Here is a 72089-nt window from a genome sequence, read left to right on the forward strand (position 1 = left end):
GATAGGGTTTTGGCGGACCATCTGTTATGTTTGGTATCCATCCCCAACAAAGAGAGAGTGGTCTCATGATAAACAAGTAGAGAGATTAAGGACTTTATGTTCTTAAACCTTTGAAAAAAACAGCTTTTTCCTTTCTTTCCATTCCAAATGTGTTGGCTGGATAACATCATCACTTTTAACATTTCAGTAATCGTGACAATTATGTCAGAAGTTCTGAGTAAAAAAAATGTGTGATGATCAAAACCCCACAACCTCATGATATTAGATACTCACAGTTCAAGTCTTTGTGATTTAATGACTTTTCTGGGTAAACTGAAGTGAAGCAGGAAAGTTTTTACAGTAAACAACTCTTCTGCAATCAGCTTTAAGGTTTTAGAAATGTTACCAGTTACATGCAGGAGCAGGTGTACTGTTCAATTACTGTCTGAAAAAATACTTTGTTACTAACACAAGTAATACTCCTGGGAGTTTTGCATTTCAGTCCTTCATTAAAGAAAGCTTTTAACACTGTAAACAAATACTGTTAAGTCTTTACTTAGTGTTAAAAAAGTTTTCATTTGTCAAAAAAAGAAAATTCATGTACTTTGAAGTTGCTGTGGCAGGCTTTTGGGTTTATTTTGAAAGGTTGAGTTTGCATCATTAACCTCATCTCTCTCCTCAGAATCATTACATTACATACAGGGCAGTTGATCCCATGTCTGATAGGATGATTGCTCAGGTAAGGAAATATTACATGGCATTTCCACAGGACTCGTAGCCAAGCCAGAAAGGCAGCTTTAATCCACATGTTCCCGTACTTGCACTGGGAATCAGGCATAGGGCAGCTTGTGCAGCTTTATCTCAGCATGGAGGTAGAAGATAGGTTGGAAATTTCAAGTCATTCTTGTATTACTCATCCTGAGTTTGTTTGTGCTTAACAACTTCATTTTACAGTCTGTAGATAAACATGACATTCTCTGTAAGTCACTACCAGAGCCCAAGGGTGACAAATGAGTAAATCCCCACAGGTTTTCACTCTCAATCTTCCAGCTCCCAGCTCTGATTACTTTGCTGCTTCTGAATGCATTTCAAGGGAAGGGAAGTGGATGCCTGGAACTGGTGAAAATTACTGAATGGGTTGCATGTTATATAAAACATATGTTTGATATTATGGCATAAACCACAGATTTGGCAGCCAGCCACAGATTAGTAAAGCTTAAAAACTTTCAGTTGTTAATTAAATATAAAGATCCCATGATATTTGCAGTACCCTTTGCAAAAAGATGGGTCATTAGGAATGTCACCATAATTTAGATATTGGAAGAGAAAGCTTTCAAGTGTGACCTGCTGAGGATGTTATCCACTTTCACCTTACATTTGTGTTTGTGACAATGCAGAATCTACTTCTCTCCTTGTAAAAAGAGCACTATTCCTGAGGTCTGCTCTACTTGTCAGATTCTTAGTGCACACTGTCTTCTGTTTACTTACCATGACTATTTCTCAAAGGTTTTTGGAACATGGTCATCATTGAGGCATATATGTGGTTTCATACTTGGAATTCTCTGATTTTCACACATACTCCATCTCATTTCTTCAATAGAACTGCAGCCCTGCCATCCATTCCCTTTAGTAATAACAGCAGTTGTAGATGAGTTATTCTGTTGGTTTGAATAAGTCTCTAAACAACATATGAGCCCTTCTTTTGCAAATCTAAGTTCTCTTAGCTTTTTTATAAGCCCTTGGTACTTGGTTACTTTATAGCTTTTGGTAGGATCCTCCATTTCTGTCACTTTGCATCTCCATACTGCAAAGCAATTCTTACACTGATCTATTCATCCTCCCAAACCACAATGACTCATTTCAACACCTCCTGATGAACTGCAAATGTAGGACAGACACTTTATAAGGTTGAAGCTTCTCTTGGCCTCTCTAAAAATCTTCATGGAGCCTTTTATTGGCTCTGCTGAGTGCTGTTGTAGCTTACTACATTGGTCTGGGACATGTCTTGTCCCAGTGTAGGCTGAGTTTGTCACTGAAGCAACATATCGTTTACTGTTACTTGGCATTGCTAAATAGCATAATAGCTAAAGTCTAAATAATTTAACCACAACAGAGCTGGTGCCATAAGACTCACTGCATTTTTTTCAAGTCCATTTCTAGAATTGATGTGTCACCTTAAAAACACGGTGGGATTTTTTTCCTTTAAAACAATGTTATATCTAAGCTGTAGCCTTAGCTTGCCTATCTAATATGCTTCTCTTGTTTCTTCAGGGAATAGGTCAAACCAACACCTTCAGGAAAGTCTCTTCAGATTTGTCAGAAAGAATTCAGCAATCAGTTTCACTTTCCAGTTGATTTCTTGTATTGATTGTATTATTTCAGTATAACACCACGAATCTACCACTTTGTGCTCCTTTTCAGGGGACTCTTTTATTCGTAGACGCTCCTTTTATTTTTTTTCCAAGTCTAGTGAACTACAGTATTTTTAAAAGTTTTGAACACTTGCAAAATTATGCCCAGAGTTATACCGAGAAGGCAGAAGAATTTTTCTTTTGTAATTCGACATTAAGTCAAAGGCCATCGAAGGAAAGGCTCCGATAGTATCACAACTTACATGCAACTTAGAAATTGGCTTTTGATTTTCATGTGTGTGCCTCAGTGTGGGAAAAGGCACTTTTCCCCCCCCTTTTAGATCAGACAGACTCTTATTTTGTAGCATCTGTGATCATGGTGAGTTTTTACAGGAATTTATCTATAATGGAAACCTAGAGAATTCTTTTCTTCCTTAGTCAAAGTTAATTGGGTTATGGCTAAAGTTGTTTGCTATTATATGAAATGTGCCTATCATAATCTCTAGGCACATGTACATAAGTTAATACATAAAAATGACCTCGTTGCAAATAAAGAGAACTTGCCAACTTTTCCTTTGCTTCTGCAGCCCTCCCTCAGGCAAAAGCCTGAATAAATAGATAAATCCTGCAGCATGCCCTGAAGGCTTGTAAATGTGGACTCTGCCAGACTGATGGGATGAGGGAATTTGAGAGAACCTTGCCACTGGGCTCTGTATTTAGGGCTCTTGGTGAGAGTAGATCAGCTCACCTCGACTTTAGGATTAGGACAGAGAATGAGTTAATGATTCGGGGATTCACAGCTCTAGGCAGCACCTTGAAAGCTGATGTTTTACACCATTAAAATGTGCTGCTTCTGTAGGATTTGTAAATTTTACTTATTTTTTTGCTGCTAATGGCATGGCTGTCAGAGTACCCAGTCTTTTTCAAACTATTTTTCCACCTGAAATAGCAACTTGGCACTTTGGGGAAAAAAGTAATCAGGCCCAAATATAGAGAAGTGATGACTACTTTGTAAAATCAACATAATTTTAAACTTCAAGCCTGTATGTGGCATTTATGATTGAGTATTAGCATAAAAAGGAAACCAAACAAAACCCTTATGGTTATTTCCCCTGGTAGGATACAGTGCTAAAGTAGCAAAAGGAAATGGAGCTCTTGGTAGTTGCAACATGAATAAACAGGCAAGTTTTTTTTTATTTTGGCTTGATATCTTATTGAAGAAAAAATAAAAAAATAGAGCTCAAATCTTGCAATTAATCACAGTACCAAAAAATAAAAAAATCACTATTCTACACTTACCATAAACTTCCTATGGTCCACATTTTCTGTTTTAATTAGATTGTTTTGATGTTGTTGGCTTGGTATCTAGCAGAAGGCGAGGAAGGAATGTGATATGGGAGGCCCTTGTTGCACTGCTTAAAAACTCCAAATTTTTATTTGAATAAAATATCATATGGCAATATTATGGTGCTTATGCTGAGTGAGGAAATGAAAATTGAGTAATCACTCATTAGTGTAAATAATTCCTTAATGAACCGAGGGGGCAGCAACTAAAGTAAGGCGGAAGGAAAGCAAGAGAACCAGTGGAAAGCAGTCCTTGATTATTTGAAACATGACCTGCTGGATATGTCTGCAGTGTGGTAAACAGTCTTACGTGCTTTTGAGTCTAGTGCCATGTCCTGTGACAATTGGCAGCAAAAGCTTATTGACTGAACACAATTGCATTAATTTATGCCAGTTATTCTAAAAGTGAATACAACTTTGTATCTTTCAAATACATATACAAATATTTATTACAATGCAGTCTGCTGATGGGGAAAAAATAGAAATAAGAAGAATAATAATGAGAGCTTAATAAAGAAAATTTAAATCAGAGAGTGCTTTGCATTGAAAGTGATAGGAGATTTACTGATTTCACTTATCTAGGGACAAGCTCTTTGTGGATGGTTTCTGTGCCTTTTGAGCTATTTTTGTGCATAGTATCTTAAAGGAAATTGGATTTCATTTGCTTATTCAGGACCATATATTTAATACAAAAGCATAGAAAATGGAGACCTTCAATGATTTCTTGAAATGCTCACCTAGGTGGACTGTACAGTATTTGGAGCATATGCTTAAAACAAAATAATTTCGTTCTAGTTTATTACTATTCGAAAACACTCAATTCTTTAATAAACAGTTTCCCTTGTGCACACTGCAGAAAGAACAGAACTTTTGGAGCATCAGAACATGACCACAGTAGGACAAGTACTCCTGGGTTTTGAAAAGCAGAGCTCCTAAGAGGCATTCACGAAAGGCCATTTCTTCCAAAGGCTTAGGATGAAAACAAGAGGTGAATATCGAGATGTAGAAACCATAACTCAGAGCTCAGCCTCATTTTTAAGAAGAGGGAAAGAGTAAATCATTGGTGCTAGAAAGAGATAAGCCTTTAGTGCTTCCAAAGTGCACTATGCACTTTTCTCAATTGGTGTAAAATGCAATGTGAAATGACATGTAGTATTTATTTGGCACAAAGAAACGCCAAAGTACTGTCTTGGTATTTCCGAGCAAGCTGAAAGCTGGAAAGTGGTTTATCCCCAGTTAAGCAGTACAGACTTAGTCATGAAGTGCAAATTATTTTAAGGGCTGGCCATGTGACTTTATTGTGGAAGTTGTATCTGGATACACCAAAAGAGAGAAATATGCTAGAAGCACCAGACACGTCCTGTGACAGGTTTTTGTGCCATCTACTTGTCTTCCTTGTGATCCACAATTCAATACTGAGAGCTTTCTTTCCTGGATTTTGAGCTTTTTATAAATCTTGTTGGGTTTTGTTGGGGCAAATCAAACCTATCTGAGGTGAATTAATTTTGTTGCTGCCTTTAAAGTGTCTCTTGGTTTCTCTGCTGAAAGTGTCTATAGTGTTTCATTGAAGCATGAGTTGTACATGCAAATATGACATAGTTGTGTTTGCGGTATATTTTTATTCATAAATCAACAGAGTAGACTTACAATGCTCTTTATAGTACCAAGAGAATTTTTCATTTATGTAAAACACTTCTATTTCAAAACATGGATTGTTTTAAATGACCTTAGAAGCTTGAAATGGATTCCATGCTACATTTCTTACCTTGCAAGTGAAAAAGCTTTTTATTGTTCTCAAAAATGGATGGCAAGATTTGGTATCATGCTATGAAAAATGATAGTGGTACACTGATTCATTTATTAATGCCTTTCATACCTTCCTGTCAAATAGGAGAAGAATAATGCATGAATACAAGTCTTCAGGTTCAGTTTCAGAATATAACCGTTTTCAGAACAAATTCTGATTTGCTTCCATAAATAGCATTGAATATGGTGAGTATATGCAGCTTTTCCAGCACAATAATATTTTGAAATGCATTCAATATTTATTCTAATATTCTGAACTCAATATTCAGTATTCAGTAATCCAAACTATACAATGCTGGCACGGTTTTGCCCTGCTTTCTGTTTCAGAAGCTTACGTTGATTCTATTTTCTTATTTTTCTTTAGAGGATTGTTTTAAATTTTTTCCCTGAAAGTCTTTCTGTTTTCATAGGCTAAAACCTCCCTCTTCATACTATGCCTGAAATATACAGGGTTCAAGGTACTTTAGTTACAATAGTTCAGCAGAATGTTGACGTGCCCAAAGGTATTTGTAATGAATGTGAGGAAGTAATAGGTGCAATTTGCTTTGTGCTTGCTGTTACTGAACTACTGCACCAATTTAATCTCACAAGGCTACAGGGTAATGAATCAGACGGACTTCTCCAGGTTTTGTAGAATATTTTTTTCATACAGCATTCAGAAGTGGCTCTGACAGCCCAGGAGAGAATTCACTGAAGCCATTTTACATATAATCCTTCCTCTCACTGCTGCTCTATCTTTCCTCCCCACCCCCTGCAAAAAAAAAAAAAAAAAATCCCCAAAGAAACACAACAACAAACCAAAAGCAAACCCCTCAAACAAATCAAACAAAAAACAAAGCCCTAACCCAAACCCAGAAACCATCACAGCCCAAGAATCCTCACCCCAGTTATGTGGGAAGGCAATATTAAGGTTTTGGTGTCTGCAAATTGAAAAAGCATTTAAACAGCCTGGAAGGAAAGAGAACAAACAAACTGTTCATCTGCACAGAGAGAATGCCTCCATGAGTAAGTAATTTAGTTTATAGTGTGGAAGAAAAAAGTGACTGAACAGTAATTAGTTTACTGTATTGTTTGTAATAATGTTATATGATTAACAGAGCATAAATGGAAGAAGATGAGTGAGGGATTTTGCATTAGTGCTGTGGATTGCCTCAGCTTTGATATAAACATGAGAGGATTATCTCTTTATTAACATGTCTGTTGGCAAAAGATGAAATATTTCTGCTGTTGCTCTGTATAACTTCCAAGATTGCAAATAAAGCAATGAAATACTCTTTTTCCAAGGGTCAAAGTTACCAAAGGAAGAACAGAAATCTACTTTCCTGGGCAATGACACCTAGGTTTATGGCAAGAGAGGAATACTGCTGATGGGTTTTTTTTAGGTTGTAGCCAGGCTACTGCACAGCCTATGAGAAACAGGGTATTTTCCTATTTCAGGAAGAGTAGAGTGCTGTGGCAAAATGCACTAGGTAAGTAGATTAAAAAAAAACTTAGTGAGAACTACAACTACAATGCCCCTTCCCTTCCTGAAACTTTAAAACATGTATGTGTTTTAAGTTCTTTGAAGAGGTTTAAAATTTAAATTTAAAACTGAAAACTCAGACTTTGACGGTTTTAATATTTGATCGTACGTCTTATTTCTCTTTAACTTCTTGTTTATTGCTAACATTTCTACAGAAATTTGCCTATTTTCAGAAAGCTAAATAAAAAAAGGAATATCCAACTGGAAGGATACCATATTTTGCATCTCATAGTACTCAATAATAGTGAATAGCAAGGAAACTGGTGACCTGAGACATTAAAGTGGCTTTGTAAGCTTCTAGCTGAAGAGCCAACAGAGAGGAGAGTCACAAAGTCAGTCAGGCTGGAAGGGACCTAGCCAACATCCTACTCAAAGTAGGTCACAGTAGGTCACCTACGAGGATCATCCGAGCTTTGTCCAGTAGGGTTTTGAAAACTGCCCAGGATGGAGGTTGCACAACCTCTTTGGGCCTCTGCTTCTCTGCTTAATTATTTTTGTACTGACTCTTTTTCCCTTGTACTGTGAGAATATTTTTTTTTCAATTAGTGCCAGCTGTCTCTCATTTTCCTGTTGTGCATCATGACAGACTTCATCACCTTGTCAGCCCCTCAGTACTGCATAGTACTGAAGAGCTGCTGTTAGGTCCCTCACAAAGCTTTCTACTTTATTTTCTCCAAATCCAGCAAGCCAAGTTGCCACAGTATCTTTTCAAAGGGCTTGTGTTGCTGTGCACTATTTTTACTTAATTATTGTCATTAATTTGCTGCTTCTGGAGGGTACAGTAATGGCTGCAGTAGGCACAGACAGTCTGACTAGAGCAAAGAACAACTACTTGCCTTGAACAACTGTCTGTGCTTCTGTTGACACTGCCCAGGTTTGCTGCACTTCTCTGCATCAAATACTTCTCAGCTTCTCTCTGGCAGTGGGTTTTATGGTAGAGTGGCTGGTGGCAGTGCTGTCTCCCTTGTGACTTTCCATCTGCAGAAGATGGTGGCTGCTGAAGAACAGGTGTTCTTTGCTTTTGAGTGAGATCCACTCCTTCCCTGAAGGGGAGTAGCTCTGGAGTCAGTCTGAGTATTTGTGTGAGATTTCCATGCTTCCCCACACCTTTTCCCTTTTCAACAAGGAAATAAGGAAATGGAGTCTGTTAACAGCAACTTTCTTATTGGTCACACAGATAACAAATCTCCCAGAGTTAGGAAGCATGCTGAATAGCCAACTCTGAATTCTGAGGGGAAATTTCTCTTTATGGTATGGCTACACCACATTCTGAGGACAGAAGAGAGTAATGGACTTTGAGTGTATAAAATAGTAGTCTTGTATAAGGAAAGATAACATGCTAGTTATTTATAGTTCTAACAATAATTCAGTGGTTGTGCCTCTTCCATGCATTTAAACTGTGTGATAATTAAGAGTTCTTTTGCACCAGATGGTACATGATACATCACGTGAGAGGGGAAAGTCAATCCATGTGCTTGCTCTTAACCTCTGATACAGTAGGTGTTGTCCTTTGGAATGTACCAGAAAACACCTCTTTAACACCGTGGTAAGGGTGAGTCAGCTTACTCTGCAGGTTTTATTTGTCCTCATCCTCTTTTGTGACCTCTGAACTGGAAGTTACTTTTGTGAGGTCATTTCAGAGTCTTGACAGCAACTTTGTGGATGACTGCTGCCAGAAGTACTGCAGAGCTCAGTAGGTTTGGTTACATTCATGAAATTCCCTCAGTTATTGTATGGGTAGAAAATGTTTCCAGAATTCTTTTAGATACTACTTGTACAGGGTTTAAAGGGTCAGGGGTAGTTTCAACTGAGTGAAAGTATTATGACATTACACAGAAAAGTGCTTAGTCATTTAAAAGTTCATATCATGGCTAAATGCCTTTAATGTCCAAGATGTAAATATTCATTCAGACGTAAATATTCATTCAGACCCTGATCTCTTGACTCTGCAAGATTGTCACTAAAACTTGTTTTTTTCCACTAACCATTTTTTCCTTTAAAACTGAAGAAGAATCTTTACTGAGCTGCCAAAGCTGCTCATTTTTTTTTGTTGTGTGTCAAGTGACATTGTGTTTCTGTCTTCTTTGTATGGAAAGAAGTCATGTGCAGTGATATGTAAAAGACAGCAAAACTTTGGGCTCAGGTGTGTTTAATACAGTTCATATTCTTGAAATAACTGAAGATGGGGATGAGAAACACCCATATCCATAGTTCAGAGAATATCTTACCTGTGATTAACAGCTGACCTAGTGATTGCTCAACTTGCTCAGTCTAAATGTGCCTCTTGGCTTAAAATACACTTTGTCCTTGCAGTCCTTTATGAACTCATTACATGTCTTTGTCATCTTCTTCACTCACCTGACTGTGAATTGTGAACCAAGAAATCTCCCAGATGTTTCAGAGGAAGCTGAAGCATATGCTTCTTGTGAAGTTGGTGTAGATTCAGTAGGGAATGAGAACCCCAGCTCCAGTGACATAATCATTTAGAGTGTAAGGAAAAGCCTCACATCTCTTTAACACTTCAGATGCAGGTAATTTTAAATAGATTTTACAGAGCTAGAAGAGCCAGCTCACTTCTAGAGTAAAACACATTCAGTAGGATAACCAGGATCTGTTGGATGAGGTGGAGATATGTTAATGTGTTGTGTATGTCCTAATAAGGATGAGGATTTTATTTTTCTTTTTCCTTTGGCTACTCAGATGTTTATACTCCATGTAATTGCACGTTGTCTTCTTAAAGACTTCATAAATGCCAGATAATCTTGAGGAAGGAGGAGAAGCTGTAGAAAAGTCAAAGTGGGCAGATCCTTCCTGGAGAGGGAAGGTGGTCTCTAGTGAGGAATACCTGGGTCTTAGGCTGAAGCAGGTGCATCCTTAGGTAAGAAAGTTGTAAGTTCTGGCACTTCCTTGGCATGCATAACTCCACTGTTCAGTGTGAATATCCAATGCTGATGATGCAGCTCTGCCCATAGCTCAGGGCATCGTGTCCCCTGGATTTTGCTGCCCACCTGCAGCACTTGAGGGTGCCCAGGGGAAATGCTCAGGCATTTCCAGACTCCTTTCCCTTGTTCACCTGTGTGCTCTGAGCCTTCTCAGTCCCCTGTGGTGTCTCTAGTCAGACCTGTTGATTCTGCTTACCTACATACAAGGCCATGACCAAACTTCAGGCTTTTTCATTATGTATCTTTAAAGTAATTGTTTATTTGTGCAGCTCTTGTTTAGAGACAGCAAAGCTATTAAAATCCCAAGGAAGTAATGAGGGAGCTTGTGCTTAAAGGTAAAGCTGGGTGGCTATGCACAATTAGCTCAGTGCAATACTTGTCTTGTAAAACTCTGAGTAATGATGAGTCCAATTTGAAGGACTCATTTGCTACCAAATGCCTTCAGAGGCAGAACTATGAGAAAATGTACATCCCTCTGTGCCTGTTTAATGATTATTGAACCCAAATTTACTACCTCTGTTTTGAGAAAAAAAGATCCTGCTTTTAACTGCAAGGTTTCTGCCTTGTCAAATCCAAGCTGATGGAATATTGAATTGTAACAGGAACGCTATTATAAGTTCCTGAGCAGAAATATTTTCATGTCTATTTTATGTTTGAATGAACCATTCTATTTTTCCTAGCTGAACCAACATTATGAAGTTCTAACTGGTTTATTTCCTGAATGTGGCTACAGACAAGGTTTGTGGAAGTCATCTCTTTTTCAATAGGACTCTGTGAAGGGCCACCATTTGCATGTGTCAAATTTAGATTTGTTGTATTATATATACATATATATATATACATACATATATATATTATATGTGACTCTTCTTGGTAAAATCACCTTGAGATTTGATGTCAATATTTTTGGTTTTCTTTAACTTTGTGGCACTGTATAACTGGGAGCAGAAACAAAAATAAAAGCTTTATATAAGTTCTTGGTTATATGTCTGTGAAGAGTCTATGCAAATAAACTTTTATGACAAGCTAAAACAAATTGTAATGTTTTTTCTAATGAAATAGTGTTGAAAAAATTCTACAAAATCAAATATAAACAGCTTACCAGTCCTGTGTCTACTTCAAGTTCTTCCTTGCTTTTCAAACAGTACACTCCTTATAGTTACAAATAAATCCTAGTGCAAACAGTTATAGGTAAAGGCTCATTGTCATTGCTAGTAATTTATGGTGTCAAACCCTTAATGTTTTTTTATAACTACAATATGGCTCATTTACTGTTCCCATGATCCCTTGTGATGGATCTTTACAGATGTTTAAAATAACTTATGCTTTCGATTATAAGAATGTTACCAGTTCAGATTTTTCCTTTGCTATACATCATAAGCTTTGAAATTGCCAGTTTAGTTACAGATCTAGAGAAGGGTATTTGGGAATTAGCTTGTGGTGATATAACATGAAAAGAAAAGCTCTTATTTGATCAGGTAAGAGTGCCAGAGAGCTTTGGTTGTGTATCTTAAAAATATGCATTGCTAGTGGTATACTTCCAGGAGAAACTGTTCTTCTAATGTAGGGTAGTATCAGGGACAAATGCCATTCTATCTTGTAAGCCTTTTAAATTTTGTGGCTGAAATTGTCATTGTTAAAAATCCCTGTTAACAGGGAACAGTTACAGGCAGCAGGTATCTCTTTCTGTGTGCTAGAACTAAAGGTGAATGTGCTGGTTTTCAGCTCCTTCCTCTGTGTTTCTGTGCAAGGAAAGCCGTGCTGGCTAGGGGCTGGAAGCCAGAGGTGCTCCTCTCCAGGTGTTTGGGAAACAGGGACTGCAGAGGTGCCTGTCCTGAAGCTCAGAGACAGGCTAGACTGTCTGTAAAAATGCTTTCATATCTGATCTTGATGGGTCCCATCTTGAGCAAAGCAGAGCAAGAAGGCACAGCTAACTGACTCACTTATTAGGAAATGTCTGGGGATAAAATTGGGCACTTGTCTCTATTTCATACTTCTGTGACATGCAGAAACACATTTTGCTTCAGCTTTCAGCTGCTGCCCTGGTCCAAAGTAGAGCAGTCTGGAGGTTGTTTTAGCTTGATCTACAATCAGACTATTTCTTCTCACTCCTTCAGGAGTGTTGGCAACACTGTAGGGTTAATAAAATGTGCGTGTCTAGTAGACAATGGAAAAGGAACAGGGAATGGAGATGTCCTCACACTATTTTCAACTTCAGTGTATGTTATAAAGTGAGGTGCACTGGGTATATGTCTGTGGAAATGCTGTGAGGAAATGAAAGGAAGATATACTCACCCACATATTTCTATCCTAATGTTAAAAGGTGAGGAAATACAATGGTATGTGGAAAATAGTGCGTAATAGGTGTATGACTATACAAATGCAAACAGTCCTACCTTTCTCTCCTTTCCCTTGTCTGTTTTGATATTAAAGTATCTGTAGCCCTTTGGGCTCACAGCCAGTCAGTCCCCAGCCTGTACTGTTGATTGGGTTTTACTATTTGGTACTAACCATCATATTTTGGTGGTGCTTCCTGTGCATTTATCCTTGTGGTGGGAGCAGCACCATCATCTGATTTGACTTCCTGTGTTCATGCAGTAGATGTTAATGTGGAGCATTTTACTTCTTTCATGGGAAAGAATTTTGCAGAGTGGTTAGGATGGAGATATCTCTTTCCTTTTCCCTGTCTCCAGTTTTGAGAGGGGGGTGGGGAAAGAAAAAGGCAAAAGAAAGTCTTGTTTAGTGATAGTCCACACATTTGGTAACAGAGTTAGCACATCTCTGATTTGAAGCACGTCCTGGTTTGTGGCTCTGGATTGGCTCTTGTTCTCTGGATGCAATTTGAAAAATCATGTAGCTTTATTTTTTACACATTGCTTTGTCAGTAAGCAGGTGGCTTCACTGACAGCTTTGTTTGTGGATATGCAATCGGGACCGAAGGAATGTGGGAAAGCCACAAGAGAAGATCTCTTGTCATCTGTCAGGGCTTGTCAAAGTAAAATTAGCAAGTGGAGAGAAATATGGAATTATATATTTAGCCAAAAGAATAAAATGCAAAAAAAAAAATAAAAAATAAAAAAATAGGAATATGCATTGATATATATAGAAGAACAAATATATAGATGGATATATTTCTGCAAAGCACTGAGGGAAGGAAGATGTGAAGCTTGTAACTGGCTCACAAAGCCATCTGCTAACGGGGAGCACTTTGAGGGCTGACTTTTTTTCAAGATTGACTAGTGCCAAGTGATCTTTGTCCTTGAAAATATCTATAAGTTGTCTTCATGGATTCAGAATGACAGAAAAGCTGTTTAAAATTACACAAACTAGGCTAATAAAGCCTTCAGTGATGCCAGTATTGAAGTGGGAGGTTCTCCACAAGCTTCTGTCAGGGCAAACCCATTAAAATCAGGGTAGAATAAGTCAAGTAGTCTGGGTTATCACTGCTACCTTTTTAATATTTAGGAGGTATGATATTAATGGGAATCTAAATTAGGAAGAATAGCAAAGAAAAAAGGAAAGAAATGAAAAAAGGACCCTACCAGGAGTACTGAGGTGTTCTTGAGCTGAATACAAGATAATGTCTTAAGCCTGAACCATTACAAAGATAAGGAAGCAGAATGGAAGCTTTCATATCCTTGCAGGTTTTTTAACTAAAAATTAATTTTCATGAAACGACTTAATGTGCCTAGATAAAACACTGAAGTTTAGCATATAACCTCGGCCCAGACAGTGTTGTCACTTTTGGCTATCCTCTGGAATTGCTGTCATGCTGTAGAGAATTGAGTGAACACTGCCAACTATTGGTAGATAAATTGAGAGCAGTACTCCCACAACATGCGTATTAACATGCCATATGCCAGGAGCTAACATATTTAAGCTCAGAAAATTGCCATAGAGGATGAGAGAAAATATAGTAAGAGGTGTTACCAACTGCATTATTGCTTAAGCAACATAAATCTTGGAAATCAATATTTTATTCAGTGTAATTCCACATGATGTAATTAAAAGTAACAGAAGGAAGAAAATATTTCTATACATAGGAGGCTTCTGGTTAAGACTGTGGCATAGGACACCTGTACTGCAGTTTGGGAACAAAAGTACACTTTAAATGGAATAACTGCAGGAACAGATGCTCACACATTAAGCTCTCAGCCTTACATACAGCTAAAGTTTACTTTCAGGCTTGGGAAGTTTATTTTCAGGCCTGTAGGGAATCTCAATGGGATATGTGACAAGTGGTCACCTTGCAGGAAGCAGGGTAAATTTACATTTTACTTCTATTAATTCCAGGTGATTTCTTTTTTCTTTTTTGTTTTTTTTCCCTTTTGAATGTGAAATGGAAGTTGATGCAATGATCATAGAGGATACCAGGCTGAAAACTCTGAAAACAAAACACTTCTGTTTATCAAGTGTCTTAATGTTCCTTACTTGCGAACTGGAGATGTGCCCATCTGTGGGAGTGAATTTTCCTTCACAGGTTTTTTTTCTTCTCTGATTTCTGTTTATGACTAACCAGGAATGCACTTTTGATTTGCCTTTCTGCTCTGTTTTGCTTATTGGAATTGAAAAATAGTCATATAAACTAATCTCATGGATGCTTCTGTGCATGAAAATGATATTCAACTGGTTTAGTTTTGAGCCACTGTTTCCAGACATAGAGTCAGTTCAAATTTTGTATTCTGGTCTTTGGATTGTTCTAGATTAATCTGATGGATTTCACAGTGATTTAGGACTGACTTATGCAGTTTTGTTGGTAGCTTCAGAAACCATAATTTTTCACAAATAGCCAAGGCAAAAGGAAAAGGTCAGTGACTTCTACAGTAAGTGAGAAGTGTTTGATTAGATAGCTAAATATTTTCCTTACTCTGAGCATTTGGAAACAAGAAAATATATCAATACCAAGTATGAGAATAAACCAATGTAAAATAACTTAAATTACGAGCATATGAAGAGAAGATAATTAGTGCAGCAAACTTCTAAGTGAACTTGGGCTGTTAGCAAATGAAAATTTGCTGAATAAATTAATAACAGTCCTGTAATGATAATAACCTCTCAGGACCTTTTCCATTTGCTTCCCTAGGAATGGTTGACAGCATCAGCATGCAGCGTGCTAGTCCTCACCCAGGTGCCATGTCACCAGAGAGAACTGTCAAAACAGTGTGCTGGGTTGCTGCTGGATTTTGGAAAACTAAACAAAGGAGATGGAACTTGCATTTTACGTTTCCAGAATGATGGCTTGGAGAAAATGATCTCGCCAAAGTTTTGCTTGTAGGTGAAGCCCTCCCATCTTTCAGAATGTGCTGTGGATTTGCACTGGACAATAAAACTTCTTTCCCTGTTCCACGTTGCCGATATGGAGATGTATGTTTGTATTATCTGTCTTGCTACCTCTGGTTTTGTCCAAAGTTACAGCAATTAATATTGAAAAAGGGAGAGGTCTCAACAACATGGACACTTGTAGCCCAGTGTTTTCTTTAAGCTGATATACTGCCCTCATGAAACAGAATATGAAATAACAGGGAAAGTCTCATGTGAAAGAAATCTCTTTCACTGAAGGAAAAAAAACCTTAGAACAACTCACAAATGCAAGAGACTGCTACTGAAAGTAAAGCTGCCAAAATTTTATTTAAAAATCTGATATCTTATAACCTTATATATGATATCAGATCTTGTACACTTTGTATACCTTGTAACATTACAATTTATTTTATCTTTATAATTACAAATGTTAGTACCATTGGGATAAGACAGAGGAGTTTGAGGCAGAGTTCAGGGACAGGGATGTGAAATAAAACCAGCCATAATTTCTTGACAGTGTTTTTCCAGTGAAATGGTGTGCACTGCCTCAAACTATTGCTGTACCAATTAATGTGTTTTGTAAAACATTCTGACATACTCCAAAAATCTGGAAGTTAGAAGGGTTATAGATATCTCATATTAAAACATTTTGCAGATGTTGCTGACAAAATTAAATATTCTTTCCTGTTTCTGAAAAGTGTTTGTAGGTGCTTTAATTAGATCATATTTTTCCCTGAGAATTTCATTTCCTTTAAGGCTTCTGTTCTACATAGTTAGATATATTCTGCAGGCCATTAAAATATCTAGCAGTTAAGACAGATTATGAGCTTCTATTCTTAGAATGACTAGAGTAAATGTACACTTTGCCATCTTCTCTTAACCTGAATTATGGCAAGTACTTATTTTTGTTCTGGGGTCATTGGTCATCATTGGTTCCATCACCTCAGCCCTGTCATATGTGGAATCAAACAGATAAATAACAAGTGTATATTTAGTTAAGATACTAATAAAAACTTCATCTCTTACAGATGAGCAACTCATCCTGCATCTCAGTTTCAGTTTCTTGTAGTGAGTGCTGTCAGGCTTTCAGCTCTCTCAGCTATTATTTCCTTCTTTCCCTGAAAACAAAACCCAGCAAACCGACCTCAGAACAAATACAGAAGAGTTAAACTACTGTGATGCTACAACCAGACTTGTTCCAGATTTTTAAGTCTTGAAGTATTGCTAAGCATTAAGATTTAGCTTTGTCAGTCCTTTCTCCATTCCAGTGTAGATTTTTCTTTTATCCTAGGCTCTCAATAGCCTTTACACACAGTAGTTTGTGTTTTTCCTTAACACCCTCGATGTGCTAAACAGCATTTGTTCTGTAAGACCCCTCTCACCTTCACTGAATGGCACTTACAGTGCAGCACTGCTTTTGTTTTGTAAGGCCCACAAACCATTCTGAGGCACAAACCTATTTGTTGTCACATTCTGTGCCTGCGTTTAAAATGTGCAGAGTTTTCTCTATTTCATTCCATAAGTATTTTTGCTGCCTTGGAGCTTATCCCTGAGAGTGAATCTGCATGAATTTGCAACCAGCAAAAATAGAGTTCAGTGTTTTTGAAAAGAATACAGAAGTATCAAAGGGACCGGGTGCCCGGATTACAATACAGGCTTTCCATTACAAGTGAAATTTCTTGGAGAGGAATAGGGACAGTGTCATTTTAACTTGTACATCTTCCTTAGAGATTTTAGCAGTGTGTTATTTCTCTGCTTAGATCACAGTTTCCTCAGACAAAGTACCATAAAGTTGAATTTATAGGATATTTCAGTCCAATCGTTTTGGGTTTTGTTCAGTAGCCATTAAAGTTAACATACTTGCAGGCTTTATTTTAATGTGAGAAGTACTTATGGATATTTTGTTAAATTAAAAGCTTGATTTGTCACTGTGTTCTAACATTTTCTACTTTAGTTTTTATTTTGTTGAAATTCAAGAGTGTAGTAGAGGAACTTCTTTTGTGATGTGGTTTTGTGGTTTTGTGGTTTGTGATGTGTGTGATTTTTTTCTTCTGTGAAAGAGCTACTATAAAAAAAAAACAATGAAGATATCTAAGCAGTATTGTAACCTCATGTTGATAACTAGAATTTAGTTTTAAATATGGAATATTCTATAGCAGCAGTGGTCAGAAAGATGTTATGGTGCCTAGGAACAGTAACATACATTATTTCTACTGAAGCTTCTTTGTAATGATTTTGTCTGCTTTTTCAGCTTTGAGGTGGGGTCTTTCTGGAGTTCTTCTTGTTTGGCTGCAGCATTTGATTTGGAAAGGCTTGGAATCCTTTTCCAATTTCCTTTTTTAGGTCATGGATGAAGATGTTGACAGAAACCAGTACCTAGGGAATGTCTCTGACTTGGCCTCACCCTGCACAGCAGTGCTTAAGCATTATTATTATTATTATTATTTGCTTCTGTTCCTTGGATTAGCACTCAGTCCAGAAATGGCTGTTTCCTCCAGTCTAGTGGAACTTTTCTTTTTTTAATAACATTTGAAATTGCAGCTGTGCTGTGTTCATGGACCCCCTTCACTCACATGGCCATGGAGTTTTCAGGACTAGCAGAGTTTCCCTCACAGAAACCATCCTGCACTTTCATAATACACTGTGTTTATGAATTTGCTTTGTTATTTTATTTTATTTTATCATACATGCTATCTTGCTAGAGATGAAATTCAAACTTGCCAGGCTGTCTGAATCCCTCGTAGACCTTTCATGTTTCTGAAATGGAGTTTCTTGGGAAAAGATTAGTCCTTTGGCAGGGTGACTGTGATGACAGTTTGTATAGCAAGGGAAAAAGCACAAAATATGGTATTACGTTGAAAAAGCAATAAATCTTAGTTATTTTGGAAGGGGTGGTCATTTGTGTATTTCCTAAGTTTTCAGATTTAAATGATGATGAACTCAAAGTCTATGTGCCGCCTCACTGGACTTTGTCCCTTGAGCTGACTTAAATCAGTCATCTCTGAATTTTTTTATTTCTTATTCTGCAAACCATTTGGAGGAAAAGAGGAAGTCCAGTGTGAATGTCCATCATTTTTGAGATTGCTCTGAGAAGTATTTATGAGAAATTCCTCATTAGAACACAGAAATCCAGAAGAATCTGAATTTGACTGTAGATTTATTTTACTGCTCTTGGAAGTTTGTCAGTCTTTGCTACCCTTCTCCATATTTCTTTCTTATCATTTAAGGAAAGTACAAAACTTTTCATGTTTCTGTCTCCCTTGTTAATTGCAAAAAAAAAAAACTGAAGAACAACAAACAAACAAAAAATAACACCAGAAAAAATCATCAAAAAAACCCACAAAAAAAGAAAAACACACAAACAAAAAAAAACCCACCAAGAACAAAAAAACAAACAAAAAAATAACCAGGGAAAACCCCAAACAAACAAAAACCAAACCAAACCCCCCAAGCCCCTCAGTACTTCTCCTTAAAAGCACTTCTGTTGTGTCTGTACACCAGGCACAGGAAGCTTATTTAGGATTACATTCTTTTCCAGTCTATTCACTTTTGAGCTCTCTCCCTGGGGAAGCTTAGCCTCAGGCATTTATGACACTGATACTGTGCTATGTGACATAGGGGAATTTCCCCCCCTAACATTAATCCAGCTCTTAGGATACAGGAGCCTGGAGTTTGCAGCAGTGCCTCATCCCTTGGCAGTTCTGGAGTTCACTTTTGGGAACTTCTAGGTGTAGGAGCATTGTAGGTCTGTACAAAACCTCTGGAGCTGTGCTTTCTGTGCAGTTTGGGCAGCCTCCAGCCCTCCTCCAGGTGATGTGGTTCAATCTGTTAGAATCAAATGCCTCTTTCATCGTTGTGCTCTTAGTAATCCTCTGGTGCAGGAATGTTTGAACATTAAATGGTGATCTATGCTCTCATGCTTCCATCACACAAATAATAAAATCTGTTGAAATACCTGGAAGTTGGCCAAAATTGCTTTGCAGTAGCCTTGTAATGGAAAGGAAAAAAAGGTAAAATTTCTGTATTAGAATATATAAAGTATAACATTTTTTTTATAAGTCAATTTTTCTTAGCTTTTACAAAGCGTTATTTCATTGTTTTTATGTAAGAGATTAGATATAGATACAGATGATATAGATATAGATATAGATATAGATATAGATGATATAGATATAGATATAGATTTGGCAGAAGATCTTTAAAAGTTTCTAAGTATGTAAGCATTACATATTCTTGAAGCAGAACCATGCCTGTGGCTGTGCCCAGGTTGTGTGCAGGGGCCATACTCAAGGGCACTGTCTCAGAAACATTCAACTTAGAAACAACTTAAAAAAATATATATAATCACAGAAAATACTTGAGTTTTGCATTGGTGTTAGAGAAATGAAAAACCAGTCCCTGGAGGGCTCTGCTATTCAAACTGAGCACTCAGTGAATATTGAGCATGTAATTAAATCCTACACTTGTATCAGTTGCCTGGACTTCAATGTGTTCAGGCGAGATCTCACCTGCTGATGTCAGAAATGTTCCCAGACAAGAAGATTTTATTGGACTATTCTGATCTTGAGTCTCTTGATGGAAAGGCAGATGTCAAGTTCTTTCTTGATGTACAATGGTCTAAAAGGAAGGAGGTAATACTTGGATATTTCACAATAAACAAAGCCCTTTAAAGCATTTTCTCAGGAGTGGTTCACAATCTGTGAGTGTTGATCCTGCTGATCTCTACTAGTGAGCCTTCAAAACACAAAAAGATGTTATATGCCTCCTAAATGTTATTTTCTTTCAAATCTTAGAGTTAACTTCAAAAAGATCTGAGGTTTTCATCACAGATAATTTCAAAAGGGCTCTTTGGTTCAAGTGCCCATTGAAGTCATTGCAAGTTTTATTGGTCTGTACAGTGAGGAAGGCTTGCAGGTTAAACATTTAGTTTAAGCTTAGCTGGGCTTGACATTTCTGCTGTATTGCACAGAAGCACACCAAATTTGAAAAGCAAACAGTTCTGGGGCTGCACTGAATCATGTTCTTTTGTGTTATATAACATACAAACCTGGAACTCCACGGGAACCTCAGCCTGTGGTCCCTGTTTTACTTCAGAACTTTACATATTGCAAAAACCCTTCAATTCAGAGTTTGGTTTTGTTGGTTTTGTTTTTGTTTTTTTAATGGCAGATGTAGGAAAGAAAGGCTTGCTATCTCTGGAACTATTTCTCCTCCTTTGTAAAAGCTTGAGGAGCCACTGATCATGGCATTTGAACACAGAATTATTCGGCAATTCTCTCAGTATGAGCCTTAGTGAAAATCATGGGGTTTACCTTTTATAAATGGAGATTTCACTATAGACATAGGTGAGTGAAGTAAGAACATCCAAAGCAGTATTAGGAAAAGGATGATCTTTCATTTCTTATCTACTCCCATCTGCTAGGAATTCCATAATTCTCAAAAACACTTCAGGATTTGGGGGCCAAATTACTCTACCTGAAACAAGGCCTTTGAAATAACTTGGACTGATTGTCATAGTAATTTGTGTCAATCTGCTCCTACATGTTCGAGTTATAACTATTTCTCTGATTCTTTAACCTATCAGAGTGTAAGCTGGTGAGTAATTCAGGCTGGAAAAGCATGTGTGATATTTGAAATAGTACTCGGGCTAGTTTCCTAGGGGCTTTTCCTCCTACAACTGATATTTGTGCCTGTTGTTTTAATTGTATTTTTAAATATTTAAAATTTATTTAATCATTATAGTGGTGCAGAAAACAATGTGTCCTTCTTACAGATGGCTGCTCAGGTGCTGCTGCCACCACCAAAATGGTAAATCTGATGGTATTGTCAACAAGGCAGCTGTCAGCACCAGGACAAAATAATTCCTCTTTCCAATGGCATGGTCTCCACATGCAGTGTTAACTGGGGATGTTAAAACAGATTTGTCAACAAACTGGAACATAATTTAAAATGAGGACAACATGCTAGCAACACCTTTTGTCCTGAGTGAGCTACATTACGAGATTAATCCAATTTATATTCTACTGAGTACACTGTGCACGGATAAGAGTAAATAAAGTGCAATTCAGTCTTTAAAATATTGCGTCTTGAAGAAAAACTGTGATATCATTTAAAGTTTCAACTTAAACTCTCTCTTCTAAAAATGGTTGAGCTGGAAATGTCCAAGGCTGGTTGAGCTGGAAATGCCCAAGACTTCCTAATTCTATGACTACAGAATTTTCTCTCATTTGTTCACCATGCTTTTTAGTTCTTCCTCATGTTTCTCAAAGGAACAGGTATGTAAATACCTAAGCTCAGTAATAACTTCTTTTCCTTGCATTTTGAAGTGACTATGGGTAATTCATTCCATCCTGTTACATCCTGAAACTTAAATGCCTTTTTTAAGGTCTGTAAAAAGCAATTATAAAGCTGGTAACTTTGAACTATTGAACTGCATGCCCCAGTGCTGTTGGCAAAACTAAAAATGGGAATATTAGATTAAATTTTTTCAAGCAGAAAGTTCTAATAACTCAAGTAATAATATTCATTAACTTCTATTTACACCATTTTAATCTGAATCCACATTGTATGTTTGTTTTATTTTCTCCTGGAAAACCATTAAAGCCTCAGCTAAACGCCTGTTTCACACTCTGTGCTAATTCAGAGCTGGTAAAATTGTGGCTGAATTATCAAAGGGCGCCCAGCACCGCGCGGTTTAATTGGAAGGAGTGGGGCAGAGAGTATGACTGAGCTGAGGTGGGCTGGCCATGACAAGGCCATGCTCTGTCACTGCACAGGGCTGTGGGCATGGGGTTCAGCCCCCAAGACGATGGAGGGATGAGGCATCCGAGCCTTGCTTGTGCTGCCTGGGGTTGTGCAGGAGGAGATGAGCGGCCCTTCAGTTACCTGGAGATGTTTGCCCCAGCTCCCCTGGGAGTTTGGCGACCAAAGGCTCAGTCAAGCTGCTCAAATGGTTCTATGAGGAGAAAGAGGGTTTATACGATGAGAGATAAAATCAGTAGAAGAGGCTATTGAAAATGACAGCTTGAGATTTATTTCAGTAAGTTCTGAACTTCTCAAGTTGCTTAAGTCTGTGACCAGTCTCGTTTCTGTTCAGTGCGAAGTGCTCAGATCTGTCCTGGAATGAGTTAAAACCTTTCTGACTGCCAAGGCTTTGGGCATGGTGCCTGGCAGGAAACTCTCTCTGCTCAGGAACTGATAACGGTGCAGGATTTGCAGAAGAGAAGACAAAAGACTTAAATGCTGCTTTCTTGGCATCCTTTAAGAGAAAACAGCAGGGGAAGAAGAGCAGCGCTGCAGATGTGAGCAGAGATAGGGGTATCCAGGTTAAACCTGCAGCTCCTTTATTAGCACAGGCGTGCAGAGGCTGATATGTATATATTGTATAGCTGCATGAAAAGAGCGAGTACCATGGTACTGAGATGTGATCTTATTAATTTGATGTTCTTAATAGGTTTGTTAGAAAAAGGCTCGTGCTTTTGCTTGGCTACTTAGCACCAGTATTGTCATGGCTTAGGTTGCTCGCAGTAATGGAGATTCATGTGGGATAAAGTAAATGAAGCTGCTTCTCATTGCCATTATCATTATTAAAAAGGCTTTTCACTGATCCTGCTATCGGTGCCACAGATCAGCACACGCCTAAGAAGCAATCAAAGTGCAATGTCCTGGAGTACGTGTCTGACCAAAGCACTCTTCTATTAACCGCTAATCTTAAAAATAAAAATGTTTGGAATTGTCAATAGTAAGACTCCTGCTTTAATAATGGCATTATAACTTACTGTGATTTTTTTTCCCCTCACTCTTTTTTGAATTTCTTTTTCTCCTGGCTTTAGTGAATATAGCTGCTGTAATTACAGCTACAGCCATTTCACTTGCTAGCTGTGCTTATTCTGGTTCCAACAGTCTCACAGGTTTCTTGCCCACAAGGAGTGTCTTGGAAGGATTCCTTCAGATGATATCATTGTCTTGCTTTTCTGCATCACAGGCTGTATTTTTTTAATCAGGCATGATGACACCGATAGGTGCAATCCTTTGATTTAGGTGGTGCCATTTAAAAAACATAAAATCACCTAGCCAGAGTCTGGCCCTCTTTTTTTGTGTGTGTGCCTGTTCACTCAGATGACAATGCCTCTTTTAATGTGAAAGGTTTCTGAGCTGTCCCATTTATTGTCATATTTCTGTTCATTCATTGGATGTTGTAGTAAAATCTTGCTTGTTTCCATTGTGTAGCATGCAGCACTATTTCTGTGTCCTGTACAGTTTCTGACCACCTGCTGCATGGGTGGCTTTGCTACCTCTTACTGCACTTCTAATACTGTGTTGTGTTCTACATTTCTGGGTATGTGAGCTTGCTGACCACTTGTCTGACTCACATGTGCTCATCAAGGGCTAGTAAATACTTGTGGTTTTGTCTGATGCCTTATCAGTTCTTATTTTTCATGTTTTTTGCTTTGGGTTCAGCCCCACTGAGATTTCATCTTTCACTGTCATCTCCATCTGTGAAAATAGTCTTTTCCTGTCAAACATGCCCAGGTTACTCACCCATTCATTGCCTCAGGGAGTCCCTGTTTTCCTTTTTAGACTTTATTTTTTTGGTTGTTTTTTTCCCCGTGGAGGTACTTTACTTTGGGAAGCAATAGGTTTCAACCAGCTCTCCAGCTTTCTGCTTTTTTACCCAGTGCTGGAAAATAAACATCTGTCTGGCTGCAGCCTCTCCACCTGGATCTGCACTGCCAGTCACCAAGTTCCATATTTCAAACTAGATGAATAGCAAATTTCTTGACTTATTACTCAAACCATCACAGGATTTTGACCAGTTGCTTTTGTTCTTTAGCACCATTTTATTTTCATAAAATAGACTGTTAGCGGTAACAGAAATAGAATCAAAAGAGAAGAAATCTCAGACCTTGGGATTCAAGCCTGAGATTTCTCTAAGTAGCTTTGCTAAGGAGGAGCAATCATTTATTTTTATACCTGTTCTTCAGAGACACTGCATCCTGCTGTGCATAGCTATTATGTGATATTCACAAATAAGTCAGGGAAGGAAATTCTTGTAGCTTGTCTTAAGGACAGCCTGGATCAAACCTTATTTGTCTTTGAAAACATAAGCAGAAGGGTTGTGTGATGATGTGACAGCAAAAGTGACGTCTGAAAATTGTCATGGTAGGCAATTGAATTGAAACAGTTGAATTGAAACACAAATATTTATGACTGTTTCATGCATCCATACAAATATCTTCCTCTCTGACTGCAGGACCATAGTTTTACAGCAAGGAAAGAAAAATCAGTCTTCTCTACCAATAAGAGCTTCTAAGTTTTCAAGTTTAGGATTTAAGGTATCATGGTCCCACTATATTCACTTCTAGTGGTCAGGCACTTTTTTTATAAATTGAATTTTAGTGTTTGATGGGTTATTTCTTGAATATTTCAAGTTCATTACCAATGCTAAGACGATTCAACTTCATTTAATTTCTCCTATCAAGAACTGTTGGGAGTATAAAACAGGATATAAGAATCATTCTGCCTTGAAACTTTGCTAATATATATTCATAACCAAATTCTCCCAGGCCTTGGTCACATCTCATTAAAGCTGTGGTTGCACAATAAAGTTGCACACCACTCTAGTAAGTATCAGGGATGTCACTTAGCAAAATATTCTTGTAGCAGCTCTTCACTGTCACTCTCATCTCCATTTCAAAAGGGCCTGGCTTTTCCCCCAGAGAGCTGGAAGGGAAATGCAGCAATGTAATCCAATCATACATTGTGTTTTGGAACAAATACAATGGAGTGATAAACTGCTTCAAGGAGCAAAACACTTATAAGTTTCCAAACTTCAGGTGACTGTCAGCACTCCTTACCAGCAGCAACAAACTTGCATTGTGAGAAGCTGAATTTGGTCTTGTCTGTGAACCTTTCAGCTGCATAAGATGGTTCAGTTTCAAATGGATTTTTCTTTTTTTTTTTGCTAACACTCAATAGGGTTTTCACTGCTTGATCTTTAGCGTATTTATAATTTGAATAGTGATGTTCAGAAAAAGGATTTATCTTTGGTGAGATGTTACCATTAGGAGGGAGCGGTAACAATGGGCTTTCGATCAATGAGCTTTATTTACTTTTTTTCTTTGCTGTGCCATCCAGAGACCTAAAAGCTACAGAATATATATGTTAAATATATGCTTAAAATGTATCAAACATGATCTTATGGGTTTGCCAGGCTACACTATAGTAGTAAGCAAGGTGTGTGGTGCTGTGGTTCATTGAGCTCTAATTATTTCAAACTGTTATTGATTGGACAAAATAAGACTCTGCTGTGGTTCTGTTAATAAATATTGGAGACTATGGGTTCAGTTGTTAAACAAGCTCTTTAAATGATTCTTGCCAGGTTCAGATGGTTAATTAGGAGAACTGAATAATTTCCAGGCATGATAGCAAAAGAAAGAAGCATCTTGGTGAGGGATGGATGAGAGTGGGAAAATCTGACCTTTCTGAGGGCTATATCAGCAAAGCTCCACTGACTTCAGTGATACTGAACAGGTTTTCCATCAGTTTCAGAAAGAGATTTATCAGCAACCGCTAAAATCATTTGATTTGCTAAACAACTTTCTTCATTTCTCAGATTGTATTTTCCCTCTGTACATGTGTGGGTATAAATCACTACAGGTCAAGTGTGACTTGACTTGCATTTGACTCAAGGATATGCTTCCATTTCCTTACAGTTTTGCATGTTAATGAACTTATCGCCCTTTGTCTTTTTTTCTTTTTTTGCTAACTCTTTATTGACTAGCTTAAACATATTGCCATATTCTTTCTCAGACTAATGAATTGTGTAATATTTTTCATTGACACATGAGCAAGAACTCTCTGTTGCTTCAGTCTGGAAATACTAGGACAGTTTGTTACAGATACTCTAGGGTGATGGAAATATAGCCCAATATTAACATTAAGTACAAATGAGAGATCACTGACATTCTGCTTCTTTAGAACCCTCCTCCAATACAACTCATTAATTTAGAAGCCTTATACATCTTGGAAAGAGAAAGGAAACAAATTTCTTGCTTTAGAGACCAGAATGAAGTCAGCCATGCCACTGGCATGATAGGAGAGGAGACACAGCTGGGAGACAGCCCGAGAGGGGAGCTTGGGGAGCTTCCCTGGAGAAAGCAGTGGCGCCAGGAGAGCGTCTCAGATTCCTGCACACAGATGCATGCAATGCAAGGAGCAAACAAAACAGCTGTGCACAGCTGCAGAGCTCTGATTACAACAGTGTGGAGCTCTGGCTTGCCTGCAGTGCTGCCATGGGTGCACACAGACTCTTTGGGCAATGCAGCTGTGCCTGCTGCCCAGAGGAGAGCCAAGGGGCTTACCAAGAGATGCAGAGACAGTAAGGCTGAGTTACAGCCATCTGAGAGCCCTGGGAGGAGGATAATGCTCTTGGAAGGCCACTGTGGTCTTTGGAATGTTGGGAGATTGGAGCAGTTTCCTGAGACTGAGAAAGGCAAACATTGGAGGGTAGAGAGAAAACTGAGCCAGGATCCTACAGGCAACTTCCATTCACCCAAAAAATGGGAAATCCCACCAGAATACGCTGGAAGTTCCTTTCACCTCAGGGGTGATCAACACTGGAAAAAGCTCCCCACAGAGGCAGTGAATATCCATCCTTGCAGAATATCCACCAGGCAGAATCCCTGGAAATCTGCTCTAGCTGAACCTTACTATAGAAATCACTGGACACCTCTCTTAACTGGAACCTTTCTGTGCTTCTCTGCTCTGCTGAGGCACAGGAAGATAAAGCTTCACCATTTAACTTTGATTTTTGCCTTTTAAATAATTACTCTAATGGTCTGTGATGTGCTCTGTCATACTTGACTCCATACACAATTTTTTGAACCAGAGTATTTATGTTTCATTCTAAACCCCTTGTTGAATAAAGAGGATTAATGTTTGGGGATTTAATAGTCTCCAGTTTAGCTGAACTCTGTAAATCTGTCTCTGGGCTGACAAAGCATTTGAGTGCCACCTATTCTGGGACAGACAGAGTAATGACAGCATTGAATCTTTTTTCTTAAATATTGAGGAAGTATTAAAGAATTTAAATAGGCAGTGAAAAATCTTAACTGAATTATCAAAATAATTAGCTGTTGATGTGCACAACAACTATCATTCTAATGAAGTTTGGAAGCAATTTTAATGGAAGAAAAATTAACTAATGCCAGCAAGCTTTTTGATATGAGAGTCATTTTATGAACAAGATGACATAAACTTCATTAGAGAGAACAAGCACAGAAATGTTTTTATGCAGGAAAACAAATCCTCATATAGCAGTTATAAGCCAAAAATGCAGAAATTAGTAAGTTATATCACCATATAAATTGGTTCTTCAAGCTCTGCACACCAGATCCTTCAGCCACCATTGAGCTGGGGATTTACAGCAAAATTCAAATAACAGTGAGGGATCAAATCTAAAATGGAGAATAAGCACAGCTGAACATATGGCCAATTGTGTTGTGACCATTACTTAAAAATTATTTTGGACAGGAGTTTTTATAAACTCACTACCATAAATTTGGGATTAACCAACAGGCAATTCCTCAGTGGCCATTGTGAGACATTAACAGTTCCTTTGTTGATCACAATAGGTTTAGAACAGAGTATTGTTATTGCATATATTTCAGAGAAAAAACAAATATGTGAAGGTGCAGCCCATTTTTACTCAAGGTGGTGTTTGAAAAGCAGTTATTTTACTTTTTGTGATCAATCTTTTTGTCAGTTTACTTGACTTGTTATATATTTGCCTTGGTTGTCTGATGCATAATTGTGGAGCGCAGATGAATACATTCACATTGTGATGATCCAAACTCACACTGATGTAAGGCTTGCATTGGCTTAAAATTAGAGGAAAAGCTACTTTAAGTGTTTCCATAACAGAGCTGTTTTATTTCTGCAAAGTTTGAATTGCTAGTCTTGGAAACATCAGTGGTTGCTGATTACTGATATTAAATGCTACCCTCAGGAATTGTCTTTTTTTTTCTTCAAAGTATAAGGAAGATGTGTAAGAAATAATAATTACATAGGTCCAAAAGTGCATGATTTTTTCCTAATATTAAGCCACGGGATAACAATGGCTTCATATTCTGCACAGAAAAATCAGCCCTCACGTGGGTAGGAAACTTTTCTATTAACTCATTCGGTGCCAATCTAACCTAATTTTAAAGGCTTGTTCAACAAACATAACTAAGATCTTTTATTTTCTCATTATCTCTGTTTTAAAATAATCCAGGGCTGCATGGACTTGCTGGGTTTAATTCTGCAGTAGCCACACAATCCACCACAGAGCCTTGGAAATTTCTGAGACAGGATTTCAAATTCAGACCATCACACCTACTTTTAAAAAATGATTTGGATTCTGGTAGGGTTGTGGGAATTTTGAGATAAGGAAATACAAAGTCCTGGGCCTCCAAGCAAACCTGATTTCCGTGTTCATTGAAATCAATAGTAAGAGTTACAATCTGCAGACTAAGTATATTGTGGTGTTATAAACTTAATGGCTTCTAATTTTGCTAAGTATATACCAAAACTGTAAAAATAAAGGGATAATTCACACAACTGTAAAGTGCCTCATAAAATGGGCAGTAGGGAAGCTGCATGGAAGCCAGACAAATATTACCCAGAACAAAAAAAAAAAAGGTAGGATACTGAATCTTTTGAGGCTTGAAGAATGCAGATCCCAGACTCTCCCATAATCCTTCCTCACTCCCTGTGACTATTCTGAAATTCTGCAAAGGAAAGATAAATACTATGGCAGTAAGCATGCATTTCCTACCATAGGAGATGCCATTTTACCTGGTCTTTCAGCGAATAAATTATTTTTAATATTTTAACTTAAAGACACTGTAATTGTGGTGGTTGTTCTTGTCAACAGTGACAAGATTAAATTGGAATTTTACTGGAAATGGAATTTTTATCTCCATAAAATTTTTCTGCACATTGAGTTGAAGAGAAGATTCAATAGCATTAATGGAACGTATCTGCAGAGACTTAAATACAACTTTTGTTATCCACAGGTGCTACAGTATCACCTTTCAGAAGTGTGTGAGTTTGTGCAAAACCCCTTCTTTCCTCAGCCATTTCACTAATTATGACCATGCTGAATAAGCTTATTGCTTTTCTAGAGTTCACGTGGAAGTTAATTTCTGTTATTTGCTCTGTTTTGACTACCTGTATTTTTTTTTTCCCATCTGTTTAGTTTGGGAAATTAACTTACAGTGAGAGGCAGATAAGGGAAAAAAATATTTTTTTACTCATAATGGATGAATCTGAAGCCAAACAGAAATTAGGCATTTGAACTGACGTAGCTTTAGAAGTTTATGTACTGGTTATTTTTGGTTTCCTAAATGTGCCAGCTGTTGACAAGAAACAGGCAATTTTGGAATAAGCATGCTTTTAAATTGCATACTTTGCACTGGTTTCTTGTTTTCCTTTTATATTGTGTTCAAAATAGTTACTCTTGTCTTAGAGGACATTTAAATAATGCACTTTGGATGAGCAAGCTGTGAAAGTAGAAACATACCTAAGAGCCAGTTGAAAAGATAAATAAGAAGCCTAACGAAAATTATAGCAAAATATTTTGAGCAAGAGTGTGCATGCTGGCTTCAAATGCTTTGAAATGAAATAAAGCACCGAATGGCAATAAAAGCCTTCAACTGCGCTGAGTTCGTTCTGGAATTCAGTTAACTAAGGAAATTTGAAATAAAAAGATAACGCTTAAAAATGGGAAGGAAACTTTTAAAGAGAGTTTTTGGGTTTATTAAAGTTCAATCATGAGCCAATTAATGTAAAAAAAGGTACAAGCTGTTTTTATTTTATTTGATAAAGCATCTAGCATTCTGTTCACCCTGGGGGCACAATAGTGTGGCAGGCTGCTTTGTTCACCACAAAACTTGTTTTCTCTCTCTGCTTTTACAACCTGCGATTAAAATATTTGCAGCCCTAGCTTGTTTTAACAAAAGCCATTTATAAACTGCTAGCAGTGCACTTCAGTGGTTGACTCCACCTGCGAAGAAGAAATATAAACAATACATTTTTTTCTTAAAATCAGCATTTTGGCATTACAAATTCTTTGTACTAGTAGGTTCATGAGGGGATAGCTTAATTAGAAACTATAATAAAATTGTCTAGGTTAGGGTTTTGGATTTAGACTTGCATTAGACTTAAAAATTTCTGTCCTATCACATTTTTCTTCAGAAGAAAAATAAATTAATCTATTCTCTAACATCTACTGTTAATTTTTGCTGTTGATTGCAGAACTGTGCTTTTAGCACAAGACTGTGTTTCATTTCCCTCTGAAAATACAATTATTTTTTTATTACATATTATTGTATGAAACTTGAGCAAACCCAAATATCTTCTGTAATCCTTATTAGCATTTAGGGATTGGGAGAGCATGTAAAACTTTGGACCAACTTCCATTACTAAATTGCGGTCTTTCCACAGTGAATTTGGTTTTACTAGTCTGGGAAGTTTCTTCATTTTTGGGAACTTACAATTTCTCAAGAAAGTAGATTTTCAGTACCAAATCTGACAAACTTAGGAAATGGAGAATTTATGAAAAGTTAACTTCACATTGTGTGTTGCATGTCCTGAGGCACCTATTTTTTGTGTTTGTGTGGGATCCATCTTCAAAATGAATCTCCTGAAAATAAACATCTTAATTTACTGTGTACAGTGCTCTTAAAATCTGTTTCTCATCTGCTTTATTGTGGCAGAATTACTGGAGGATGGGTATGGATTTAGTTTCTCTCTTGGTCTCTAAATAGCACCAGTGGGTATTGATGAACTAGAAAAGAAATATGTAAGAGAAGGTTGTGTACATTCATTTAATATTTGAAGGTAGGAGATAATTTATGGATGAGAATTGTGACTGAATAAGCAAAAGGTAGCAAAGGTTGGTTCAGCCCTTAGGTTTGAATTTTTACTTGCTGCTCAGTGTGTTGAAACAGTGCATAATGTTAAAATTTATTGTGAAAAATTTTGGATATTTTAATGAATATAATATGTTATTTCTGGACTACCAATGAGCTTTACATGTCTAGGGACCTATTAGCAAGGTATCTAAAGTTTGAAATTACACTTGAAAAATAAATCAGAGCAACTATTTGAGACTGCAAAGGAGCCAATAGCCACCAAATGAATTAAAAATCTGATTAGAATGGTACTGCAGGCAGCTTACTTAGCAAGTGACAGTTTGGGTGTATAGGGTCAAAGATTAATGAACCAGATTGTTACAGGGTAGAAAATACCTCACTTTTAATTGAGACTTACGTTTCTAAATGAGGTGTGGGATGCAAGGACAGTTTGGGTACCCACAGTGCTTTGTGTCTGTGAAATTCCTGCACTCCTGTGCATACAGGGAAGTTTTACATGTTGCCAGTTTTCTGATAGTGGTACAAAAGCTTAATTATTACTTTCAAAAACCACATGGCAAAAAAGACAGCGGGAAATGCTAAGCTAAGTAAGAGCGGACTGCTTTGTGATTAAGGCAGATTTATTCATTATTGCTTTACAGGCCTTGATAAAACTGGAGGGTTTGGACATTTAAGTTGTAGGGTTTGAAATAATTTACTTAGGGCTTTAGTTTGTTTACCTGTTCTCTGGAAATGAATAAGATATGAATAAGAATCAAGACAGGAGAAACCAGGCAATCGAGGGTTAAAATGCAATTTCTGCTCTTGAGTTCTATTGATAATCGTGGAAAATGTGTTCCACAAAAAGTGTGTTTCAAAGGAAGAACAAAATTCTGTAATTCTGCACAGATCAAGCTTGATACCTGATATATTAATCAATTATCTGGTGTAGTAACAGATAGTAGAACAATCTCCAGATGAGTTACTGTAAATTTAAAGGATTTAGATTTAAAAGAACTGCAAATACGTTTAAGATTTAAAAAGCAAATTTATGATGTGTGATGACCATTTAATTTACCCAGGAATGTGTTGGACTTTGTAATATGGCATCTTGAGTGCAAACGATGCCGGTTCAATACAATTATTTTCTCAATAATTGAATTATTTTTTGATTGATTTCATCATATCTCTGGCTTTTTTTTTCCTTCTATCAGGGCATGTCAATAAAAGTAACATATATTTGCTTTTTCATTCTCCTCTTCCACATATCTTCTACAAGAAATGTAAAGTGCTTTTCCAAATGCTTCTTGCTGTCTTTCTGAAGTGTTTTTCACGTGACCTATCTTTTTTTTGAACAAGAGCAAATGCTTTTTCTCCCAGACTAAACTTGTTGCAAATATTCTCCAGTCACTCAAGCTTAGTCTTTCTATATTCTCAATTCCAGAACAGTAGTAAGAAAGAAATACAACAAATATACTCCTCTTTTTTCTTGCAAAAAGAAAATCTCAAAGATAAACAGGTGAAAAAACCCCTATCCAATAACCTACAAAGAAAACCATGTTTTGAAAATAAGTTTTGAGCCTTTTTAAGCTTGCCTGCTGTGGCCCTGGAACAGATGAAGGAAATTTTAGGCTTGCTATTTGATACTCAGTAGAGCATAATCCCTTGAAGACTGTGAACCTCCTAAATTCCTTTTTTTAGAGGTACAGTTCGGCTTGAGCATCATAAACAATTAGAAGAAAGTATAATTGTATATTTTTCACCTCCTTCCATGATTTCTGCCAGAGAGGAACCCATCCAGGCTAGTCATTTCCCACAGGAAACTGAACAAAAATGTCACCAGTCAGAAAGCAGTGGAATCAGCTTTGTGAGCTGGCTGATGCAAAATTAGCACATTTAAATTTCCCTTGCTTTGGGTGCTCTGAGCTGAATGCAGGCTTCAGTTAATATTTTCTGCTTCTGTGTATATGTCTGCACATCTACATGTCTTCTGTACATATATCAGCTGTGTTCTCTTAAGGCAAGAGCTATCTGGCTGTGGATGGAGTTTGAACACTGAACTCCTTGCTTTGCCTGTATGCATTTGCTGAACAATCCTTTCTAAAAAGGAATTAATTAAAAAACCAACTAAACAAAAATTCCTGATGAAGACTTTATGCTTAATTAGGTAAATATGAAAAAAACCAACAAACCAAATCTAAAAAGCATGAGTTAATACAACTGAAATTGGCTACAACTTTTATTTATCTCAGTTAAATCCAGCATAAAAGCTGTTAGGGTTCCTAATTTGTGGTGTGTTTGCCTCTTAATCATTCTGAAAATATCTGTGTGTTAAAAAGAGATTTATGCATCAACTCTGAGAACTGATGCTCTGCAGTGTTTTTATCAGCACAGGATGCAGCCTGTAAAAGTAAAAAAAAAAGTAACTTTTAGATGTCTCTGTGAGTTTTGTCAACAGTGACCTGATGAGCCCCGGTGCTGCTGGGGACAGGAGGGTGATCTCGAGACTGAGCTGGGTCAGGGTTGAGAGGGAAGGGTAGGCTGATGCCCTCAAAGGCAAAAGGGTCACATCAGAGATTTAATCAGTATTTCAGCCATGAGTCATTGCTCAGCCTGTACCTGGAGTGTGCTTTCTAAGCAGGATCTCAGCAGGATGGAGGAGGAAATGCCATGTGCTTTATCCAAGGGCTGGACAGCTCAGCAGTCTGTTCATCTGCCTGAACAGGCTCTGGGACTTGTGGGCTCCTCTAAACTCAAATTCTTGAACCAGCCATATGAGAAGCTGGCCAAAGAAATCATCCTTTTGTGTAATTCAGGTGCTTACTCTTGCTTTTTACTAGTGCTTCAGCAGAAAAATGGTGTTAATGTGTCCTGTACATGTATACCCTGTTACCTGTATACCCTATATCTGTTGCTGGGGCTTTTCTGAATGAGCAAAATACCTCCTGAATCTCATCATTTCTTGGGAATCAAATCATAATTTGTTATTGAGGTTCAAGAGAACATTGATATCTTCCAGTTCCTTGGCACTGGCTTAATTCACAGGGGAGTGTTTCAAGAAACTATATAACTGAGAATCATAAATGCAAATATGGCAAGAATTAAAAGCTGAACAGGTTAGTTACACCTGTCATGCACACAGATGAGCATTTGGCATGAATATTTGATGGAAGGTTGGTTGCCAACCTTCTAAGAGTATTTGTGCCACAGCTGTTACCAAAGGAAGTAGTTATCTATTCTCTGTGCTGCTGATAATCTTTTTTTCTCTAGAGAAACGTTGGTAATTAACCCTGGCTGATATTTCTACTGTCCACTCAACAGTATCCAATACAGCCCTGTCTTTTAGGAAAATAGGTACTTAAGCAAAATTCCTTGCTTAATAATATTTTCTGTCTCCTGACAGAAAATTCTCCTATATTGGTGGGTAAATTTGCACTGGTGTCGTGGTTTTAAACCAGTAACTAAAAAAAAGATTACTTATTTCTTGCTGTGAGATACGGATTAGAACAAGAGCAAAACAGGCATAAAACTTACAAGGAATAAAGGAAGTTTATTAACAAACTACAATAATAAGAACACCAGAATAAACTTCCAGAAAACCCCTTTTTATCTTCTACTACTCACTATTCCTTTATTTACATGACAACAGAGACAAAAACTTTGGAACTTTGATGGTTAAAACAGTCCCAATTCCTGCTACAGTCTTTTCACCAGTCTTTGTAGAGAAACAGAAGTCTCTTTCTGTTAATTTATGGAGTTTATCACAAGAAAACTATTTTTGTTATAGTTTTCTATTGCCCTGATGTCAGCTGCCCAGAACTGCTGTTATCAGAGCTCACTCCTCCCATTTCACATCACTCTGAGGTGTATATGGGCCATGAGTCTAGGTATGGCATTTTAAGGATGAGTTATTCAAAGGCAAAAGTCTTCTTCATCTGTTTCTGTGAGCTTCACTAGAAAACAGTTTTTCTCACTGCCCCCCAGTGCTTCAAATTTTCGCTTCACTGTTTCTAGCACTTCACAGTATCACAATCACTCTACTTTTTACTCAAAATTTACACTTTGAACACTCTATTCCCCCCCATATACTGTCATGAATTAAAGGAGTTTTTTCAAGACTTTATTGTCCATTTCCATAGCTTCAACACAAAGGTATTTCAGCTCATAAACGCATCTTCTTATTCTCTACTTTTTCTGAAACTTAATTCTTTTCTTTACTGTCTCTGATAGTTTTATAAAGTCTCTTTACATGTTGATCACTCTCTTTTCCTCTCTCTGGATAAAAGGATTAATCTGGAAGTCTCATCTGGGTAATGAAAGGGTTAAAATCTTGCCCAGGCTTTGTAGATGGCTCTGTGACCTCTGCCGGTGCAGGAGCTGGAGCTGTCTTTGATAGAAGATTCCTCATGGCTGCTCTGGAAAGCGTAGTTGCCGCTTTAGCCTGCCGCAGGTCCAGAGCTTTTTCTCTTTCTTTACTCGGCAGTCCCCGGTGAACTCCATCACTGCAGCCGAGCCAGGGACCGGCCTGGCCCAGCCAGAGCCCGGGCAAGCCCCGCAGGCCCAGCCCAGCCCCCGCCCGGCCACATGGGAGGCCGGAGCTCTGTTACTTTTCACAGTCAGGCAACAAAGAGGCTAAAGGTGCCCTGACTTTACATCTTAAGGTAGGGTTCACAAGTTGATCTCCCTTTTCAATGGTTAAAACTGCTGTCAATTCTCAGTAATGACCAATAATTGGTCAGGAGAAGAGACTCCTTTCAGACCCCAGCAACTTCAACTTCCTTAGCTCTCACAACCACCTTAAAGGTAAAGTCACCCCATGACAACTGGTTTCATGTATTAGACAGTCTAAAAACATTTTAGTGGCAGGATGTTTGCCCTTGTGTAGTAGAATAAGAAAAGGGTACTGGCTATGGATGGAGCTGGAATGCAAACACTGAGTGGCAATTGTAATCACTATAATTGTTTTTATTTTTTTTTTTGACACGTCAGTTTTCTGTACAATTCTCTTATTTCCAAAAACATGTAGAACTACAAAAAAAATTCCCAATATTTCTTGTGATTTCAGAAATATTTTCTGAGGAGTTTACATTTCCTACAAAGTAGGCTGGCACCCCAGCTGCAGGGAGGTTTTTGTTTGTTTGAGGAATTTGAATATGTTGGGTAAGTATGGCCCCTGAGCTATGCTGTGTTACTCTTTAAGCAATATGAGCTAGCCCTTCTGGAATGGGAGCAGTCCTCTGCTCACTCTGTAGGCTCCAGGGTTTTTTGTTCCTGCTGGGCTAGGCCTGTCTTGTCCTAGTGCTGCTGTCCCTCCTCAGCAGGGACCCAGAAACCTACCAGGGTCCTTGCAGGGGAATCAACAGATTTGCTTCTTTTATTTTCTCCTGGCTCTCAAATTTTAGCATCTTGAAAAAGAAAGAACTTCTTAACTGACTGTGGTTGAGTAAAGGAACAGCTCCCAACACATCTCCCAGGACTGCTTGTTTTAACTGGAGGGCAAAATCCAGGGAAACACTCAAATAAGCCCTTGAATTGCCAGTCCTGCTAGAAGTAATTAGGACAGCTGGTGGCTTGTTCTGGTGCACTCAAATGGCTATTTTCCCCAAAAGATCACATGGGAGGAAAGGGCAACTGGGCACTGGAGCTGCCTTTCAGACAAGGCTTGGGCACTGAGGGGAAGGGAACCTGAGCAGAGACAAGGCCTGCTCTGTGCAGCTCAGGGTGCTGTGCATTTACCTCTGCCTGCTACAGGCCAGCAGAAGCTCTGCACCTTGGTGGCCCCAAAGCCATGCTCTGGGAAGCCTGTCCTGATCTAAGGTTATCTCAGGGAAAAGCTGCACAGCTCAGTGCCAAGCAGCCTGCATCTCGATTAGAGTGTTGGCAGCATTTGTAATGCTCTAGCAAGTATATTAGGAAGTTCTTCCTTCAATATTTGGTTCCACGGGGTCTCTTTAGTGCAAAAAATTCCTTCCATGTGAGCTAGTTTGAGCCTTGAACTTGTATTTTATGGCTAATGCTATAACAGACAACCACCTATCATTATTCATCTATTTTATTTAATTATTGATCCTTTCAACTTTACAAGACTTAATTAGAATTTGCTGTATTGAACGAAACAAAAAAAAAAAATTAAATTTGTTGAATTAGTAAATAACAGAGAATTAGAGGTAGTTTAGTGATTTAATTAACACAGCTTTATCCCAGCACACTAGTTAATGAAAGGCAAGCACTGGGCCATCTGGTACAGTTTCAGGAAATGTGGAAACAGAACTGCCTTATTTTGTACTTTCCTCTCATTTGTTATTTGCATTTTGATGAGTCCACTGGTTCTTCTCTTTCAGATGATTATTCACTTCCACTGTGAAGTCCCTTAAACACTATAGAAACCTTTAGGATAAAATGATTTTCTAATGGTGAGGTGATTTTTAGGCCCTTTTCCGTTTCGCAGCTCTGTTCAATGTTTTAAAGGTTGAATGGCACAATAACTGTGCTTCATCCACCAGGCCTGCAGCCATCACCCCCATGCCATCTAATTAAAAGCTGCACATCTTTGCTCAGTGGTGGTCAAACTTAATTTGCTCAGTCCAGTTATAGTTACAAGGTGCCAGGGGACAGGCAACTGTAGAATCTTGTTTTTCATTTATCTTGAAAGAACATCCAGGTTGCCAAAGACTCTGAATAATCTCAGAAGTCTTTCCACGAGCTTGCATTATTCTGCATTCTGTATTCTCCCAGTTACAAAGTTCATTAAAAAAGTGGCTTTTGTGAAAACTTTAGAGGGAAAATAGATTAATGATGAAAATGAAGTTTGAAAGTTATTTTAAAATAACATAGGGTAAATATTTTGATGTTGAAATGGATGTCTAGAGAATTGAGGTTTCTGAATTATGGATGTTTGAAATTTTCACTTAAGTAATTCAGAATGTCACTAAAAATGTGCTTGTACTGTCTGCCAAGAATTAATCAGTGATATTTGAATTGAAAACAAAAAAAAAACCAACAAACCCAAAAAACAAATCAAAAATTGCAAATAAAACCCCAACCAAAATAACAGCAAACAAAAACAAAAGTGCTGCTGTTCCTGCATTTTACTGAAAAAATGAAAACATATGTTTTCTTGAAGGACTCACTTTTCCCAGTAAGTATTTCTTAAACAATGACGGCTGTGTCATCTACCTTATCTACTGAAAAAGGTCATGCTTTGTCATTTACCAGCATGAGGATGTGAGTAGAAAGATAGTAAAAGAATTAATATTTATTTTTGGTGCTTTGTAATAATTTGTATTGGCCATCAAGAGCTTCTCATTTGTATCAATATATTCCTTTTATCAATATGTTTTTGAGGGTATTCAAATGCTCAGGAATTTTCTTGAATACCTGAGCAGAGGAAGAATTAGGATGAATGTTCTGAAGTAAATAATTATTGTGTGAGACCGCACATGTTCAGAAAGACTTGATTCTAAGTAGTCAGTGTTTGTGTCATCACTTCAGCTTGGAAATCTGAATACAACCTTCAAATTGCAGCTGACAGTAATTACAGCATTGTCATTTCACCCCTGGGAGACCTTTGACTCCATTCCTTACTTGCTGACATTCACACAAAAATGGAATAATTCAGGTTGGAAAAGACTTTTATGATCTTTGAGTTCAACCATTAAGCTGACACTGCCAAGTCCACCACTGAACCATGTTTGAGTGCCACATCTACACATCTTTTAAATATCTTCCTACACATCTTTTAAATATCTCCAGGCATGGTGACTCTATTGCTTCCTCCTCATCAGATTTGTGTTCCAGACCCTTCATCAGGTTTGTTGCTCTCTGGACTCACTCCAGCAGCTCAGTGTCTTTGGGAAGTGAAGGCCCCAGAGCTGGGCACAGCACTCAAGATGCAGCCTCAAGTGCTCAATGATTCCTTTGTCCAGATCACTGATAAAGATATTAAACATTGGGGTAGAAGATATGGCAGCTGTTTTGTCCAATGTGATTAGGTTTTTGACACTTAAATATGAATTAATAATACAGGTCTTGCTGAAAAAAAAAAAAAAAAAAAAGGGAGCTGTCCTTTGTTGGGTTTATTCCTATTACTTCAAAAGTGAGGACTAGACATGGGAGTAGAGCTTAATGGTAGAAAGTTTCTTGAAAAACTGACAGGTGTCACTGGCCTGATGGGAAGGTTCTGTCTCCCTTCTCACAATTTATTAGAGATTTGGAAAATATAGAAGCCAGGAACGAACTTGAAGACTAGGACTGTCCACTGTGGAAAGACACTTGTTTAGCAGAAGCTGATTAGTCAATCAGATTTCTATCTTGTGATCAAGAACACATTATTAAGAAACTTAAACTTTGGTGTTTTTTTTGCTATAAAATTCAGATTGGGAAATAGCTTTATTAAAGCCTAAATATAGCTTTAAAACCATTGCCTACTTGGTGGGAGTGAAACAGAAGTTATTTGCCTTTTGAATCAGTTCTAATTATATTTTCCCTTGAAAACCTTTGCCATTGAGTCAGTTCTGCAATTTAACAGTGTAGCTGAAAAAATGTCTGCTATCTACCCTAGAAATCATTAACTAAAGAAAGTTTCCTTTTTTTTGTTTGTTTTTTTTTGGTTTTTTTAAGCTGCTAATCATGTCGACATTGTTTGCCACAGGCTGTGTCTTTCTTGCATGTTGCATAACATTGCTTCAAACGTCAGGGTGGATGAGATCTTCAGAAACAGCTTTTCATCCAGAAACACTGCCTGTTGCAGTTCAGTTCTTATTTGTCTTGAGTTCTTTTCTGATATAGCTCTAATAGTTCTGTCCTGAATAGCTGTTGGGGTTTGGGGCTCATCAGATCCCCCCAGGACTGAATGTTTGTTGAGTTTCACTCAGTAACATCCACTCTTTATATCCTGTGGCCCTTTGCAGGGTGAACTGAAGCACAGCGAGAGGAGGCAGACTCACTTCTGACCTGGACTTAAATTCAAATAGGCTTAAGTTAGGACAACCATTTCATGAGTCTGTCTTGTCCATCTGACCCCAGCAATCATCCACTCAGATATATGAAGTAGAGAACTTAAAGTAAAACCTTTAAAAATGCATCTCGTGTCAGAATCAAGTCCTCAGCGCCGAGCGTGTTTCCCCGCAGCTCTGCTCCTCCTGCGCTGCACTGTCTGCCTGTGCAGACACAGCCACTGCCAGCAGAGCAGGAAAAGGAGATTTCACTTGTCTCAGAAGAGCTTGTAAGAGTCACTCTGAGCAGTTTTGCATAAAAGTATAGTCTGCTGCAGAGCAGGCTCAAGCTTCTGTGGCGTTGGCTCTCAGTGATGGGCTGCTTGGAGCAGGATGTGTGGGCTTTGCTGTGCTAAGGGACAGTCCTCTCCTCTCACTGAAGACAAAGTAATACTCCACGGAACTATAAAATGTGCATAATCTTTTACCCATGAATGGTAAGTTATTTGGGATCAGTGCTTTCAGTACTTCCCAGAAGCCACATAATTTTCGTTGATAATCACTGCTTAACTGCTATGCTCCCCTACACAAATTTGATTTCAATTTTTCCCCCACAGTTGTAGTAATTTTAAATGTGTGACTGTAATTAGCTAAAATACTAACTGTGAATTGAGTTTGACACCATTCTTTCGGCACTGTTTTAATGAAGAATTAAATATTCTTCATCCTTTCTGAAGTCTAAGTTTAGTGCTGTAGCTAACCATCAATCAAAGGTTCGTGTCTGCTTTCCATTACCTTTCCAGTCATATTCTGTTAGGCTTCTTTCACCATTTCAGTATCCAGGAGCCTGGCAGCTAGACACTAAATGATGCAGCTCACATCTGTCGTGTCTGGCTCATTCCTTCTCCTATTCCCAAGGTGGTAATTGCATCATCTTTGTAGTATTTTATTTTGTTGCCCCTTTTTATTATTATTTTTATGTATATGTTCCTATTAAAGCAAATAAAAAATGAATCATTGGGAGCAGTTTTCTTTAGTAGATGAACATTTTACCCATGCTGTGGTCAGAAAAAAATGGAATAGCAGGGAGCCTTAGTGTCTCTAGGTCCTGTATGCAGTCGGTCAGTAAAGAGGAGGAAAACCTGCAGTTTAATTTGGAGCACCAATATCTTATTCTATGCATAAACAGCAATTCAGCAGTCAGCCTAAACTGTGAGGAGAAAATAAGTGTGCTGTAATTGATGTATTTTGAATTGGGTTTGGAGAAGTGTCTCACCCAGGTATTGATGTGGTTTAGACAGCTGTGGTGACCACATGGGCAGGTAATGTGAGGATCCTCCTTTTTCCAGTTGAAAAAACCCCAGAATTTTCCTTAATTTCTGTCTTTCAGTGGGGTATTTTAATTTTCTTACTACTTATTGGTAATTTTCTTTTGAACTCACAACAGAGGTGTAATCTCATAGGTGAAATCTGTAAATTGATACGCTTGTCTCATATATCTAAAAATATCTTTTTTCCTCCATCATGAGATATATCTTTTTTGGTGAATCTGTATTTCTAACCATAGGGAAAAAAAGATGTAGTCTGATTGTGATGAATAATATCCCAAAAATGGTCTCTATTATTCACATTAAGAGCTTCAGGGGCTATTTGGTTTGCAGTGCTGTTGGAATGAGGGGGTTTATAAACTAAGAGACAGAAGTAAATTCTACAATGTCAGTATTGTGTTATATTTTAAAATATAACATTTTAAAAGTATTTCTTTAGATTCTAGAAAGTCTGTGAGGAAAAGCAACTGAACTTGGGAGACTTACAAGGTCTGATAGTTGTGTGTAGTTTTAATGAATAGAGAGGTATTACTACAAACTAATTTATTGTAATATCTTTGTAAGAAAAACCAGACACAAGTGGTGTGGAAAGTACTTTCTATGCAAGTGTGAATCTATTTGGAAAGTTTTGTTTCTGTTTTTGTTGTTTTGTTTTTTTTTTTAAATAACCAAACCCCTCAAAACAAACCAAAAAGAAAAGCCCAACAAAACACTGAGAACTGACGGGGTTTTTTGTGCCAAAGCTGTGCTGCTCTCCAATGGTAATGGATTATCTTCACCTACAGTTTTTGATTTTGTGGATATTTGAAGGTAGAAGACATTGTTGTTTGCTAAGGTGGAGTGTTTTAATCTCAGTGTTGGATTTCTTTTTATTAATCTTGTATGGCCATGATACTATAACTTTCTCCTGGCATTTGCTGACGTAGTTTTCTATTGCAGAATACACTCAGTTTCCCTTTTCTCAGTTTTATGTGTCCTTTGAGATCATATCTGACTTCACTCAGGGAAGTTAAGGTAGATTTGGGAAGGTATCTGTAAGCTATTTTTGATTATTAAGTATTAAAAATGGAATAAACAATTGGAAAATTCTGGTTTATTTGCAGCAGATTTTTCCTAAATCTTGCATGGCCGAAGCTTCAGTCATAATGTCTGTCTGCATGGAAATATATTCTAAAGGAAATATGCACTTGACCCAATATCCTGCCACATTTTTTCCACATTTACTGTGGGGTTTTTTAGTTTACAAATATTTGCACATGCATATACTAGAGTGCAGGCTAAGAATTTTGTGATTATTGTGGTTAGCAATAATCAGCTTTTCTATTTGTAGTAATTTTTCTTCTATATGTTTGGTTTAGAGAAATGTAATTTTTTAAAAATGTGAATAGATTTAGATTTTTTTTTTCTTTCTAGCCATGTTTATCTGAGCAATTTTTCATTGGTTGGGTGGAGGTTTTTGGCTGTTGTTTTGTTTTTTTTAGTTCAATTTTTGTTCTTGTTTGTTGGTTTGGGGATTTTTGTTTTCTTTGTATTGAAGAATTCCTGTAGCTGAATCTCATGGACATTCTTAAACAACACTGAGCATAATGGACATTAATTGGTGGAGTAATTGGCTTTGCCTTTTCCTTTGAAAATATTATTTCCATCTGAGAATGGTTTTCATTCCTTGCTAATGAAAAAGACATTTATCTCTCTTCAAGGAAACAACGTCTTGGCCAAACTCTACTGTATGTTACAGGCCTACTCCCATGTCCTCAATGAATTTTGTTTTATTAGATGGTAAGGATTAAATGGAACCAGAGGAACTCTGGAAGAGGAATTCTGCACCCACCTAAGAGAAACTATACCCAAGACATGCCACTGTCTTAGGGGTGGGAACTTGGTACTTATAACTGGTACCTCCAGCTCTGCTGAGTCAAGCCTACACTCAGAGGAGTTGGTGCTCTCCACGCCCTGATGTCCTGACCATTTTCAGGACATGTTGATACTTTTCTGTTAGTAAGGAATAGTTGAAATGCATTTCAGCTTTTTTATATTTTTCTCCATCTTCCTTGCGTGCATGTGACTGCATCTCCTAGCAAGGCTTGCTCCAGGGAGTAATTAATATATTCATATCTTTTAATGGCCTCTCTTGCCCAGACAATCACTGTTTCCCACTTGTGTGGGCTTTCCACAGTGATTCTTTTGCTGCCCTTTGGAGCAGGCACTTTAATTATAGCAGGAGAAAAGCGAGTACAGTTGTCCATATGTTTCAAAGAAAATTTAGTGACAAGTTAGCCATTTTTAAGAAATATGTCAATGCTTGGGGATGTTCACTTTAAATATTCAGTGAGTTGGGGGTTGTTTGTCTTTATATTGTAATTCCTACATTGATTTTCTATGATTTAGCATTCTGATTTCATTTGTTGTCACAATTTTACTTTCACGATTTGAACTCAGTTTTACTGTTTTGCAAAAATGGAAGATGAAGCTCTTTTTTTTCCAAACCTTAAGCTTTATAACTGTTTTCCATGACTGATTGTGCCATCTTTGTCAGCATCCTAGATCTTGTAAACAAGATCTCGGTTGCAGTTGTAAAGAATTGAGTATACATTAAACTCAAAGAAAATGTCCACAGCAGTTCCTGCTGTTGTCATGTATGCTTAAAGAACAAGCCATTCCTTCAGGTTTTTATTCAATAATTGCAGGTTTTCCTTTGTGTCTTTTTCTTATGGTGTTGCTGGGGTTTTTTCATTATTTTCATGATGGAGCTTTGAAGGAGTTCTGAAAGCAAAGCACAGCTGCTTGAGCAAAGCCGTTTTCTAAAGCATTGTGTGTATTTATCCAGTCAGTGTTTACTTTGAGCTGGGAAATTAGATGGGGAAGGTAAACAGGAGATGTTGCCAAATCCTGTACTCTTATAGTTTTCTTTGCAAATTACATGTAAATTGTTAAGCCAGGTATTATTTCTAATGTCTGATCTACCATCACTCATTATACTCAGTTAAATCTTTAACATATTCAGTAAAGTTTCCACAGAAGTTTCTATATGGAGCCCATAATTAAAACAAAATTTTGAATTGTTTAGCAGACTAATATGTCAAATGCTTGTCAGTGTTAAAAATGAAGCCTCAAAATTTCCTTGAGTGATGGTTAATAGACCTATTTTGGGGGAATTTAGTAAAAAAAGGAAATATTCATGTCAAAGGTATAACTGCTTTCATCTACAAATTTATTAATTTATTGGAGGACCAACAAATTCTGTGAAGCAGAAAAAGAAACATTTGTAAGCTCTGTGTTGGTACTTTAGCACTCCTCAATAATGACCAGGTTTCTTCCCTATACTGCTAATCCTGCCATTCAAGTAAAATGGTGGATGGAGCCCTGCTTCTTAAATCTTGGGTAATTGGGCCACTCATTTCAAACAGAAGCTATCCTGGAAAGGAATTCCAGTCTAAACAGAATAACAGCAACAGTTTAGCTCCCATTATCAAGTACTTCTATTATATTACCCAGGTAGTTGGTAATTAAAGAAAGCTTGTAGTCACTACTAACAGCTCTGGATTCTCTTGACATCGAATCTTACCTCAGCTGGATCAGTCTTCATTCTTTCACCAGTGAGATAGGACTCAACAGGACTAAGTAATACATAGGACTAAGTAAAACAATAAGAAATCTTAAAAGTGTACCACAATTTTCCCATGTACATTTTGGAATGCAGGAAAAATAACACCACTACGGTTTTAAGCTAGGTGGGGCTTTATATCTGAAAGTGGATGCTGGATCTCAGCAACCCAGTAGAATTCTCTGCACTCATGGGATTCAGACTCCACTTATGGGGAGGAAGTTCTTGGCCAGGCCAGTTTGCTCTGGAGTCCAGGTTTGGCTGCCCAGGGTGATGGGTGAGAACTCCTGGGAGGTGGAGGGGCAGCAAGCATGGTCCAGGGATTGTGTGGAGCACTTGGACCACCCTGGGGAAGTGTATGTGGACAGGGCACCAGCACTGGAGAAGGATGGAAGCTGCCTGGTCTTCATCCTGCTAAAATCTGCCCTTCCACTTGTAAGCTTTGCACCCAGTCTTGGCTCCCTTCCTTACTGTGTTTTCACTTTGTTCCTCATAAAAATGACTCATAATGGTCAGTCTTAAGTGTTTTCTCATATGTTTGAACACCAATACAACTGCATTCTTTTTCTTCTTTTTTTTTTTTTTCATGGAAAATGTTTGCTACTCTTTAATATTGTTTAATATTCAAAAAGATCTAATATTTTTAATATTTAAAAATGTTGAGGACATCTTCCTGAAGTGTGGTTGGGGTTTTTTTGAACTACCTTTATTACTTTTTTAGTTACTCTGTTTGAAGGGTTTGTCAAAATCTTCTGGTAGACAGAAATCCCTACAATTTTGAAGAGTTCCTCTGAGGCTAATTTGCCAAAGTTGGAGAGTTTAATTTCTTGCTTGTGTAACCATCCTGATAAAAATATAAATTTTCATTTAACTTCATAAAATAGCTTTAGACAAGGGAAGCCAAAAACTGAAGTTCTGTAACGTGAATTGTAAAAATAATTTCATATATAGTCCCAAGAAATTTCATTATTTGCTTCATGATTTTTCTTCAGTGTTATATGCTCCTGCATAGAGATATGGCAAAACCTTTTCTGTCTGATGAACTTCTCAGCTGAATGTCCTTCAATATTTCAAAATTCTAACCACCTTTACTGGAGAAATAGTGAAGGTAAATACATTTCTATTTTCCCACCATTTCCCTACAACTCTGGATGTTCTTCTGGAGGGAGATTCTCTGCTGCTTTTTAATATCTGCTCATTCCCAAAGTCATCCAGCTTTAAGGAGATTAACAAGATTCCTCATGCTTGATCGGTTGCAAGTGCCTGCTTCTCATGCTGCTTTGTGTTGATCAAAGACTGAGTCTTTTGAAGGTTATTTCCTCACTTTCATTCCATGGATACTCCAGTGCAAACTTGTACTGGTTTTCTTTCATTTGAGAAAGGGGCTGATGTGTTGCTTTTTGAAAAATGCTTTTTTAGAGCTGGCAGTGTTTGAAACTGACCCCCTGCCAACCTGACCCTCTCCTAAAGAGCTGCACTACTTTGCTCCCTGCTTCGACAGGAATCGTGTGGCCAGGTCAAAACCTTTGATGGATTCAGCAGGAATGGGAATCTGAAGGACCTGGTATCGGTGGTGAGAGGTAAGTTAGAGAGGCAGCTTCCTAAGCAGGGATGTTGTCAAGTCAAGTGCATAACTTCTGAAGTGACACAAAGGTCTTTCCCTTGCAGTACAGTTTTGGACTATTTACACCATCTGATGCATTCATTATCCAAAATTGTTTATTGTAGCTATCCAATTAAGTCACCGTGGCTCATGAATTGGTTCTTGCTGATTTTAATAGAAGGCATTTCAAGATGGGGTTACCTGCTGTTTTATTCTCCATTGACAGTCCTAAATTAACCTCCAAAATCATCCAAATTCTTCTGGCTATAACCACAACTGTAAATTTATAGGGCAGTTTCAGTAAATATTTTGTAGCATTTGCTGAAAATCCACAGCTTCAGCAAGTAGTTCTGCCAGTAATTAATTTACTAGAACACACCAAAAGCAAACACAAAAGGGATGCAAAACTGAAGTTAAAGCTTTAAAATTGAAGTAAATATTCACAGATACGATTTTGCAGCATTGGTTCAATTCCATGGCAGTTCACTGGGGGCTGCTGTCTTCTGCCTTAGCTGCTGGAAGCATCATTTGTGTTTATCATGGTTAATAACAACCAGTGCTGTTTTACCTCTGTTTTAGGTGAAGCAGACTTCTGATCTAGCTTTGACTCAGCCAAAATATTTCCCTGGTCTTCAGCAATCACCTCCTGCAGTCAGAGAACAGAAAAACACATCTGAGAATCACTACAAAAACAGTAAAATAATTTGCTAATGTAAAATCATTTCTGCCAGCAGAGAGACTTGAACTAGGACAACTTTGATCTTAGAATAAATTATGTCTCAGATTGCTTAGATCTTTTGCAGATAGTACTAGAGCAAAGAATATGCACCTTCATCTTGATTTTCATTACCTTTTTTAATTTTTTGAGGTATATTGAAACTGATTCTTTCCTTTCTGTTATCCTATTTTATGGGTAGCATTTCACTAAAGGGCTCTTTCATCTGTCACTTAGCCCACATACATCATGGTTTATCCTTTACTGATTTATTCTGCAGTTGCTGTTGTATTCTTAAAAATAATTACTTTCTGGTTTTGAGATTTTACAGATATTTGGGGTTTTAAAGGTTAAAAAGAAGCCACTATAGAAATTGTAATTCTGCTTGATAAACAAAGCTTTGTGTGTTAAATTACTATGTTTAGTGAACCTTTGGTAGCTGATTTCTAGGAAGAGAGTCTGTATAAATTCTCTTTCCCTGGCTTCCATTCTCTTTTTATTATCTCTTGTGCTGAGTGATTTGTTTTGATGATTATAGATACTTTGTATTGCTTAGACTACAGCTTTATTTTACATGCAAATATTATCCGATTCCATGTCTTCATTAAACTTTTATAAGGCTTTACGAACATAGTGTATAAAAGACAATATTGAATCAACAAAGCTCGTATAATGATGATTGAAATACAAAATTTAGGAAGAGTGATGGAGAAAGCAGCTCGAGTACTAGCAGTACTGGTAAGCATGCAGAGCCTTGAAGTTTATTTTTAAGTTCTAATAGTTACAAAGTATGAAGTAAGAGTCTGGAAGAAAAAAAAAAGTGAGAAGATGAGAATGCTACTTTTTCTGTCAGTGGCATACTTGAAAGTAAATGCTAATGATATTCACTTATAGGTAGTGCATATCATTTCTTTTAGTGTTTTTAAGATGATAAAATAATCATAAAAAGATACTCAGCTTGAGGGTTATGGCATGTGATGAAAAACGTGAGTAAAAAACGCCCTGCTGTTGCAAAAAGGCAGACACAAGGACTAATCCTGAATAATCCCTGGCAGGTGTAAGGGTGCAAGACAGGTGTAAGGTGTAGGCAGACCCTACGGAGCTTACTGGGAAGTGCAGGGAGAACTGGTGACTCTTTGCTATGCTGGTAAAGATGTGTTTTCCTGGCTGGGATGTCCTAGATGAACACACTAAGGAAATCAGCGTGGACAGGCAGAAGCCTGGGTTCTGCTGCTGCAAGCTGCCAGCATGTGAGCCTGGAAAGGGAAAAAGGCAGGTGGGGAGGGAATGGGGAGGAAGAAACAAAGCAGAACTGCTGGGAAGGGCCTTCCATGAGCTGCCACCTGCAGTGCTGAGCAGCAGGGGAAGGGAGGAACCAGCACCTCTGTGCCAGGGTGGGAAGCCTGGGAAGTTTGATAGAAGGAATGCTGGCTGGCTATGATAACACATCTCAGCTGTGGCAGAAGGAGAGTGATCAATGGGATAGGGATCAATGGGGTACAGAGTTGCCAGGCTACCAGCTTTGCAAGGAGGAGAGCATAATATGTGCAGGCAGGAGAGTGTCACAGCACAGAAGGAGTAATGCTAGAAATACTGCAAAAAGCCAGGAGCTCTGAGGAGGCCTTGCTTGCACAGGATTTCTGCCCACTCAAATAGGGAAAGATAAAAGTCAAAATAACTAGGAATGTTCTGCAAACTCTTCTTCAGGACCATGGCACTGATCAGGGAATATGAAGTGGAATCAAAAGTTGTGCATTTAGATAACTTGATGAGAGCACAGATATGTTCAGATGTGTACAATCAATGTTTCACCTAAATGAGGTATAGAGATAACATTTTTGGACTGAACTGGAGTGTTAGGACCTTGGTAAAAAAATAGAAAAAAAGTGACTTTTGCCTTAAGTTATACACAAGGTCTGCTTCAAGATGAATTAAAGACCCATCCATAGAAGTGTTCCTAATTATAATTTTTTTATGTTGCACTGACTTGTTTTGTGTAATAAGTTGAAAAAATCCAGTAGACTTAATGTAAATAAGAACTATATATACATATATATATATTTTTAAAAGGCAATTAATAAAATAATTGTACTAATTGAGTCAAAAGCAAGATGCCTACAAAATGATCTCCAGTTTTGGAAAGTGTTTTATTAGAAGCCCAACCACCACATTTATGGAAGAAAAAAAAAGGAAAAAAAAAAAAAAAGCAAACCAAACTAAGGAAAGCCATCAAAGGGCCCCAGCTCCTGGGTGCATGACTGCAAGGAGAATATCATAGGGGAAGGCTTAAAAAATGTCTTTATAAAGTACAAAGCTTGTTCAAATGAGAACTAGAAAGGCCATAAATCACGACAGGTCAAATGGAGGCAGGAAATAGAGTATTAAAATCTTGCAAGGGGTGCTCAAGTTTCTAGTCAAAAGTTCTTAAATCAAAAGCAGGAAGTCAGGTAGGGCACAAGTGGGACCACTTAATGACCAAACTGTCAGGAAGGACTCTGGAATTAGAAAGCCATAATAGAGAGGTTCAGTTAATTCCTTTCCTTGCTGTTTGAAGACATCAGAGATGTTTCTACACCTGAGCCATGCTTTCTAGTAAACAGGGTAGAGGTCAGATGAACTCAATGGGTTTGTGTAAATATCCAGTGAGTATATTCACCAAAACAAACAGATGTATTAGCTGTCAGTAGCCCACCAGGTCAGGTGGCAGATTAACCTGAGAGAGACTCCAGGGGGAAGCTGCAGAGCGGCTGCCGAGGCTTCCACCCGAGCATTGCACACAGGCACCGTGCGGCAGGGCGGGCAGGGAGCAATTCCCTGGCACTCCCACAGGACGGGCTCCGTGGGGAATTACGGCTTGACTTTGATTTCTGAAGCTGGGAGAAAGACAGGCTCTGTCATAAGATGATTTTTAGCGAAGGAGGTCACGTTACTATTTAATCCAAACCCTAAACAAAACTCCCAAGCCTGTGAACAAGCTGGGGCAGCTGGTGAGAATCTCTTGCTGGGTTGATTGTGCACACAGTGGGTCAAGTGAGTCACATTAGGGTGGACAAGCCTTTCTTTTGTACAACCACAAATCCTTCACTTTTGTAATTGTGTGTCCTCTTTCCTCTTCCTTTGGTGGTTTGGGCAGATTTTTTTTGTTTGTTTTTAAATTTTGGGGAAGGAGGCAAGGAGATTAAGCAAGAGCACAAAGTCAAATATGAGTGTGTGAACACACTTTATTTCCTATTTAAAAATCAAAGTTGTGTATGAAATGCTAATGCTCTAGTGATAGTGTCTTGCTGATGGAACAGAATCCAAATATTAGGCACCTGCTTGCATACAATGAAAACACTACCAAAAAATTACCTCAGGGATGGCTCACTGCTGAAATTTCCCACTGCCTAAGCAATTCCAGTCAATAGAATCAGCTCTAAGAATTGACTGACTACCTGCCTGCTTGTATAAAATAAACACTCCATAGAGCAGGCAAATCAGGGAAGAGGTCAAAGCGTGAATGGTGTGAAGTCAAAACCAGTAAGGAGAGATGAAAAAACTCAAGCTGTGCTGTGAATTTATCCTTTTCTCAGATGTCTTCTCCACTTGACTGCTCTCTACTTCTAAAAAAAAATGTTGATATGCAGTATCTGAGTCCAGTTGTTTGGGGTTTTTCATACTGAAATTGCATTCAGCCCCCTTTGAGGGTGCTAAAAACTGTTATGCATGGGTATGTCTGAGGCTTGGAGTGCATGGTTGTTCTGTGGAACTGAAGACTTAAATTTCTACAAAGCTGTATCCAATTTTCCCATGCTGGATGAATGTACAGACAAAGGTACATCATTTCATCTGTACCTGAAGATAAACATACAAATGGTTTGAAAATGCATCCCACTCCAATACAACTTTGGTAGTTTAAACCTATTATAACTTTGATGAAATGGAATAATTCTTTTTTGGACTTTTTTTTTGCTCAAGGCTCTGTTCCTCTGTACTCCAACCCATCAGTTTCATGTGGGTACTGCTGCCTTTCTTATTTTTTTCTGTTAACCTTCCATTTTCACTGAGACCAGAGTACTGTCCTTTTTCTCCTGTTGCAAGCTGCAAGGATAGACTGTCTATAAGCCTTTGGCTGATTTGCACTGTAAGTTGTTTTCACCAAATCTTTTTATGGTAAAAGAGAGAACAATTTTGTCTTTAACACCGTGAGGGGCTTTTTCAGGCCAGCAGCCGGTCTCAGCACCGTGTTGTTGATAAATATAATACACTTGAAGGTTTCATTTCCCAGGAGATGTCCAAGGTATCTGCTGTAGGTAGCAGTGGCACGCCCCAGAGCCTGGCTTTGCATGGTGTAATGCAATCTGCAGAGTAAACAGGGCATCCACTACAGCGCTTGTAATCACCTCCTTCTCTTTTAGGGCTTCACATTTTTATTATGTCTTCATTACACAGTAAGACAAATTTCAACTTTGACCTTCGTCTGCAGAGTGAGAAATAGGGTTTCGATAGACAGGAGCGATTTTTCACTCTCATAAACTGCCTTTTGACGGCAATAGCTAAAGGCTTGGGGTGAAATTTCTCTGTCCACTCGTGCTGGGTGGTGCACAGACTCTTTGGCCAGCCCTGGCAGCAAGCACAGAGCACTCTGATTGTCACATGCTGGATCCACTTGGGATGTATCCTGCGCGTAAAAAACCAGCCATCAATGCAAGAGCACCGACCTGCTCACACAGATGTGATCAAGTGCTTAAATACTAGTGAGAGCACATGTGAGTGTGTTAAATAGGGCTTGCAATAAAACAAGAATTTTAGAAGTTTATAGTTTTACCAGTTATGTTGCACTTGCTATAAATAAATATGAAAATAACTAAGCAATACTAAAATAATTTGGCAATTCGTCTTCATGCCTTCACTTGGATAAAGGAGACATGCTACTGAACAAAAGCTCTGGGAACATTACTTCTGCAGCCATTGGTTAGGTTTTAGCTTGTTTTATGCATTTGATAGTCATTTGCTTTTTAAAAATGACTCAAACTTTTTCCACCTTTGCTGCATCCCTGTCCAAGTTTTATATATTGCAGAAATATATCTTGTGAACCATCCCTGACCTCTCATCTTTAGAAGTCTGATTTATTAGGAAAACTGACAGTAGCTTCAGAAGTAGTCTCAAAAGTATCTGTATGTCAGGGGAATTATTGAGTTTAAAAATCTACAGTGAATTTTAGGAAGTTTCTGAGCTATCCAAATCTTGGAATATGTAAAATATATATAGAAAGAGAGATGGAGACAGATTTCTCTTTTTTTGGTGGCTCTTCCATTAACTGTGACTGTATCAATTTTCTCTTTTGTTTTAGATAAGAAAATTACTTAATTCCTTCCTAGACCTTTTTTGCGATACACTGGTTTAGCAAAATCTGTATTCACACAGAAATATTTGAAGTCTGTATTAATTGAACAACTGAAGTGACTCTAAGTTTTGTATATGATAATTGGTAACCATAAACTTGGATGGGAGGCCATGCAATACACTTGCCTTCTTGTCAAATGTCAGACTATTACTGGAATAAGTACTGGAGCTGTAAATGTAACCACGTGCCACCTCTACTCCAAGCTGTAAAACTGTGCCATTTGTTTTGACATTAATGTCAGAGTGTAGCCCCAATTTTCACTATATCTGAGAATCCTTATGTGCTGATTATCTCTCCATGGCTTGCTGGCTTGCTGAGCCATTTGTCTTGCTCCTGGTTGGAAAAAAAAAAGGATGGAATCTTAAATAATGGCAAAAATGCATCTGCCTGAAAGAATGAAAATAAGAAATGTTCTAAGTGAGGAATATGTCTGAGAAGAGATGAAGGTGTCCCACATCAGGCTTGATTAAACTGAGGCTAGCATGATCATGTTCATAGGTGTCTTGGTTCTAGAAGACAGGTGTCTGCTAGGGAGAGCAGGAGCTTCTCTTGGGATGAAAGAATGACCCCCCCTCCCTCCGAATTATTATAATTTTGAAATCAAGGGTCTTTCAGGCAGAGATCTGGGGATAGGAATAACAGTTCTTTACTAGTATAACCAGGCAAACAAACAAACAATAACTACAGCAATAACAAGAAAACAGAAACAGGGACCCCGTGACAGCTTTCTCGGCTGAGGTGGGATGGAGGAGAGGCTTTGTTTTCACAAACCCCTCGGGCAGTCAGTCCCGGTGCTCCTGCAGGGCTCTGAGGAACAGTCGGCTGGAACAGCAGGGATGGGCCGAGATCCCGGGCCGGTGGCTGAGGTGGAACATCAGAGGAATGAGCCGAGATCCCGGGCCGGTGGCTGAGGTGGAACATCAGAGGAATGAGCCGAGATCCTGGGCCGGTGGCTGAGGTGGATCAGCAGAGGAATGAGCAGAGATCCCAGGCCGGTGGCTGAGGTGTATCAGCAGCTCCGCGGCGGTGGCTGCCACACGTCCCGGCAGGGCAGGGGGTGTGAGGCCACCAACGAAGAGGAGAGAAGGAGAAGAAGCAGCAGCTCCGTCTGGGTGATGGCGAAATTCCCTTCTCTCCACCGCAGCAGCTCCGCGACCCAGCAAAACGAATGTCTTTCCCCGAAGCCAAAGAAAGCCTGTCAAAAACTGTCCCCACCTTCCTTTCCTGCCCCCTTCCCCCCCTGGGCCCGGCCACTCTGTCCTTTATCGATCACCCACTAAATACCCACAGTTAGGTTGTCTCTGCAGCTAATGGGTAAAAATTCCACGGGCAGGCCAGAAAAACAAAACAAAAAAAGAGAACACCTAACCCTCAACAATAGGGTTTTCTCATCTGGACTCTTAAGAAGAAAATTCCGTAACAGACTTTCTGCACCATATTTTAAGGGGTTAAATGTGAAGCACAGCCTGTCTGAAAGGAGGAGAGCAGAAAGGTACATAAACAACAGAGGGCCCTGAGAGCAGCAGTGAAGCTCCATATCAGAAGGTAAGGTGCCTGTGGGTGCAGTCTCACCATGAGAAGCTGCCTTACAAATCAGGGCTGGGTGAGCAAGCCTTACAGAGCTCTCCATGGCTCTGGAACAGGTGGATCCAGTGTTGGGGTAAACTGGGAGCAGATTCGTGTCCTAACACTAGCTCATATCAGCCAGCTCAGCTTTTTCATTCCTTGAACTCTTGTCATGAAATAATGGTGGTAAAGCCTGACAGTGATGGTATCTCAGGTGTAGTTTTACCTCTGTAAAACACCTAAACTCATCTTTGTGTGAGTTAGATTAGTCCAGTGGCCCATATGTGTAAGTTTTCCAGTCTCAGTGTCTTGTGCAGTCTGTCAGAAGTAAGAATAATTTCAAAGGGACATATATTGATCTGTTCTTTATATCAGCTCTCTGCACACAGAGATTAACAAAGTGTCAGGACTGATTTAACATCATTCTGATGAGTGAGAAGGTGGAAGGAAATATGTAGGGGAAAAGAAGGTTTCTCCATTGTTTTCACATGACTAAGCTGGAAAAAATCCTATAGGAATATTTTAAGATTAAATATCTAATCCTGTACCTAACATTTAATTTAGTCATTGCACATGATGAATAAAAAGCCAGAATCAAAATGCAAAATGCTTGTTCTTTCAGAACCAGAGTTTGAACAGATGTGCCTGTGTATTGAGACAGTGTTTGAATAGATCTTGGAAGAAATCATGTGAAATTATTTCTCATTTAAGACAATGACAGAGTTGCCATTGACTGCAGACTTGAGCTTGACTGCAGCAACCTGATTCAGTAAAGGATTTAAATGGGTATAATCATGGAAAAAGTGATCGGATGAATCATGACCCTATCTGTGAAAATTTGCCTAATGAAACTGTGTGAAATTAACTTTACTCACAAAGCACACCTGTTCTGATGGGGAGCTGGCTATAAATATCTTTGTGCCACCTGCCCCAGCTATGAGAGCTTCTATAAATCATATAATTCCCTCTGACAACTGGTACCACCTTGAGGGCACCTTTCTCTTTTTATGCTCTTTCTGAAAATGTGTATTTGCATAAATACAAATTTGTACGCCAACAAATTTTCCACCGGATTTCTTTTTTGCCCCCAAAACTGATAAAAGTTCTGCTTATTTGTAGTTTTGCCTCCCTTGTTACAGTTCCACGTACAGGCACACTCTGAAATAGGATGTGAACACTTGGCAATTCTGCCCTCCTAAAACACCATCACTTCTGCACACAGTCCCTTAGAGTTTTTCCAGTTTGTGCTGAGTTCAGATGGAAAGAAATTAACTGAATGGAAACCCAGGAGTTATCAGGGTTCTGTATCAGTCTGACTTTTCCATATACTCTTCCATTCCTTCTCTATTTGTAAGAAATTGCCCTTTCTTCTGTCAGAGGTTGAATTTAAAATTAAACCCCTAAGAAAGCTTTGGTGTAGACTTTCCAGTCTCTAAACCCAGTGTCCTGTGCATCACTGAAGGAACAGAACTCCCTCCTCTCCAAGCAGAATGTGAGTCAACAGAAAGTGAATGTTATGCTGCTGAGAGAAGGATAAATACATTAAGGTGTATAAACAGTGAAAAAAACACATTAAGTGATCCTATGTAAAAATACAATGATTTTCCTTCAAGAAGGATTTAAATTTACTGGTTGGTGGCCAAGGAAGAACAACCCAGAATGCAGGGATTGAAAGAACTGCAGTTTGGATAGTCTTTAGAAGAAAATCATGGGGGAGGCAGTGTAACTGTTTTCAGTTATGTGAAAGGCTGTTGTAAGGAGGAACAAGGTTTGGTTGGTTTTTTTTACTATGTTTCAGACTCATAAGACAAGCTGTGAAAAAAGTAAAAGTATCATGAAGGAAAAGGCACAGTGTCAACCCCCAAGTTGGGGGTAAGCATGGTGTAGTGCTGCAGGACAGCCTTAGAGGGCTGTGGGCATCAAGAACACACAGCAAATACCAGCTAGGAATGACAGGGGAGGAGCAGGTGGCTCCCCTTGCTTTTGATCTCAATGTCCAGGGCACTTTTAGGGTAATGGCAGTCAGGACTTTGTATGTGTAATCTGTGTCAAAGACATCCTGGTGGTTCTGTAGAACCTGAGCTATGTAAAGTGGTACATTGATGTACATGTAAAAATACAGATTTGAATAACACAGTAGAAGTTTTCATTGCAATACACCTATTACCCTGTTTCCACTGAATAATAATATGGTTTTTCTTTATTCTCCTGTATTTAAAATACACATGTCTACCAGCAATTAAAACCAAGGGAATAAGATCTCAAATTTTACTTCACGTGCAATTAATGTGCAATGACTTTATACTGATCCCATTTTTTTTATTATTTTAGAGCAGTGGAAACTGCTAATAATTCCTTTTATTTAAATTTGTGATAGTGTGTTTTTATTTGTTTTTGTGTATTTCCAGATACATTGACTGTACTGACAGATCCACTTGTAGAAAATATTTGCTTTGGGGACAGTGTACAACAATAGCCTATCTCTGTGCAAAAGGAGAATTCCTTTAGTGTTAAGTCGTTAGTTAAGCATGATTTTATTTAATAGCTTTTCATGTGGAAGGAGTAAATGAGGCATTTAAATCAAAAGTAACAGTGATTGCTCAGTGCTGCTGTTCTTACCACAGACCTAAGAAGCCCTGGTTGGACTTCAAACCATGTATTAATCCTTCACAGGCTGAGTTCAAAACTCCCTTTGAAAATTTGAAAGTGAAGGACCCACAAATTTTAGAATGACTAATATCTTGCTTAAGGGAGGAATTCTTTAATGAGGTAGAAAAAGACTGTATACTGTCTCACAGGTAGTGTGCCCATTAATTTATTGGCAAGATGCTGATCCATGGAGAGGATTAATTTAGGCTTAACTGGCAGGCACAGCTTAGACCAATTTGCTCACCCTGGCTGACCTGTGTTCTGCAGGGAGTTGGGTCTGGAGGACACTCTTACCCTCCTGGGTGGGATATGAGCTTTTTTGTACCAAGGCTGAGGAAGGTGGAGTGCTAGGAGTGTGGAGGGATTTATTCCATACTGAAAGTCCAGACTGCATTCTGTGAATAGAAGATGCTGTTCAACGTTATTGTTACTAAGGAAAATTCAATGTTCCACTCTCTCTGCTTTTTCCTTTGTGTCTGGGACAGGTAAAGTGGCATAATAAAGCATGTGTTAATACTTCTCCTATTACAATCAAAGTTTTGGGTAGTGGTGCTTTTCAGGAGCTCCAATATTCACTTGAAAAATCCACAATACCCGCTTTTTCTTCGTCTCAGTATTTTTCTTGCAGCAACTCTCCCAAAATGATATCTTGTCTTACAGGCTGTCACTTGTGCTTGCCTCCTGGAGCTAAACCTGCTAATGTTCACAACATGCTTAGCTGAACTTGGGAGCTGTGCTCTCCTGTGGTTGCACATCAAAGAGGATCTTTTTAACAGGTTTTGCCGGGTACAGTGGCACGAAGGCACCGCTGCTGGAGCACCTGCCCCGGAGGAGAACTGACGTGACATCTGAGCAAGGCAGAGGAGCTGCCAGCTCCTCCCTGCTGAGTCTGAGGGCCCTGCTGAGGATCCTGGACTTGCCCAGTTGTGGTGTTGCTGCTACATCTTCCAAAGTTTAAACACTTGACCAGCAACTATCTCAAGATAAAGCACATAGTACAGAGAAGCACTGAAAATACAGATAGAAACGGAAAAGGAGAAGCTCAGAAGGGACAGATCGATGATGCATTTTTTCACTCTTTCTTGTATAAGGAAAGAAAAAGAAAGACAAAATAATGGCCCAGAACCATTACTTAACCTTTTTATCACACAAAATGGCCCTCAAAAGTAATAGAGGTAAAATAATTCTGCTGTGACTGGGTGTTATGTTCACACTTGCACATGGTTTCCAGGGGACAGGAGCTAAGACCATGACCCTGTGCTGTAGCAGTAAACAGAACAGAATCACAGGATCAGGACAGATGGGCCCTTAATTTTTAGTTCTGAGCTGGATTTGAAGATCCAGCCCCATAAATCAATATTGCAATACAGTATTTTTGTAATTCAGAATGCGGTATCTAAGAGAGAAATGTAAAGCTTTCCTACTTTCTGCTGAGGCTAAAATGCTTGAAAATGAAATGTCATCCACTAGGCTGCCAAAACTTTAAACCAGAGTATTGATTGGCAGAGCCCCCCTGAAACACACTTGTACGTTCTGTCACAACTTGAAGAGTTTGCAGTAGAAAGAATTTTCTCTGTGTCCTATATCACTCTCTTAACCCCAAGGTAGGAAGTTCTTTCTACCCTCTTGGTGGGCTGCTCAAGGCAAATGGCACCATAAATTAGCTACTCCATCTGGACATGAAGCTTTCAGTGAGCAAGCAAGAGGCAACTCTAGAAGCGAGACCTGCCTCTCTCCAGCAGCTCCTTCAGCTCGTGTCCCTGCATCCACAAATCCAGCAGCGTGTTCAAATTACTTCATTTTCCTTTATTTTCTCAGGGATGCCTCACTTCACACCATTATAGATCTCAGTTTATTTCTCTATAAGCTATCATCACTCTTTTTAGCATTTGTGGCACTCGCCCACTGTGGTTGTCATTGTTACAAATTGTTTGTCACCGCAGAGTCCTTCCCTGGCTGTGCAGGGCACTCTGCAGGTCTGGCCTCTCCTCTTACCCTGAGCTGCAGAGGGGCTGGGACACAGGAAACTGGACAAGGCCTTCCCTGTGCCCTGAGGGTGAGGACAGCAGCTGGAACCACATGGGGTGGTCTTTTGTTGAATGAGTGCGTGGTTCTCACTAGGTGCCACATGAAATGGCTGAGTGCCATGAATTAGACTATCTCCAGTGCTGTTAATGGGATTGATTTCTTAAGAGTAATTTTTTTTTCCATAATTCCCTCTCCAGTTTGATCTTTCCACTGTTCATTTTTCTTCAGCTCATCCCAAAAGTTTGGAAAGGTACATTTCAGTGTTGTTATCCTATTGTATTGGCTTGAGAGGATAGGCTTTACCAGCATTGCAATGTCTAAACTGGCCCTTTCTTTAATTCCTCTGCCAATGATGATGCATGGCAAGTCAGGAGGAAGGCAGCTTACAGCAAAATAGAAATGGTTAGAAAGATGAGAAAGTATTTTTATGTGTTGTATTTTAATTTAAGTCTCTTTCCATTGCCTCAATAGAATCTGGACTCCAGTTCTCCAGAAGCTGAAGGAGAGCTTTGTTTTGATCTTGGCCAGCTGTTTGTTGGCACCTAGAGTTAAGGAGCTTCCTTTACTTTCTACTATCCTCTGTTTCTAGCAGTTCAGCCAACTGTGTCTGAAGAAACCTTCAAGATTTGCAAGATTTTGGTGACTTAGGTCTTACAATGCTTAAGCATCTTTAGGAAGTTTCATGTCCTGGAATCAGAATATAATGCAATAACTTCAGCTGTAATTTTTTTTTTTTAAATATTGCTTCCTTTTGAGAATACTCAAAGGAGCATGCATATGTGAACAGATTAAGAAAGCCCAAACCATTAAATAAGTGGGAAAAAAATAAACCTGAAGTCAATCATCCATCTTTTGCAGAAGCAGACTCAGGATAGTGAAAGTTTATATTTCATTCTGGAAAAAGATGGAAATTGCCTGGCCATGCATGTATTTCTGTGTACATTCTCTAGGCTATTTCTTTTCATGATGTACTGACAGCCATCCTTTTTCAGGTTGGAACCATTTCTGCTTTCCTGCAGTGATAAATACATTTGCATGAAGCACTTTAGTCTGGGTGAAGTCATCTCTTCACTTGGTGCTAAAATATGCCCAAAAGCTTTGAAAAGAGGAAATTGCATGTATTTTATATGTATGATGCAAGCTCCAGATTTTTAACTTCCTCATATCTCTCTTTTATCATCTCTGTCATCTTTGTCACAGAACTTGCCTGATTTTCTCTTGACAAAATTGAGATTTTATGCAGATCAAAACATTGTCATAGCATTTCCCAGGTTCCTACAAAGACTTTTTGGCTTCAACACAACATTAGTAGATCTTTGAAAGTTTATCTAAGTCATTGTTTTGTAAGCAAAGGTGATCTTCTATACCTCTGAGATTCAATTTGAATTTCATAAAGATACATATTGCTTAATTATATTTATTTGCTTAGATTATAAATAATTAAAGAGTGCCTGTCCAAGTCTCCTGGTGCCTCAACACATCAATAACAATTCCATCCCCACAGTGTTGACTTAATTATTCTAACAGGAACTTAGCCAGACTACCTTGAGTGAAGACTTTTCAATTTCATCATTACTTTGAGAAACAAATCCATAGCTTTCTGCAGAAATCTTATCAAACAGCACCTTCTGTGCACTGCTGTTTCTTTCCTGTCCTCTCTAAAACTGACAAGGCACACTTCTACAGTTCACTCCCTATGCTGTGTTTTGTTTTGCTCTAAGCTGGCTAGGACTTTGGAAGCATTTTCTCAGAAAGCTTCTAATTCTCTGAAAACACATTTATCTGAAGATAAATTTTAATGTTTTCCTCAGTTTTCAAATTATTGAGTAGTCAACATTGTATTTGATGCTTTGAGTGAAAATCCTTTACTCATTGTTTGAAAAAAGTTTATTTTTTTTTACAATCTTATTTTTGAATGTAAACCAATCAAAGAAAAAAGTAAAGCTAATTGAAGTATTTAAATTACTAGATGGCAGTTAATTGATGAAATCTTTACTTGAAAAATTCTTCCAATATCATCTCTTTTTCCTCTGAATCAGGACAAAAAAAGAAGCTTCATTGTCTTATTTTCATACATTATTTGTTTCATTATGAAAACTGTTAAGGAATGTTATCAGAGTCCTCTGTGTGTGTGTGTGTGTGCGTGCGTGCATAACCTTGCTGATTAATGGTAATATAGTGATAAGTAACTCTGAGAATATGTAACATTGCCCAGAGGGTTTATGTGAATAATTAAATTTGTTGTTCCATTCACCTGCTTGTTTTTGTGTGCAGCACTTGCTAGAGGAACAAGGAGGGGTTTCAGGTTGTTATTTTTTATGTTTTTGCTGGTATTTCAGGACAGATTATTATAACTGTCAGTAGTTTTGCTTTGTGTTTGAATTCTGTAGACATGATAACATCCATTCTACATTTCACTTCTTCCAGTTACTGAAAAAAACCCCAAACCCAGCCAAACTGAAAATGAAATAAAACAAACCCCAAACAAACAAGAAACCCACAGAAAGCAAAAGCAGCGATGGCTTTTGCATGAGTGGGAACATAAACTCCTGCTCATCCTTGGAGCCCCTATATTGCTAGGTGCTATTCCTGTGTGTGGAATTAAATATCTGTTGCTGATTGTTGTCTGATCTCACTGACACATGAGATTCTGTTAAAAAGTTTGTACCATTTGGGCAGCTTGTTGTTTCCCAGACCCCTCCAAGGAGCAAATCAGAAGTGTAATGCTGTGCCAGGTCGGGGTGTTCCTGGTACTCTGCAGGTGTGCAGTGATCCCTGAGTGCCGGGCGGGGGACAAGAGCCCTGCTGGGTTCTTGTTTTCAGTGCTGGGCTCTTCCATGAATCCCTTCCTGAAATACACCTCCACTATTATTGGTTCTGTCCCCCTAGCAAACAGAGCTTTGCAGGTTTTAAGCATCTCTTTCAGGGCAGTTGAAGAAAACATTCAGGTGTTCTGTGCTGACATGTAAATGCATAAAACTCTTTTGCTTTTCTCTGTTTTGTTTCAACAGTAGTACCTAAATAGTTATTTTCCTCTCAGTGATTAGCTGACATTTAAACATCTTGCAAGGGTATTTTACCTTGTCTCAAATATAATTCACAAAAATTTTCTAAATTAAGCCTTTCTGAAAGTTTATCTCTCTTTTTTTTTTTTTAATTTCCTTCTATACTGCATGAATACCCAATAGACTAATGTACCTGAACTTTTTATTTTTTTAATTCATATCCATGCCCAAATCAAAATAATAGCACATATTCCCAAAAAATATTAATCTTTTTCCTCCCCTATTTCTTCCTTTTTTTGTCGTAATAGGCAAGCAATATTTCTTTAGAAATAAGCTAAATAAAAAGTAGAATATTAAATGAGTGAAGATTAAATACCAAGAATTCAATAATAGTAATCATATAATAAATGGTATCCTCATAATATCTGCTGTTGGTTTTGAACAAAATGAATCATACAGCATAATTCTTATGGAAGCCTTTAATTATGGATGTGCTTTTTGTACTTCAAAACTGAAATGTTCTATGACTGTAGGGGGAAAAATTAGGCTGAGGCTTTTATGAATCTTAAAAGTTCAGGATGAAAATAAAAATTAAAATGGTATCTTAAAGTGAGAATGCAAACTTTGGGTTATTATCCCTTACAAGGCTACAGAACTCCTCCCACCATGAGAGTACACCAAGAATTTCTGAAACTTTGACAATTACAGGCTCTATATAATCATTAATGTCATATGAATAAATAAAGCCTAATTAATTCAACACTAATGAAAGGACGTAGGTTCTCTCTCAGTGTTCATCACTAAAGGCTGAATTCCCTCACAGTTCTGTCAGAGTAATTCCTCATTGTTCTTATACAAATTACTTTTTAAACTCTGTAGTGGTCTTAAACAGCACAGTATTGCAGGATTTAGTGAAATTCATTACAAAATAGTATATAATCAATAATATAAACTTGATAAGGTTTCTTTGGCCCCTGGCACCTATTATTGTAGCATATGTTAAAGATAACTTCACTGGCAAATAGGAATAGAATTTGTATGTGTATTTGATACATTTGGAATTAGCCAAAATAACAGGATAGAAAGGGGATTAAGAAGATCCCTGTTAGAAAGGCAAGTGCATATTTATGGAAGGAAGACTAAATTGAGCCTTGCTCACATCCAGGACGATGTTTAAATAATCCTGAAATACTTAAATCACTTCAAAGCATTTTTTATCTCTTATTAAGTTCCTTTTCAAGAACCTCCTGAGTTCCCCTTGGTTTTTCTCTTCACTTTTACCATAATGCATATCATGCATCAGCTTTCTGTGAAGTTTTTGAATTTTTTACCATATATTCTGTGTTTCCTGACAGCTCATCTCCACCATGTTTGTGGAAAGAAAAAATCTGGAAATCAGATTATTGAGTTTAATGGAGGGAGCCTGCTCCAAAATCTAAATTTAAAAGAGAAAGAGTTTAGGGGAAATGTTCAGGTGCAGATAGAATATGAAGTTTGCAGGCACTTTTAATACCATGTATGTTTGGGCAAGGGCAAATATGGACAAAGTTATCTATTGCTCTCCCTCTATTTTTGTAAACCCCTGCATGGTTTTGTGCATGGGTTTAATGCACATTTCGAGCAGAGAGGGGCTGTAGGGTACAGGTTTTACCATGACCTTGCTCCTGCATCCATTGTCTCCTGGGGAGGGATCCTTGCTCCAGCACCTCTGTAGTAGGAATTGGATTCAACTGCAAGAAAAGTAAATACTGTGCTTTGAAGTAGCTAATTTTTAGTGCCATGCTGCAATTCTGGCTAGAGAAGATGCAGTTCTGAGTTTTTGAGCATTTTCAGGTGCATTTAAATACATGATAACTCAATTAATTTAACTGGAAATACCAGCTTTACATCTTTGTATGTGTTTCATGTTTTTAAACTTTTAAAGTTACAGTGAAAACACTGCACTGGTTATATTCTTTCCACAGACTGTGCACATCACAGGGATAAAATTCACATTTAGTCACAAAATTCACATTTAGTGCTCTAAACTGTTGGCTAATCTTTCCTGTTCTAGTATCAGCAGTTATGCAAATTAGGATGTTATAGAAGTTGCATCAGTCATTTATGGTTCAGGGCTTAATTTGCTTAAAATAAGTACTTTTGAATCAAATAAGCCCCCCAAAAAGGAAAACCAGCAGTTAAACACAGACTAAACCTACTTATAAGAAGGTATGAAATGAAATTTGTTAATCTACCTAATTAATGGTATATTCTTTAGGTAAATCAATTAAAATATGTCTGTGAGGACTAGACTGAGCTATGAGAAGGTATGAGAAGAGAAAAAATATGACTGTAGAAGTTCATTTTGGAGGAGACATTAATAAAAACCGGATGACATGCAGCAAAGGAAATTAGCTGCTAGTGCACAGGGCCATGAATAATGCTGGAGGATGTATCACATAACTTAATCAAACAGGCTGTAACAGGAAGATGCAACTGTGGTTTCCTTAATGACCAATGGGTGATGTAATCAAATGCTTAAATGCACATTGTCAGGTTCTGATGAGTCTCTATCAAAGCAGAGTTGGGTATCACTTACCCAGGAGTTTAGGCTGATAACACATACTCTCCCAAGTGAACGGAAAGAGTTAGGAGCAGACAGGTTTCTGTAACGTTTTTGTCACAGGAAATAAGCTTCCTTTATCATCCTCTAATGTAAATATCACATTCCCTGAAGATATATATACTTCTGCTGCCTTTGGCAGGGCACAAAGGTGTGAATCTCGCCATGCTTGGGCATGAGGCAGAGTCAAGGCTGCTGCAGCTGGGACCCAACAGGGCTGCAAGAAACTTTCAGGTGTTTCTGGCGTCTGCCAGCAGCTGCAGGCTCTGGCTGTGCAGCTCCACTGGTGCTGGAAACACATGGATTAACTAATTTGAGGCAGTATGGGAATGACTGAACACCCTCTCACAAGCCTGAGTGCAGGCTAGCTCTCTTTTAGTGGAGCGTACTAAATAGCACTGCTAATGTTGGGCTTGTAGAACTTTAATTTCTGTTTCTCTCAGTACTGTGCACTTTGCCAGTGTGTGTTTTCGTTGGAGCAAGCCCAAATGTTAAGGCTAATAGAGTAGTGACCTTTGCAGCAGCAGGTTCAGATCCCAGTTGAGTAAGCTGTGCTCGGCCCAGGCCCAGGCCCAGGAGGGCTGGTTGTACACTGCAGGGACACCAGGGCTGCATGCACTGACTCAGGAGAATCTTTTCTGTGCTCAAAAGCCTTGGTCCTTGCTGTCTTCATTACACAGTATGGGTAGAAGACTCTTTTCACCAAATCAGAGTGATTTAGCAGCAGTTTCATAGCAGGGATATAAGCTGTGAATATAAGAACCAAACAGAGTCAAAATTAAGACTGAGCTCGTTGATAATCCTGGGCTTTGCATTTTAATGCATATTGCTAGTTGAGTGCTAGATTGTGTTTTTATGACAGAGCAGATTAGGAAATAATTTGCATGTGAATCTCTCCAAGTCTGTGCAGTTTCCCTGGTAACAAATGTGGAACCAAGTTCCAAAGTCTGCTATTCCTATTAAAGTGTCTGTGTGTGTGTGTGTGGGGTAGGGGGTGGGGGGGGGTGGGGGAGGGAGGTATTCTTATTTCATAAGTTTTTACTAAAGAAAAAAATAGAACTGCAAAGTTAAGCAAGATTCTTGATTTACATAAAATGGGGGATTGAGGAAATTAAATGCTTCTGCACTTAACTCACACAAAAATCTCATTTCTCGTCAAACTCAAGTGTATTTTGCAATCAGAGTTTTCCTTCCTGGCTATTGCAAACAAAACTCGTTATTGGTTATTATTTTGAGGGAAGGTGCTCATAATTGGTATTTCCATCACTTGAAAGTTGCCTTTCAAGCTTCTTCAGAAGGCATTTGTGAGGGCTTGGGGGATCGATCACCCAAGAGGGCTTCCCAGCTCTCCTCTGTGCCTCCCCAGGAGGGATCCTCGCCTTGTTTCATTTTAGCCCAAGGGAGGTCTCATGGGGTGTTCCATGGAAATTGGGCCGGGAACAGCTTGTCTGTCTTCTCTTGCCTTTAAAGTGGTGGTTAGGGAGGGGTTTTGAGTTGAAGTTTTAACTAGGTGACTCTTCCATGCAGCAGGAGGAGAACTGAGAAGGTATTGGAGAAGGGAGAGAGTGACAGCTGTGTTGGGTTTGCTGGAAGAGTGGCTGAAAGGTGAAATCATCCCAGTAGTGACCGGAGCAAAAAACTGGTGACTGGTCTATTGAGAAAGATTAGTTATCCTCTCACTTTGCATCCTGGAACCAAGAGACAAAAAGAAATATCAAACAGGCCCATCCTGCTCCTGCCCCCCAAACCCTACAAACAAACCCAGACAAAAAAAATCCCACAAAAGAACCCCTCATCCTAAATAAACCCCAAGCTTGCAACCCAGACAACATTCTGAGTTTAGGCTGGTTTCTGTGGCTTTATTGAACTAGTTTTGGCATATATGTTTTGCTGTTAAAGTATACCCAGTGCTCTCTGAACTCTGAGTATCTCATGTTTTTCCTCAACTATTTCCTGAAACTTAAACCTCACTGGTTTTGATGCTGAGTTTTTCAGTGACTTTTCAGTAAAGGATCTAATGATAAATTTGCCTAGATAACTTAAGAAATATAGATGAAGTCATGTAAGCAACTTGGCAGAAAGTATTTTTCCTTCTCCCTCATCTCTGCTTGCTTTGTTTGCTGGTTTACTCTAACTATTTCCAGTTTGCAGGTTATTTTAACTAGACTTAAAGGTTGAACACAAAGTAAATTGAAATGTTAGTTGCCCTAAAATTTATGTAATGTATGTATGCAGGGAAATTCTAAATAAATAAAAGGACATTTCCCCTCAGTAGAAAGGAATACCTCTTGTTCAGAAGGGTAATTTTTGAAAATATTAAAATCATAAAATAGGTTCTGTAATAAATAAAAGTAATTATTGTTCAGCTTCTCTCTTAGAGGCAAGCTAAGCTACTTCTGCTGCTGAATAGAGTTTTACTTCATTTTATCAGACTAAAGTGATTTTTCATGTCATGCTGGGGTTTATTCCTTTAATGAGCAATACAATAATCAGGAATAAAAAGAGAAAAATTTTATTTGAATACAGAGGACCTGGGTTACTGGAATTTTATCATCATGAACAAGCTTTATCTTCATTTTAATGCTGTATCATTGAAAGCTGTGGCACAATTAAGAAGGTCCCTATTGTGTCAGGTTTTGTGGCAGAATTTCCCATGTACTGTGGGAGACGGGCTGTGGACTCAGGAATTTAACTCCATGTCAAGCACACCTTTATTCAAAACTCATTTTCCTTTCTTTCCCAATTTTCCAAGTTTGTGGATGTACTAAATGGCTGACGTGAAAATATGCAGGAAAGGGGATGCTGTCTCTTTCTTTGGTAGGAGGGACATCATGCAAATGACAAGAGTTTGCATCGTTTTGAAGGGCACAGTGAAATTTTCCTTTCTCTAGATTGTAATTACATTTCCAGTTCCCTGCCAGCATATGCTGATTGCCTTTTGCAGCTTCCTTGGGGCCTTGTCAATCCATTGATTAAAGAAACATTCTTTAAGTGGATTTGTACTGCATTTGAATATCTGATACCGTTTGATTAGGGCTGAATGCTGATATGACCCTCAGTAAATAGCTATTTCTAACTCTTCTAATTTTTGTTAGGATGGATCTTGGGACATCAAGAATTTCTCTTGATTTCTGGACTTTTGAATGGTTACCCAAGAGACTCAGCTGACACTCATGAATGAGAAATTCTGGCTCCTGTGGTTGCAGAAAAAATCCTGAGAGTGGTGCCAGGGCATGTAAGAGGTCCCGGTCCAGAAACTAAAAGGCAATGAAAGATGATTATTTTTATTTTTTTTTTAAATAACATTGAAATAATAAATGCCATGCTAGTTGCTCCTTCATCTTGTTGGATCTAGCTCAACAAAGTTTCTGTTCTCAGTGGTTTTGACAACATGTGCAGTCATCCAGCTTATTTTTCATGTCCTTGTGTTTGAGGCGGTTCCTCCAGGATTACCTCACCTCTCAGGCTGAAAGAAAGAAACAGATTTATTCAAAGGGGTCCAGTAACCTCTCAGCCCCCATCAAGGGCAGGGGGATAATGCCTGTTCTTTAGAGGTTTTGCTGAATCGTGACTAAAGTTCTTAGGATCAAATTCATGCAGAGAAACATTAAGTGGAAATCTTATTTGCAGGCACTGAGTAATACATCCTCCTGAGAGTGACCTTTGGTAACTTCAGATGCCTTTCAGTAAAACTGCTCTGTGACTGCTGAGTGCTCGCTTTGCAATGGGCAAAATACAAAATTTAATGATGGGATAGGAAAATAAAAGCTGCAAGTATAGTGAATATAGTATGTGTTCTCTTGTATTTCTGTTTAGAAAAAAGATGTGTCTGCTAAATTAATGGAATTTCAAGACTGGTTTTGCTGCTGCTACAAAAGGATGCATCTATATCAGGTTTAAAAACCCCTATGATCTTTCCAAGATTATTTTAAAATTTGCTGTAATTAATTATTCCAGTGAATACTTATTAGTCAATTATTGTTAGTATTTGTAACAGTTAGGGGAAATATTCATTAGCTTAACTATCCTCAAGTGTGTTCATAATTAGAACACACTATCAATTTATGCCTATTTTGAAGAAAATTACGAGAGCTCTTTTTCCCAAGTTTCTTAAATATGTACAGCTTCTTCACTCAGATTCATTTTTTTCTAGCAACTCAACTTTTGAATTAAAAACTCTCACAGGTGATAGAGAAGATTTTTTAGATTAAAGATGTCTTGAACATGCAGGTTTATACAGATCAAAGGGACAATTTCCCTGTGTAGCATAAGCTGCAACATTATGAGAATTTTTTTTGAGAAGTGTTTTCCATAAACAAATAAATGTGTACATGCTTACATGAATAAAAGGTGGCAGTGACTTATGGTGTACTGTATAAATTTGAGATTATTCATAATCATTCCTACCCATAGTCAGAACAGTTTTATTCATTACATTTATAACCTGAACGTCAGCTGATGTGGACCCTGACTTTTGAACACTATTGAGGGTGTAACAGAAATCCAGGCTGAAAATTCCCAAAATAATATGCCAAGCCCTTCTGAATTAATACTGTTTTTGTATGATTTAGGTATATTTTCAGAAAAGAGTTACAAAGGTACAACAAAGGACAAAGTTCTTAAATGTGTATGAAATTTGTAGGCAGGTACGGACAAGCAGCAAGGAGTGTTTACTAAAGGGATTTGAATTTGTTAGGCTGAAATGTATTTGAAGTTCATGAGGAAATAACAGCTAAATATCACAGTAACATAATGACTTTAAAACAGGGAAGCTTTTTTTATGGGAGGGAAGTTTATAATATGGTAATTTTTGCATACCTGGCCCTCAGCAAAATAACAAGCTGAGACTATAGAAACACTCAGAAAGTGAAAAGCATTAATGTAAATGTAAATACATTAATTTATACTAGGAATTGCTCTAGATGTGCATGCAAAATCATCTTTCAAAGCAACCCATATTTCCACATAATTTCTATATATAAAGCCTAGATCATCAGCTATAAATTAAACAAAAAAACAAAAGTGGATGCACATATAAATGATTTGCACATAACAGAGTAAGGGAAGGTTTTAGTACAGAACTGTTTTGCAATTTGGAAGAATCTTTTGTCTTAATAACACTAGAGAGTCAGAACTTTGGCTTTATTTATCCTTTGATTAAAAAATGAGATCCTATTAATAACAGCATAAGAAATGTGAAAAAATATACCTAGAAAAATATGGGGTTTTTTTTCCAAAGTCATGTGCATTTCTAAGTAAAATTACCAAATCTGAATAGTTTCTGCAGTAAAATTTCCCCCTTTGTCTACAACAACATGGGCACAGCAGTCTTCCATGCATAAACAAAGTGCTGAAAATGACTGAGCACTGTCAGAAAGTTAATACTGTACATGAATTGCAAACCCTTAACTGCAAATGTATTTTTTAGGGTAGGTGTTCCTGGGAGAAATCACATCTATTGCTTTTGTTGGCTCCCACTGCAAACCTCCTGTGTTAAATACTCTGAGGTGTTGTATTTGGGGTAATCTTACTACCAAAATGCAAAGTGCTATCAAAAAACCTAAAATGATAACACTTTAGGAAACATTTTGACTCCTAATTTGTAGTCAAAACTCTTAAATAAAATCCAAATAGATTCCTAAATGGTAAATTTTCCTGAAGCAGACATAGGAAAGTTATAGGTACAAAATGTTCTTGGATGTATGAAAAAATGTCATTTTTTTCAGCACCTCCACCACCCCCCATATTTGTTGCATGATTCTGTTCTGGCAAATGTTTCTGTTAAGGATGTGGTCTAAATGTCTTTTCTGTCATGTCTTTCAACAATTGTGCTTTTTAACTACATTTTTTGTGAATTTATTTTGATAGTGCAGCCACAGGAAATACAAACTTTTAAAGCCTCTACCCTTTACAGAAATTTTTCAGAAACATTTTCTTATTTTGTGACTGTGCTTCAAAATCTGAAAAATAATTGATGACTGTCATTAAGAAATAAGCTTTAATAATGAAAGCAAGAACATAAGGGCCCTGATGCCATCATTTGGTTTAATTGTGTGCGATAATTAAATTATCTCCTTGTCTGTGGGCATTTGCAAGTGTGGATAACAGGATAGTGATGGGGAGGTGGGGAGAAGCCTGCACTTGTGTTTGTAGGAAAGCTTTCATATAGTGAAAAGGTCACGTTCCTTTGGCCTGGCAGTTCTGCATCTGAAAATATGATGTTTAATATAGTGTAAAGATCAAAATAAGGGAGCTATGTAAGCATACACATTTACATTTACGGTATAAATATCTGAAACACTTTGATATTTTAGTTATTTATACTTCTGCCAGAGTCAGAACACTGACCAGTGGTAAGTAAGGGTGAAAGTAGTTTGTATTTGTCAGTGTCCCTTCTAATATAAAAGATCAATAGTGAATGTTTTAAACCTTTTTTTCCTTCTTAAAATAATACATATTATGATTGCTATCAAAATGAGTTGTTTGTTCTGTTTCTGATGATGTAGACATCATTGGATTTTTAAAGAAAAATTACTAAAAGTAAGCAATTGAAACCTAATATTTCTACTATTCTGAGTTCTGTGTCCCCAGGCAAGGATAAGAAGTTTAGTTACACAAAAGCAAAAGGTGTGTTTGTGAGTAATGTTAGTCTGAAAAAGCCAACTGGTCTGCACAGGTAGATCTCTGCCTAAAACATGTTTCACTGGGAGATTTTTCTGTATTGGTTTGGTATTTGTAACTAATAGGTGTACAGATAAGTAACCAGCTACTCTTTCAGGTAAGTAGGTACAAAATCAGTGGCAGGTGTTTGTCCTTTGTTGATGTGGCTTCATTTTAACCACAGGTGTTGTTATTTAACCGTAGATGTTGTTTCACATCTCTTATTCCCTCATTGTGATATTTAGTGTTATATATAATACTATAATTATTATGTTTATTTGCCTATTATAGACTCAGCAAAATGTTTATTTTGCTTTGAGAGAGCTATTCACTTTGTTCAATTCTTCAAAACTTCCTAGGTGTCGTAGCTATCCTTGGAAATTTGTGGTGCTGGTTCAGCTTATCCGTGCCAAGAAAGATGCCTTCCCAGAAGGATTATGCTGCCCCTCTAAACAGCAAAGTATGGAAACAAAGAGCTCTTCCCAGAGTAAGTGTTGGGTTTACACACAGAGTGAGATCAGAGGGTGTCACTGAAGAAGGGCTGGGTTGGTATATATGCCTGTTTAAATGAATACCGGTAATTCTTTGGGCTGTTAATTAACAACAGCAACATAACGAGTCCTTCCATGGTTGTCTCATCACTCTCACTGTGCCTCACGAGCAGATGACTGACAGGGGCTGTTTTTGCTTGCACAAGTCACCCTGTAGTACCAGCGTGTGTTTGGGAGTGACTGCCATTCTCCTTCCTCTGGCTGAATTGGAATAATGAGCTTTCAGAGGGCCTGGATTTAAGCACATTGACATGAGCAGTTTGACCAAGATTTCAAAAATCTGAAGATGTGGGGGAGGATGTCAGAATGACATG

Source organism: Pseudopodoces humilis, chromosome 8 (genome assembly GCF_049639895.1).
Source record: "Pseudopodoces humilis isolate 2021_Gansu_Grassland_sample_001 chromosome 8, ASM4963989v1, whole genome shotgun sequence".
NCBI lineage: Eukaryota > Metazoa > Chordata > Aves > Passeriformes > Paridae > Pseudopodoces > Pseudopodoces humilis.